This window comes from Vipera berus (assembly GCF_964194415.1).
Source record: "Vipera berus genome assembly, chromosome: Z".
In the NCBI taxonomy this organism is placed as follows: domain Eukaryota; kingdom Metazoa; phylum Chordata; class Lepidosauria; order Squamata; family Viperidae; genus Vipera; species Vipera berus.
The window spans coordinates 52,724,625-52,787,836 of NC_138205.1; the positions used below are offsets into that span (position 1 = coordinate 52,724,625).

The window sequence follows — 63,212 nt, forward strand, 5'->3', positions numbered from 1 at the left end:
CTGGTTCTGTGCAAAAGTGCTAGAACTACATTAAAAATATTATCATATTAATGTTAAATAGTCTGTTAGGGTCAGGCAGCATCAAATTGAATAAATACAGTAATTAAATGTTAGCATTATAATATCTTTCAATTTAACATATTTAACACAGGCGCATGTGCACCTTAAATATAAAAAAACCCAAGAGTCTTCTTTACAGCTGAGTAGGAAGGGCAGGGCTTGGCTCATGAGCCCCACCCCTATTTCATGTTTGTTTGTTTTTTGCAGGACAACAGCGCTGCTGCTCTCAGTGAGTCACTTGGTGCTGATCACGCGGCATGCCTGCCAGTTCCCCAGCCACATGGACTGGATCGACCAATCCTTGTCCGTGGCGGAGGAGCATGTGAGTGTGCTGCGCGAGGCAGCCCTGGCTTCGGAAGCGGAGCGGATTCCACCTGGGTCAGAAAGCTTTGTGCAGGAGCAGTCTACAATTTGAGAACAAAGGGAAGAGGAGAGGAGACGCATGTCATCAATGGCTCTGTGCTTCCTCTTCTTCTCTATTTTTCATATAGCATTGCTGAAGATTTGGCATAATGACTGTTATCCTAAGGATGATAGAACTGCCACCTCGACTGTTCTAGTCTTGCATCTGGATTAGTGACCCTGAGATATGCTCATGCTGGAGAGGGTAGAACGGGGAAGGAGGACATAGTATTGTTAGTAATTTTGTTTGCAATCAGAAATATTTTGGCTATAGCATTTGTTATTTGTAGTTAAAGCTAAGAAAAAAGAAGGGACTTAAGACAACAATTGAGCCCAAAATTTCTGTTGCTAAGCAAAGCAGATGTTAGGTGTTTTGCTTCATTTTATTATTTTTCTTGCCCTAGTTGTTAAGCAAATCACTGCACTTATTAAGTTAGTAACATGGTTGTTAAGTGAATCTGACTTCCCTATTTACTTTACTTGTCAGAATATTGTAAAAATGATCACATAATCACTGGAACACTGCAGCCGTCATAAATACATGTCAATTGCAAAATGTCTGAATTTTGATCATGTGATCATGGGGATGCTGCAACAGTTGTAAGTGTGGAGAATGACCTAAATCACTTTTTTAATGTTCACTAAACAAATGGTTATAATGGTTGTACCACAAATCATATGGATAGTTAAGCGACAGTGACCCACGATTACAACATATACCTCCTGCCTTTTGGTGTCTTTGATAGCAATTCCCCTACCCATTATCATCATCTGAAACTTTTTCCAATTTCTGCAAAACCAATTCTATAGTCCTTTGGATTCTAACTCATGTGTTCTTTCTACATGAAAATAAAGTGTACAGTGTAAATTGGAGATTGTGGAGGAAGGAACAGTTGATTGCTTCAGTAAATTCTTAAGCAATTGCAGGTTGAACTTGAAACCATTTAGATGTATATATAGTGGGAGCTTTCCCTCTCATTCAGACTTTTGTAATAAATAGTTCTTACCGTGTATTCAATATCTTTTATTGTTAATATTAGTGTACCACAAAAATCTCTTTTCTTACGAAGATAAATCTGAATAGTGGCTAGCTAAGCTTTAACTAGAAAATCTATTGTTCACCAAAGTATTTTCAGACTGGGTCCTTTCCTGGTTTGCCCTTTGCATAGATTTTTGTTTACATACTTCTATACTACCCATTATCATTACCACTTTCATGTACGTGTAATAAAAAATATAGCTTCAACCACTTCAGTTTGTTTGAAATATTTATTGTCCAAGTTGAATCTTCCTTCCTTAAGCTGTTCATACTAGTCAGTGGCTTTAATGAAAGAAATATAATACATGCAATGCAGATAATGAAATCATTGTCCACTTTTGATAAGAAACTATCTTCTCTAACCTTTAGCCTTCCAGATGTACTAAGCAACAAGTTCCGTAACTCTAACCCATAATTCTGCTTCATCACAAAATAATTGGTAGAATAACAGCAGCATGATCTTAATATTAACTATGTAAAATAATTCATTCCAGAATGCAAAATTGCACATTTCTCCCACTGAAAACAGTCACATTTTCTGCCATGCACAAGCTTATATTGCTTTGAAATTATTTTCCTGTAAACCTTCATATACTGGAGGATCTGATCAAGCTGAATTTGCTGAGTTTATGTTTGCAGAGTTCTCCCAACATTTAGAGGACTAATGTCGAAATGCTGGTTGCTCCCATTTATAGAAACTGGCAACACTGTAAATGTTGTAGCGTGAGCGACTGCGTAGACACAAGGATGAGTCAGCATAGTACGTGATACTTTTATTGATTACAAGATGGAACTAACTCCCCAAACCCCCAGTGCCCTCTTATAGTCTACTGATGCCCATGAAGCCAGCCAACCCGGTGTTTTATTTTCCCACCGGCCAGGTAACACCCAACCCGGTATTGTATGTTTCCCGCCGGACAGGTTGACCAATCAGGCCACCTGACCAATGCCACCTGGTGTTATGGTGCCTATACTAGCCTGGCATTTCTACATACACAACAGTAAACATTTCTCTACTTTTGAGAGCATTCATTAGTTTCTCAGACAAGACACGGAGTAGGGATCAGTATACAGTCAACAAATGTAATGTTGATATTGTTTTTTGCCAACTCAAGGATGGGACTTTAATTCAGTAGGGGTCAGACCCCAGTGTAACTTTGTTAGTGGCCATTTCAACTTCAAAAAGAAAAATATATTTAGAGTATCTTAAACATCATTGTCATTACATACTTTATCATGTATATTCGAATCTAATATGTTCCTACATGTTATAGGCTCATGTTAGAAGATGTATTTTAATGAACCTGCTATACACCAATAATAACCACAATTCTGTTGTTTTTGAGTTGTTTTACTATTCCCCCTTCCCATGGAAAAAAATTAATGGCATGGTCTAACAGCTTAAATGATATGACAGTTAGGCTGGTGAAAATATAAATGTTTGGAGAGTAACTATTGCTGGTAAGGTCAACAGAGGAAGGGTGATAGAATTATCCAAAGGTGAGAGAAGACAGGTGAAACTGTACAGGTATTATCTTACCAAAAATCAAATCTTGAAGAAAAGAATGACATATAAGCGCTCTGTTTTTACCAAGAAAACTAGACTGTTGTAACATTTAGAAGATGAATCTAGATGACAAGTCATCCAGAATGTGCCTCTGAGTATTGAGGAAAATCATAAAACTTTCATTGGTAAAGCTTACAGCAGCACTGTAGTGAGGGTCCTTCAAATTTGTACAAGATGGATAGAATTGCATCTTTTAATATGAAGGTTCCCTTTGTAATACTCCAGCAACCTTGCACCAGCTATGTGCAAACAGCTCCCTGCCATGTATCATTATCTGGGACATGCCGAATGGAAAAATCTTTGATCAGTACATTGAAATGGTAATTATGTAATAGAGCTAGACTATTCTGTCAGCACTAAGGTGACAGCTTTCCTTCCACACTTTTAAGGGATTTTTCCACAAGGCTGAAACAATACATTGGTGGAAAGATACTCCTCTCTCTACCTCCTTCAGAGGAAAGCATTCATTTCCTTTATGAAGGAAAGAAAGGAAACAGTAGGAAAATCCTAAATAAATACACAGCTTGTAGTCTGTCTCCTTCATGAGTTTGACCTCTTTCATGATTGTGACATTGCTTTAATAATTTATTTTATGCAACAGATGTAGTCAGAATGGAACCTAAGATATAAGAAAGCCCCGCAATCAGACCCACCCTTAGTCATAAATCAGTGTGCTGCTTGACAAGTCTCTCTTCATGCTTATCTACTTCATTATGATAAATTTTATGCATACGGTTAAAACGGAGCCTAGGAGAAGAGAACAGACAGGAAACCAAAGGTAAAGGAACTTGTTACCAAACCTATCCCGTTCCTGAAGAAATGCCATGACTGGTGGATATTTTCCCTGCTAGCTGTTGTGGGTGTTGAAGCACAAAACAATCAAACCACCAGAATACAAACGGTGTGGTTTATCTTGCAGTTGTGAGGAATCATCGGTTCCTAATGGAAACAGATGGAGCCGAATCCTTAAAAAAAATTTAAAAAGGAAGAGGGCACCGGAGAAAAATATTTTCCCTCATGGGCTGATTATTAGTTTGCAATTTACTTCTGAGAGAGCTATTCTGGTTTCACATGGACAACTTACCACACACATAAGAAAGCTCAGTTCATATATGTAAACACTGCAGGCACTGAATTAGAGCCGAGAGGAAAGATGATCTGGTTTTGTAAGTGCGATTGCTTATTTCCATTTTATAGTTCGGAGCAAAAATGTCAGGGAGACGGAAGGAACGAGAGGAATTAATTATTTCGACTGCTTAGAAAGGAAGCCGACTTTGAGATGATAAAGCTATTAGAACCTTATGTATTTCTCAGATTTACAGAGATTCTTGTTAGAGAACTTGTAATGTGTTTTTACTAAATTCTGATTGTGAGCATTACAGCTTGCTGTGAATGTTAAATTTTAAATATTAAAAGAAAAAGAGAACTAAAGGGGGCACCCGGATTTGAACCAGGGACCTCTTGATCTGCAGTCAAATGCTCTACCACTGAGCTATACCCCCTCTTCCGCTGATCGTGTTGCTACATGTTTTTTTCAAGGGAAGGAAGTGAAACTAAATGTTCCGTTTTATAATGGAATTTGTAGGAATCCTGATAATTAGTTCTTCAGGAACCTAGTAACTCATCCAAAAATTAACAAAGAGTTCAACGGTAGAATTTCTTCTTGCAATTTCATTATCTGCCTGAAAACCCCTTGTTTTTTTTCAAATCACAAATACATATTGTAAGGCTTTTTGTTTAGTGACAATAGTAATTCAGGATTTGAAACTTATCATTTTGAGCCAAAGCCCTATGTTCTCTCTTTATTTTTGAGCCTACGATATATGTGGAATATATACTGAGAGAACCCAGACTAGAATAAGATAAGCATGATTTTAAAAGTGGATGAAGAAATGCAGGATTAATAATCTGCATTAAACTTGTGACATTGTGATGCAGAAAATCCAAATGATCTAAGAGCACAATAATGAAATAAAAAAGTGGGATAAGGTTAGATATAATGAAGATGACTAATGACAATAAATACAGCAATCAACAAAAATATTGAAGTTGTGGAGTCTTCTTTTTAGGCTAACCAGCAAGACATTAGAAAGCAAGATTTGGAAAAATAAAAATAAAGGCGTTGGAAAAGATATTCAAATATAAGGATGTGTCTCTGTCTACAAAGAATAGAATCATGCAGACAATGGTTCGTTGTGACACTTTATTGAAGCAAAATTTGGACTTTGAAGACTCAGGATAGAAAGCTTATTGACATGTTGAACTTTGTATTCTCCAGGATTCCCAAGGATACCAGCTAAGATCCTGGAGCACTGGGGAATTACCAGAGGACTGGAAAAGAGCTGATGTAGTTCCCATCTTCAAAAAAAAGGGGGGTGGGGTGGGGGGAATGGATCCAGGAAACTACAGATCTGTCAGCCTGACCTAAATACCTGGGAAGATTCTGGAAAAAATAATCAAACAACGAATCAGCGAACACCTAGAGCAGATATGTCAAACTCGTGACATCACGTGACGTCGTGCGACGTATCGGAGCTTTTTCCCCATTGCGGGCAATGGGGTGGGCACGGTTTTGTTGCGATACGTCTGGCTCATGGGCCGGCAGTTTGACACCCCTGACCTAGAGGCAAACAAAATCATTACCAAAAGCCAACATGGGTTTGTCAAAAACAGAACACGCCAGACAAATCTTATTGCATTCTTTGACCAGGTGACAAAATTAGTGGACCAGAGGAATGCTGTGGATATAATTTACTTGGACTTCAGTAAGGCATTTGATAAAGTAGACCACAACCTACTTGTTGTAGCGTGGGCGACCGCATGGACACAAGGACAAGGCAGCATAGTACGTGATACTTTTATTGATTACAAGATGGAACTAACTCCCAAACCCCCAGTGCCCTCTTATAGATTGCTGATGCCCAAGTAGCCAGCCAACCAGGTTGCTCTATTTTTCCACTGGCCAGGTAACACCCAACCCGGTGTTGTATATTTCCCGCCAGACAGGTTGACCAATCAGGCCGCCTGACCAATGCCACCTGGTGTTATGGTGGCTATACTAGCCTGGCATTTCTACATACAGAACACCCCTTCCCCCCCAACAAGAACAACTACTACTGTTGAAAATCCTAAACTAAATCTTCCTGCCCACTGCCCCTTCAAGGCCGTTGACTAACAAGTATCCTTCTACTTGCCCCACATGATCTTCCCATTCTTCTGGATGTCGGGCATCAAATTCCCTCACAATGCCGAGCTTCGACATTCTTCCGCCTTTATTTGACGGCTTTTTAAATTTCCCGCTGTGCGCTGCTCTCTGCTCTACGGAGCAGACACTATCCGGCTTTTCCGGAGTTTTGCTTTAATGCGCTTCACAGGATCCCATCCTCGTCACCACTGTTGTAGCGTGGGCGACCACATGGACACAAGGACAAGGCAGCATAGTATGTGATACCTTTATTGATTACAAGATGGAACTGACTCCCAAACCCCCAGTGCCCTCTTATAGATTGCTGATGCCCAAGTAGCCAGCCAACCCGGTTGCTCTATTTTCCCACCGGCCAGGTAACACCCAACCCGGTGTTGTATATTTCCCGCCAGACAGGTTGACCAATCAGGCCACCTGACCAGTGCCACCTGGTGTTATGGTGGCTATACTAGCCTGGCATTTCTACAAACACAACACTACTACTTGATAAGATAGAAAAATGTGAGTTAGCATTACCACCAAATGGTTTACTCAGTGTGTTGTCCTCAAAGGAATTGCATCTACATGGAGGAAAGCGTGTAGTCGCTCTGTTCTGAGCCCAGTGCTCTTCAACATCTTCATCAATGATTTGGATGAGGGGATAGATGGGAAACTCATCAAATTTGCAGACAACACCAAGCTGGCAGGAATAGCCAACACTCCAGAAGATATGCTTAAGATACAGATGGATCTTGACAGACTTGAACATTGGGTGCTATCTAACAAAATGAAATTCAGTGGTGAAAAAGTAAGATTCTACATTTAGGCAAGAAAAACCAAATGCACAGGTATAGTATAGGTGTACCTGGCTCAATAGTATGAGAGGGATCTTGGAATCCTAGTGGACAATCACTTAAATATGAGCTAGCAGTGTGCTGCAGCTGCCCAAAAAGCCAACACAGTGCTAGGCTGCATTAACAGAGGGATAGAATCAAAATCACATGAAGTATTAATACCACATTACAATGCTTTGGTAAGGCCACACTTGGAATACTGCATCCAGTTTTGGTCACCATGATGTAAAAAAGATGTTGAGGCTCTAGAAAGAGTGGAGAGAAGAGCAACAAAGATGATTAGGGGAGTGGAGGCTAAAGCATATAAAGAACGGTTGCTGAAATTGGGTATGTCTAGTTTAATGAAGAGAAGGACTAAGGGTGACATGATAGCAGTGTTCCAATATCTCAGGGGTTGCCGCAAAGAAGAAGGAGTCAAGCTATTCTCCAAAGCACCTGAAGGCAGGACAATGAATGGAAACTAATCAAAGAGAGAAGCAAGCTAGAAATAAGAAGTTTCCTGACAGTTAGAACAATTAATCAGTGAAACAATCTGCCTCCAAAAGTTGTGAATGCTCCAACACTGGAAGTTTTTAAGAAGAGATTGAACAACCATTTTTCTGAAATGGTATAGGGTTTCCTGCCTGAGCAGGAGGTTGGACTAGAAGACATCCAAGGCCCCTTCCAACTCTATTATTATTATTATTATTATTAGTAGTAGTAGTAGTAGTAGTAGTAGTAGTAGTAGCAGTAGTAGTGTTGTTGTGTAGTAGATTTTTTAGCGCAGGAATGAAGACGAGATAACTGAGTACAGGAAAACCCATGGTTTATTTCGTGCAGTGTCAGAACTGGGGAAATGGCTGCAACTAGCCGCAATATATAGTCTAGCCATTAGGCGGCAGCCAATAGGTTTGAAGCAACCATTGCCGCCTAGGGATAGCCAATAGCAGCACTGGAGACTTGTAGTCTGGGTTGCTGGAGAGCCATTAGCTGCTCCAGCAACCCACGTGGTATTACTAATGAACCCAGTACATAACACCCCTCCCCTCTTAGATCAGACAATATTAACACAAGTTAGTCTTAATGCAATTATCAAGACTCATTATCAAAACAAACTTAAATAATAGTAATAGAAAAAAACAACCTATATAGGTTACAATGTTATTAAACAACGTCTGAATGAATAGGCTTTGTTGACAGCACACTAGACAGTTACATCATAGCACCTGAATAATATGCCTTCATTGACAGTATGCCAGATAGTTAACATCATAACGCTAGTTTCTGTAGTACAGTGGCAAGCTGCAATGCAACAATAATATAGCTCTTTATTTTACAACGTAATCAACAAGATAAGAAGGAGGCTTGTATGCCCTCGTGGAACATCTTGGAGTTCCAGTCACTTTGTGGTCTACCAGCTTACCCAGTGGGCTGGGTAGACCTGTGTCCCCTGGTGCTCCTGAGACAAGGGGATTAGATGCTCTCTGGTTAGCCTCTCCAGGTTGGCCCACCCCAGAGTCAGACTGATCAGCAGAGTAGGCACAGCAGTTGCTGAATTCCGGTTGGCTTGCTCCTTCAGGGGACCCATGTTGCATTCCTGGACTCCCCACTTCTCCCTCTGATTCCTCCTCAGTTATGAAGGAAAAGTCCTGAGAGTCCATGTGAGGACTGGTTTGGCCACAAGTTTGAGGACCTTGGGAGGGACCTATGATGCAGTCCTCACTTAGTGGCCGTTCTGGAAACCATTTTCTGAGTTGATCAATGTGGCGTCTGACAACTCACCCTCCCTCCAACCCCACTTCATAAGACAGGGGCCTGGATGCTTTGGCAATTTGACCAGGAACCCAAAGATTCCCATGACCATAGTTCCTGGTCCAAACCCAATCGCCCATTTGCAGCCCCCTAGGGGGTTTTGGTCGAGAGGCATCTGCTGCCACTCTATCTGGATGCAACCTGTCCAGTTTAGTGATCAAACGCCTCCCCCAATGTAGTTCAGCAGGACTTTTGCCTGTAGCAGTGCAGGGCGTAGAATGCTGGCAGAGTAGAAAATCTGCCAATCTGTGATGCCAGTCACCTGTTACAATGCACTTGAGTGATTCCTTTGTTGTCCTCATCATGTGTTCAGCTTGACAATTAGAAGACGGATGAAAAGACACAGACATTGCATGTCTGATGAGATTAGCTCTAAGGAAGGCCTGAAATTCAGCAGCAGTGAATTGGGTCCCATTGTCTGAAACTAAGACATATGGCAGCCCATATGTGGCAAAGAGTTTTCTCAGCACCTGGATGGTCCTAGCAGTAGTCATGTTAGGAACTGGAATTACTTCCAGCCATTTGGAGTGGCTATCCACAACTATAAGGAAGAGCTGTCCCTGAAAGGGCCCAGCATAGTCTATGTGAATCCTTGACCAGGGAGTGTGCGTTTCCTCCCACCTGTGAACTGGAGCCTGTGGCATTTCAGGTCTCGATTGCTGGCATGTATAACAACCATGGACTTGTGCCTCAATGTCCTTTTTTTATTAAAAAGTTTTAAAATACATTTTTAAACATAAATCCCTTCCCTCCCTAACCCTTACCCTAACCTTAACCCACCCAATTCCCCTCCCTTCCCTTCCCCCCCCCACACACCCCTGACTTCCCAAAGCTGAGTACAGGGTATTACTTCTAACAAACGTAATCTAAAATATACTCACTAACTATAATTACACTTTAAATCCAATCGCTCTTTAACTCTCCTTAAACATCACAATATATCTTTGTTACAAATCTTCTTTCACATATACCAAAGTTTTACCATTTCTACCAAGTTCAACAGTTTCAATGTCCATTCTTCTATGGTAGACAAATCTTTCTTCTTCCAATATTGCACCATCAAAAATCTTGCTGCAATTATTAAACTCAAGATCAATTCAGTTTCTATATCACAATCTATGGTGATGCCCAAGAAAAATAGTTGTAGAGAAGATCTCCTCTTTTACCTAAAAAACCTATACATATTTGACCAAATTTTAATCCAAAAAACACAAATCCACCATACATAATAATACATCACAACCACATCTCCAACATTTAAACTAACAGTTTAAATACATACATGCTAATTTTGGGGATCTGCGTGCCATTTATAAAACACTCTATAATTATTCCCTCCCAAATTTTTTATCTATGTAGGTTTACATTCCTAAACCAGATTTTTCCCAAATGACCATCATTATTAGTTTTTAAATATTCTGGGCCCGCCTTATCATGCAGTCTTTAACAAGTTCCATTTCTAAGTCTATGTCCATCAATGCATTATGTATCCTTCTTATATACGCTTGACTTTAGTCTCTACTGTTGTCATTGCTGTTCCTTACGTCCAAGTGCAGCTCGTATTTTTCTTTAAATCTTTGGTTCTTCCAATAACACCAAAGATTGCACAATTTTCGAAATTTGCTGTGTATCTTGTAACTGTCTCCTTCTTCCTTCCCTTTTTTAACTTCTGAAGATGGCGGTGAGTCTGCTTTCAATACATTATAATAAAAATCACATGCCTTCAAGACTGTATTAAGACAATATCTTACTCCAGCATAATTCACTACAATCCCCATTGGTATCTCCCATCTGAACTGAAGCTGTTGTTTTTTTAATTCATCTGCCAAAAAGGCAAAATCTTTCCTTTTTCTCAGAATTCTTGGAGGAATCTCTCTCAAAATCAAAACTTTCTGTTTAGCCACTTTAAATCTTTTATTGTAGAAAATTTGAACAATCTCATTTCTGATCTTTTTCTTAGTAAAATACACAACCACATCTCTTGGCAGTTTCCTTTGCCTGGCAATCCATGAATTAACACAAAATACTTTATATATCTTTTCAAAAAATTCTTCGGGTTGAAACCCCAAAATAGGCGCCAGAGCATCCACCAACATCTCTTCCAGATTTTCCTGCGGCTTCTCCTTTAAACCTCTTATCCTCAGGGCAAACTCCATATCTCTATATTGCATCATCAGCACATCATCATCAATTTTATTCATTTTTTCCTCCATTTCACCCATTTTAGCCTCTATCATCAAATTATTTTGTTTCACTTCTTCCACGCGTTCATCCAAATTCTCAATACAGCCTGAAAGCGCCTGAAATGCCAGCAAAATATCCTCCCATATTTTCTTATTTTTCTCTTCAATAAGTTCTGCCACCTGCTCAAATATTTTTTCAGACTGAATTTTTAAAGCATCTTTTAAAACATATTGTAAATCTTTTAAAGTCAGTGCTTGTGCAACAACTGCAGGGGATGACATCAAAGACTGCGTTCCAAATTGCTGAACAGGCGATGCCCCCACACTTTTAAAAACAAGTCTAGATGATTTGGAAGCCATTTTTGCAACAAGTTAACTTTCGTTACTCACTTTCACTTTTCTAGTCCATTTGCTACTTTATAGTTTGACAGTTAAATAACCAAGTCTTGTAAATCACATTTATGCAGCTTGATTCTTTTAAGGTTTTGAAAGTCCAATTTACATATTCCTCCTCTGTATACAGGCAATCACTTTCACTTTAGAAAGAAAAACACTTTCGCTTCTTGTTAGAAAAAAAAATCACTCAGGCGCCATCTTCCCCTTGTCTTAAAACGATCGTCGAGGCAAGAAGAAAGTTAAAATTCTGGAGTTAAAGCTATTTGTATGGCTCCCGCATCAGCTCCGCCTGCTTCAATCACTCAGGATGACAACCAGATCCGGCAGGAGTGGATTCAGCGTCTTGTTCTGCTTAAAGCAGAAGAGTCTTCCGAACCGGAGCATTCCCAGGCTTCGGGGGAGCTCTCACCCTTCAAGCCCCAGAACAAGTGTTCTGGGGCTCTAGGGGAGCTCTACCCCTACCTGGAAGCTCCCCCTCCCCTCTTCGCCCAAGGAGAGGGGTTTTCGGGGCACGGAACAGCTGATTGTCGGCTGTTCTGCAGCTTAAATGGAGTCGGAGGGCCGGCGGTCAATTTCGACCATCCGCGCCGCTGAAGTGCCTCCCGGAAGTCGTGCCTCAAAGTCCTTATCAAGGCCAGGCCACTACAGGTAGCTTCTAGCTAAAGCTTTCATTCTGACAATGCCTGGATGGCCTTCATGTAATGACTGTAAAACCCTGTCTCTTAGGGAAGTGGGAATTATGACACTGTTTCCCCATAATATGCACCCCTTGTGGGCAGATAACTCATGCCTTCTGAAAAAATAGTTCTGAAATTCAGAACCTGGGCTTTTGTCCAACCAGCCCGTGTGTACCCATGACAATACTCTCCTAAGTGTTCTATCTGTGGCAGTTTCAGCAGCAAAGTCCCCGGCATGGAGCAGGAATTCAGGTAAGTCCTGTATGGACAGTATTCTAGCAGCTGGAGCCAGATCTGGTTCCATTAGTGGCAATGGTAGTCTGCTGAGGCCATCAGCATGGCCCATTTCTTTGCCCGGTTTGTGAATCAATTTAAAAGTGTATGCAGATAGAAAAATAGACCATCTTAGCATTCTTGGAGAAAGTATGTGGGGGGTTTGTTTGTCTGTTGTGAAAAGTCCCAACAGAGGTTTATGGTCTGTAAAGACCGTGAAGTCCCTGCCATATAAATAGTCATGGAATTTTTTTATTCCAGCAATGATGGCTAGGGCCTCTTTGTCAATCTGAGCATAGTTGCACTCAGCAGAGGACAATGTCCTTGAGTAAAATGCTATAGGAACCTGTGTTCCATTTTTTCCTATGTGACTTAAAACTGCCCCCACCCCATAGGGAGATGCATCGCATGCAACACATACTGGTTTAGACTCTTTGTAATGAGTTACAGTGGACTTTTCTGACAATAGTGCTTTTAAGTCCAGGAAACTTTTTTCATGTAAGTTAGTCCATTTCCATGGAGCTTTCTTATCTAGAAGCTTGTGAAGGGGCTCTGCTAGTGTGGCCTTATGAGGTAGAAATATCTGATAGAAGTTAGGAGGCCCAGGAAAGCTTGTAGCTCTCCTTTGGATTTGGGTCTAGGAGCCATTTTAATGGCCTTCACTTTAGAATCAGCAGGGTGAACACCGTTAGCATCAATTCGGAAACCCAGGAATTCTGTTGAAGGAACCCCAATACTACACTTGCTCTTTTTAAAATAATAAAATAATAATAATAATAATAATAATAATAATAATAATAATAATAACAATAATAACAATAATAACAATAATAACAATAATAATAACAATAATAATAATAATAATAATAATAATAATAATAATAATAATAATAATAATAATAATAATAAAGTTGGAAGGGACCTTGGAGGTCATCTAGTCCAACCCCCTGCTCAGGCAGGAAACCTTATACCATTTCAGGCAAATGGCTGTCCAGTCTCTTCTTAAAAACCTCGTGTTGGAGCATTGACCACCTCTGGAGGCAGGTTGTTCCACTGGTTAATTGTTCTAACTGTCAGGAAGTTTCTTCTTAATTTGAGGCCTGCTTCACGAAGCCTCTGCAAAACAGCCCTGAGCCTACTGGCTAGCATTTCTGGGGAATCCCCTGCAATAAGAACATCATCAAAATAAGGGCAGATGCCCTGAATACCCTTAAGTGTATGCTCTATGATCCCCTGAAAAATGCCAGGTGCAACATTGACTCCAAACTGTAAGCGTTTAACTTTGAATGCTGTGTCCTCATCAACCGGCAATTGCTGATAGGCCTGTGCTAAATCAAGTTTACCAAAAATAGTACCCTCTTGCAAGGAGGCTAAAATGTGGTTGACCACTGGGACCGGGTAAGCGTGTTGCTTGAGGGCTTTATTTAGAGTGCATTTATAGTCAGCACAAATGTGAATTTCCTTGTTGGCTTTAAGTGGAGTGACTATAGGAGTTTCCCACACCCCACCATCAACAGGCTGTAAAACTACCTGTTCTACAAGCTTATCAATATCTAAATCGATTTTATGTTTTAAGGCAACGGGGACCCTACGAGGCTTAACCCTGATTGGGACTACGTTGGGATCTAGCTTAAATGAGATAGGCGGGCCTGTGTATGTTCCTAGGGTTGAATCAAAAACATCTGCATAGTCTTTGCATACTGACACGAGGTCTGCAATTTGTGTCTGGTTGATACCAGTAATCTGAATATCTAAGGCATCAAACCAATCAAGTCCAATGAGACTCTTTCTCTGGCCCCCTGCTACTATGACATCCAGGTGCCCCCCAAAAAAACCCTTAAATTTTACCGTCAAAGTGGCTTCTCCCTTAACTTTGAGCATTTTGAAAGTCAGTTAGGATTATGTCTGAGAGCTTTCGTTTGGCCCAGTTGTTACTACGCCTACATCCGAAGTTAAAAGTGTCTTGAGAAATAATGGAGACTGCAGAGCCAGAGTCCAATTCCATCTTACATGGTACTCCTTGTAGCTCTACCAAGAGTCTGAGTTTAGGTTTGAGGGAGCATTGGGCCCCGGTGCGGCACACGCTTCTGCAGCTTCTGAAAATCCCCACACTAACCGGACCCTGGGCCCCAGTAACTCTCCTAGTCGGTTCTTCTGACTGGTGCTTGGGTGGTTGGTCTCTCTGGTAGGCTCTGCAAACCGCTGTGATGTGGCCTGTCCTTCTGCAAGCTCTGCACATGGCTGATCAGAATCTGCAATCGGTGTGAAAGTGGTTGTTGCCACACCCTTTTACATCTAGGAAACAGAACTGCCTTGTAAGTGTTTTCTCGCTGCTGGCTGTTGTGGTGTTGCACGTTGGTTTGCTTTTGGAGTCTGTTGATTTCAGGCTCTTCTTCCTCGGAAGATTCTTCATTGCATTTGGCATCCTCATGATGGATCGTTTCTTCCTGCTTTGTTGTTCTGGCAGGCTGTACCATTTGAACTGTGCCCCCAGAGGCTTCGTTGGCCATTACTTCATCTTGTGCTTCTGAAAACATTACGTTTTGTCTGGCAAAGAGTCTTTGCTGAAGCATTCAGTCCTGTAGGCCACAGATGAGCCAGTCTCGTAGTCGCTCTTCTAAGTTTGAAAATTTGTAAAGGTGTGTGGCCTGCCTCAGGCCCACTATGAATTCTGAAGCTGATTCGCCGGGTTGCTGCACTCTCTGGTCGAACTTGAACCGCCAAGCCATTTCAGACATCTTGGCTGGAAATGTTCGGTTAGCTTCTTTTTGAGGTCTGCGTAGGAGACCGCTTCTATCAGTGTCGGGGCAAATAGGTTCTCGGCCAAAGCAAAGGTTGCTGGGCCGCACAGAGTAGCATTGTGGCCTTCAATCCTTCTTCCACAATCTGGTTTGCCTGGAGGTAATTTTCTACCTGTGACAAATAGGATGACCATTCCTCTGGGTGCTTCACGTCGAATTCTCGAAGTCTCCCGACCTTCGGCATTCTGTCTTTGCTGGTTCCTTCATTTTTTCCAAATCCTGCTTCCCAGGCTCAAGGAATGAGTCCACTGAGCACGAGCTAGTATACCTTGCTAGCCAACCTTGAGAGGGGGGGAATGCCTTTTCCCTCCGGTATGCGCTGCCTTTCCCTTGTAGACTTCAGCTCTTTTTAGGGAAGCAGGATCCCATCCTCGTCACCAGTGTTGTGTAGCAGGTTCTTTGGCGCAGGAATGAAGACGAGATAACTGAGTACAGGAAAACTCATGGTTTATTTTGTGCAGTCAGAACTGGGGAAATGGCTGCAACTAGCCGCAATATATAGTCTAGCCCCTAGGCGGCAGCCAATAGGTTTGAAGCAACCATTGCCGCCTAGGGATAGCCAATAGCAGCACTGGAGACTTGTAGTCCGGGTTGCTGGAGAGCCATTAGCTGCTCCAGCAACCCACGTGGTTTTACTAATGAGCCCAGTACATAAAAATTATTATTATTATTATTATTATTATTATTATTATTATTATTATTATTATTATTATTATTATTATTATTATTATTATTATTATTATTATTATTATTATTTTCCTCAAAGATATCAAATCTGAGTTCTCATTCAAGGCACAAATGGCCAGGCTCAAACCATTATACCTTATATTAAGTGAACACCTGCAAAAATAGGTTAGGACAGATTACTGTGGAGAAAATCTGTGCAGTCACAGATAAACACCAACTTGTGGACACATAAGTAATCAACCAATCAATCATCAACAATGAAGTTGCTGTTACTACACTTATGCACATATGTAACATCTTTTGAAAGATTGTGACTAAACAAAATTTTAATGTACAAATAATACCATCAGAAATTATTTTAGCCTTTTTAATAAATGTTGTTATTGATGTTAAGCTCACCGTGGAAAACATCATATATTGTTATGTATATACTGGGTTAATTATTTAAAGACTAAAGAGCAACATAACTAGATTTAAATAATTTTTCAAAACACACAACAGTCCAAACAGTAAAAGTAAAGTCCAAATTAAGACTATTTCATTCTTAAGAATTGTTTAATTTAAAGTGGTTTAGTTGTAATAGATGGTTATAGATTCAAAATAGTTTTCAAGAGTGTACAAAAGATACTATTTTTTCCTAGCATCAGCTAAATTAGACATATTACATTAAGAAAAATGTTTCTCATTTCTTTCCTGTTACCTTTATTGATTTCATTGCAGAGATGTTAACATAGGAAAAAGATTATTTTGTTATCTAATTTTACCTTCCAAAAGACAGAAGCAGATGAAAAATGTGAGGTCCTTTCCTGTTGACTTTTTTGAATTAGCTGTTTTAGATTCTAAAAGTTTAGTTCCTAAAGAAGTAACCCTGTAAATAATTTTAATGTCCTCCTCTAGTGCAGGCTCTTTTATGACTCAAGGACTTCAACTCCCAGAATTCCTGAGCCAGAATGGCTCAGCTTGGAAACCTCTCTCTTGCCCCTCAGCGTGGCTGGCTCAGGATTTCTGGGAGTTGAAGTCCATGAGTCATAAAAAAAGAGCCAAGATTGCCTACTCCTAAAGCCAATAGAGGGAGGTTTTTTTTAAAAAAAAAAGGTGCCGGAAAGCGATTTTGAGTGTTCTATGAGAAAAAAAGCCCTGAGTCCTCCCTATTCTATTGTTTTCTTCTATTTTTTGCACTGTTCATTTAAGAAGGCATTCTTATCTCTTCTAGCTATTCTCCGGAATTCTGCATTCAACTGGGCGTATCTTTCTTTTTCTCCCTTGCCTTTAGCTTCCCTCCTGTTCTCAGCTATTTGCAACGCTGCCTCAGACAGCCATTTTGCTTTCTTGCATTTTTTTTCTTTGGGATGGTTTTAGTTGCTACTTCTTGTACAATGTTGTGAACCTCCATCCATAGTTCTTCAGGCACTCTGTCTATCAGATCTAATTCCTTGAATCTATTTGTCACCTCTACTATATATTCGTCAGAGATATGATTTAGTTCATACCTGAGTGGCCTAGTGCTTTTCCCTACTTTCTTCAGTTTAAGCCTAAATTTTGCAATGAGAAGCTCATGGTCTGAGCCACAGTCAGCTCCTGGTCTTGTTTTTACTGACTGTATCTCCACCAGATACATTCCTGTCCATTTTAGTTTGCTGATTTCTAAGATGTCAGTGTTCAGTCTTGTCATCTCGTTTGATCACGTCCAGTTTTCCTTGATTCGTGATCTTACATTCCAGGTTCCTATGGAGAAAAAATCTTTACAGCATCGGACTTTCCTTTCACCACCAGACACATCCACAGCTGAGCGTCCTTTCGGCTTTGGTTCAGTCGCTTCATTCTTTCTGGAGCTACTAGTACTAGCCCTCTGCTCTTCCCCAGTAGCATATTGGACGCCTTCCGACCTGAGGGGCTCATCTTCCAGCGTCATATCATTTTGCCTTTTGGTACTGTCCATAGGGTTTTCATGGCAAAAATGCTGGAGTGGGTTGCCATTTCCTTCTCCAGTGGATCATGTTTTGTCAGAACTCTGTGCTATGACCTGTCTGTCTTGGGTGGCCCTGCACAGCATAGCTCATAGCTTCATTGAATTACGCAAGCCCCTTCGCCATGACAAGGCACTAATCCATGAAGGGGACCCATTTATTACTATTAACATTTTCACTGGTCACAATTCTAAACCTTGGATTTTTCAAGTATAATACCTGAGAAGAGAATTATATATACAGTAATACAGCTATTGGGGTGAAGGAAGAAAATGAGGAATATTATAGAACAGATAGTGGGGCAATAAAAATAATTTAGTATAATTCATTCCATAGTTTTAATATATTTAGTTATTGTTCAACTTATCATGTCAGCACAAAAGTTTGAGCTGAATAAATCATGTTCATTTAAACATGGGTAAGCATACTAATGCAACTTACTTATCTTAGTTACCAATTTATTTCAATGAAACAATGTTATTATAGGTAATATGCTTTTTAATTTTTTTTCAGTCACTACCTAAGATAATCGTTTCTCATTTCACTATTTATTTCCCTTGTCTCAGAAGTTTCCCAGATGTATATTAAATCTTATACCACAGTAGTACTCTTGATTAAGGTGTCATAGAATTTGCTGTTTGAGTTTCAGAAGCCCAATTATGTAAATACAGACTGAAAAAATTGACATGGTATATTATAAATGAAACTTTAATTATTGCTCCATCACTCAAAATGCCACCTTTGCTCTTTTACTAAGAAGTCAAGGATTCTTGTAGCTCCTAGAAAAATCTAGTTGATTGAGAGCCATTAGTGGAGTGGAATGAACACTTTCAGCAGCCCTTTCTCAACTTGGCACATTTTCAAACTATTATATTCTAAGATTACCCAACCATCAGTGTCATAATACTTCTGTACTAAAGACAGGGTGGGGGTTTTTTTGCGTAATCTATATTGTTTGCAGGTAGACTGACAAAAAATATTACAATGGAAATGCTCCTGATACAGGTTAGAATATCACTAATTGGCAATTGTGCGTGGAATTAATATAAATTACAGCTGAATATTTTTCTGTTCCTCTTCCTTGTTTTTACTCTCTGCCACTCTTTATAGTCCAATGAAATAATCTTGGGAAGTTTGTTTTTTTTGCAAAAAAAGTATGCAGAAACTATTTTTGTGCTTTTTAAATTGTCTCTCTACTCTGTATGCACTTGAGGTAATATGCAAACCTGAACAAAAATACAATACTGTAGGAAAAATGAAAACAAGCAATCAAGAGAAAATATTCAATTGAACAATTGAATGTTAAATTTCAATTTAACTAATCATCTAAAAGGCAATAGAACAGTGATGGCGAACCTTTTAGAGACCGAGTGCCCCAAAACCATGCCCCCACCCATCCCCGTTCCACCTTTCCCGCTGGGCCACCCACCACCTCCAAGCCCCACCACAGATCACCCAGCCAGCCCAGCAGCACCATGGTGGTCATGCCCTCCGCCCGTGCTCCACAGCATCATCTGCACGCAATGGGGCACAAGGGTGGATTCTTGTCTCCACTGCCTGGCTACCATGTCCTTGGCTGCACTGCTTCACGTGGGCCACACCTGGGGGCAACTCTCCTCCGGGGGGGCTGCTGGTGAGGATGGGGGCTGTGGCAACAGTGTGTGTACCCACAGAGAGGGCTCCAAGTGCCGCCTCTGCCACGTGTGCCATAGGTTCACCACCACTGCAGTAGAATCACAATTCAGTGCAGAGACAAAATTTTACTACCAGTGGCTAGCAGCTTGGAAGAAACTTTCTTTTGCATAATCCATATTGTTTTTCAGATAGTAGGCAAATTGACAAAAGTTTCTTTGCTTTCACCTCAACATTAAGAGCCAACTTCTTTTTGAGGTGTCTGCACATGCCTTCCCTCTTGAGTTGATCATTCTAGTCCCTTTTTTGTGTGTTTTTGCCCACACTTCTCGTCTTCATTAGAAAAGCTTCTTTTAGAGCAGCATCCTCTGCCTTTCCCTGGGTCAGGACTGCTGTAGGTAAATGGCATATGGTGGACTGGATTGCAGAAATGCTAGTGCTGCACAAAAACATGCCATACTATCACAGTACTCAATATTAATGTTATTTCTTTCAATTACAGGTAGTCTTCGACTTACAACCTTTTATTTAGTAACCTTTGGAAGTTACACAACAGTGAAAAAAGTGACTGTTAAGTTCTCGGTTTGGTGAGACATTGACAGGCAGGACAGTGAAAACAGTAATACCTTTATTTAGTACAACAGAAGCAGCCCCAAATGCTGCTCAGCTTTATCCAGGCTGCTGCTAGTTGGCAGCCAATGAGATTAAACAGTAACTTCCCACCTTAAAATGCAAAGTAACAACGCCAGAGACAAGCTGTCTGGAGTTTCACCAAAACAGCTGTTAACCATTGCACACAGAGTTTACAAGCAACTATCTCAATACATAACAGTGACTTCTAACCAGTTTTCAGTTATGACCGTTGCAGCAAACCCATAGTCATGTTATCAAAATTTGGATGCTTCGCAACTGACTCGTATTTATGATGGTTGCACTGTTCCAGGGTCACGTGATCATCTTTTCAACCTGACAAGCAAAGTCAACAGGGAAGCCAGATTCATTTTACAAGCTTATTACTAACTTAACAACTGCAATGATTCACTTAATCAATGTTGCAAGAATATCATAAAATGGTGGCAAAATTTACTTAACAACTGTCTTGCTTAGCAACAAAAATTTGGGGTCAATTGTGGTCATACATCAAAAACTCCAGAAGTTGTGAATGCTCCGACACTGGAGGCTTTTAAGAACAGACTCGACAACCATTTTTCTGAAATGGTATAAGGTTTCCTGCCCAAGCAAGGGGTTGATCTAGAACAGAGGTCCCCAATCTTTTGGACACCAGGGACCAGTTCCTTGGAGAGAGGTTTTTCCACAGACAGGAGGGTGTGAGGTTTTGTATGCTGCCTGCATCCCACAAGATAGGTCTTTGCTTGCCTGTGCAGACCAGTTGCTGGCATGCTGTAGCCTGGTACCAGTCCACAGACTGGGGGTTGGGAACCCCCTGGACTACAAGACCTCCAAAGTCTCTTCCAACTCTATTATTATTAATTGTAAATTAAACTGCATGTAATAAGTTAAATTTTAAAATACACACACACACACCCCTTGACCACATCCCTCTGTCTTCACAATTTAAATTATTCCTTTACTACGTTTTCAGATTTAAAATAAAAAAGTATGTCAGCAGTCTGCACTTGGAAACCACATCTCACAATCGGGAAATGATATAAGGCTTCTCTGTGATGGAGCAGGAAGAGCGGGGTTTGATTCACCAGCCCCGCCCCAATTTCAGGTTTGTTTGTTTTTTGGCAGGACAATGGCGCTGCTGCTCTCGTTGAGTCACTTGGTGCTGATCATGCGGCATGCCTGCCAGTTCCCCAGCCACATGGACTGGATCGACCAATCCTCGTCCGCGGCGGAGGAGCACGTGAGCATGCTGCGCGAGGCAGCCCTGGCTTCGGAAGGGGAGCGAGTTCCACCTGGGTCAGAAAGTTTAGTGTCGAATCATCTGCTTTACAACAGTGTTTCACAATTAGAACAATTTTAAGACGTCTTCTGTACTTCAACTCCCAGAATTCTCCAGCCATGTTGAGTGTGGAATTCCACACATCGTAAACTTGTTCAGGTTGAAAAAAACCCGGTGTGTAATTTAGTGTCGCTGATTGTTTGGCTTTGTGGATTTTATCCTTAGCATCACAGAACTGGCCTCGGGTCTCTTGCATCTGGATTAGTGATACTGAGATGTATAGATGTTGGCGATTTGTAACTAAATTTAAAATTGTAAATTTAAAAATAATTTATTAAAGCCTGATTGGTCATTATAAAGGTTAAAGCTGTACCTACACAGTGCTCCCGAGATCCGTTAGTCAATTTGTGTAAATTAGTTTCATGGAGCCTACGTAAAGATGTTGCTGCGTGCGTTATTTTTAAATTCTGGTTGGTGAATGTGTTTCTGCTTGCTTTGAATTTTGAATGGAAAAAATTAAGGGGGCACCCGGATTTGAACCAGGGACCTCTTGATCTGCAGTCAAATGCTCTGCCACTGAGCTATACCCCCTTATTTTATTTTAGTTGCTACTGTTTCTCTTCAAAGATGAGAAAAGAAGCTATATGTATTTTTTATAGTAGGAAGATTTTGAATCCTTTTAATTGATATTTGGAAACAATCCACAATTAATATAAACAGTTTATTTTTTCAGTTGCATTTTCTGTCTGAAAAACCGTTGCTTTCACTTAGGTTACTAGTATAGATAACTGATTTTGATTTTTTTTGCTTAGTGATGATAGGAAAAACTCGTGTATCTTAGTTATTTTAAATACATTTGATTTTGACTATTCAGGAAAGGCAACCATTAAAACTGTAATTTCCTGAGATTGAACCTGAAAAATTGTACTGGTTGCTGGATTGAAAAGTTCAATACACATCCTAAAAAGAGGGCATAGGATTCCATATAGGATTCAGCATTATATTGTAAAAATAGTCTGCGGCCTGACACTCTGAAGACTTGTTGGCTATAATATCCCCTACCAGTATAACAAATGGACATTATGAATGGGGATGATGGGAAGTGTAGTCCAATGTAGATGGAAAGTATGGGTTTTGGCAGTCTTTTAACAACCAGTAACACACTTATTGCAATTTACATCTTCATTATAACAGAATAATGGACCTTGGAAGGGACCTTGGAGGTTTTTGTAGTCCAATCCCCTGCTCAAGCAGGAGGCCCTATACCATTTCAGACAAATGGCTGTTCAGTCTCTTTTAAAAGCTCAGTGATGGAGAGCCCACAACTTCTGAAGGCAAAACAATTCACTAGTTTATTGTTCTGTTAAGAAATTTCTCCTTAGTTCTAGGTTACTTCTCTCCTTGATTAGTTTCCATTCATTGCCTCTTGTTTTGTCTTCAGGTTTGCCTTGCCTTGCTTTGGAGAATAGTTTGACCCCCTTTTCTTTGTGGTAGCATCATTCTTCATATGTTCTAACCTCCAGCCCCCTAATCATCTTTGTTACTCTTCTCTGCACTCTTTCCAGAGTCCCAACATCTTTTTTATGTTGTGGTAACCAGAACTGGTGGTCATGTGGCCAGCATGACTAGACACCAAAGGCGCATCGAATGCTGTTACCTTCCCAGCGTAGTGGTCCCTATTTTTCTATTTGCATTTTTACGTGCTTTCGAACGACGGAGACGTCCTCGGACAAGCACTGGCTCTTCGGCTTTGAAACGGAGATGAGCACCAGCCCCTAGAATCGGAAACGACTAGCACGCATGTGCGGGGGAACCTTTACCTTTACCTTTAACCAGAACTGGATGCAGAACTAGATACTCCAATGTGGTCTTACCAAGGCTTTATAAAGCAGTACTAATTCTTTACATGATCTTGATTCTATCCTTTTGTTAATGAAGCTTAGGATTGCATTGGCTTTTTTGGCAGCTGCAGCATACTGCTAGCTCATATTAAGTAGTTGTCTACTAGGAGTCCAAGATCTTTCTTGCAGTTACTACTATTGAGCCAAGTTTCACCGAATCTGTACCTGTACATTTGGCTTTTCTTATCTAAGTGTAAACCCTTACTTTTCTCTACATGGAATTTCATTTTCTTAGGGCCCAGTGTTCAAGTCTGTCGAGATTCATCTGGATCTTGAGCCTATCTTCTGGGATGTTGACTATTCCTGCCAGTTTAGTGTCATCTGCAGATATGATGAGTTACCTTTCTATTCCCTCATCTAAATACACTGGTCAAGATCCTCCTCAAATTCTTCTAAAAATCAATCTAAAATCAATCTAAAAACATTGGCCAAGATCCTCCGCAGATTTTCAAATGTAGTCTTGAGAATATATTTGTACAGCTATTGTTGGAAGGGGGAAGAAAAAGAAGAGAATAATAGAACAGATAGTGAAAAGGTGAAAATTATTGTATAACTGCATTTTCATTATATACTGAACCACACATTATTCAACCACATTTAGCTTATTTTGTTACACAAATTCACCCTAATTAGTTAATTGTTCATTATATTAAGTCAGCCCAAGAGTTTGAGCTGAGCCAATGCAATCTGTGTTTCAGGGAACAATTCATTTTAATATTGTGCCTACATTGCTGTTTAAATTTTGGTCAACACTACAGTTAACCTGCCTTATTTTTTCCTTAAACATTCTTTATGTTCCTCATTTCATTTTCAAAATATTAAATTTTGTACAATAGCAATACTGTTGATCTTCAAGCTGTCATAGAGTGTTCCCTATATTTTTTGTAAAATATTAGTTTAGGTACTTTTTGGCATTAAAATAGTAATTAAAATTAAATCCAAACATGTTTAGGAGCACTTTTATCAAGATTTTAATAATTAAATGATCGACTCAGTTTGAATATTCTTTTAAAAATAAAATTTAAGCTCGGAATACATGTACAGAATCGCCCTATGGGGAAGATGGGAGACTAATTAAAATTAGCGTTTCTTTGAATCTACAGACTTAAATTACAAAGTCAAACATTTTTTTTAAAAAATCCCTAAAGACCTCTGACTAAATTCACCTTTAACAGTCTAATATTAATTTTAACTATTTTTTTTAAAAAAATAGGACTTATTTTGTATCCGTTTACGGCATTCACGTGAGAAGGTCGTCTCACGTGACATGGGAGTTTGAAAACGTATTAGTTATCCCGGCAAGCCTTGCGTTTTCTTTCTCTCTTTTTTGTCGGCTTCCTGAGCAAGATGTCTAAGCGAGGTAAGGCCTGTTAAACCGCGAGATGTCTGGAAGGGAATCCTCCTCCATCGCTCTAGTTTGGAAAGATATTAGGGTCTATCTATCGAGCATTATTGATGGGTGAAAGTTATGTTTCTAACGAGATGAGTATTTTCGACGATCCAGCTCAAAAATAAAAAAAATTGGTTCGTGGAATTGGAGAAAACCATTGAAGAGGGCGGGAAGGTGAGAAGTTGATTGGAAAGCAGTAAACTTGTAACTTCAGCTGCTTTAGTCGGATTTTACTGTTTTATATTTGCGACGTAATCTTTCCAGACGGCGTGCCCCAAATACTGGCCAGTCATCATCCCCTATGTTATTTTTATTGCAGTTCCATAGATTAGTATTTCACAACTGGCAACTTTTGAGATGTCGACTTCAACTCCCAGAGTTCCCCAGCCAGCGTGGAAAGTTGCAGTCCATACATCTTAAAAGTTTCCAAGGTTGAGAAACCCTGCCTTAGATCTTTGAGGGGATAAATGAATTATTTATGCTTAGCCCATTTGGGTGATGAGTGATATGCAATTCCCCCCCCTTTTAAAAAAACAGTATAGAGATTTGATAGGCTTCATAAATCAGAGTAAAACAGTTGTTTCTTAGTGAGGGGAAAAAATCCCGATTTTAAGACTCAAAAATCAAAATGTAAGTATTAGTACATTTTTATTGTTTTAATAAAAACTACTATGCCTTTTTAATAGGACGTGGTGGTTCGTCTGGTGCGAAATTTCGCATTTCACTTGGTCTTCCAGTGGGAGCTGTTATCAACTGTGCAGACAATACAGGTATGTCTAAATTGGGTTAATTTGAATAAATATGGGCAGCAAGTCTGGGGGTTTTCTTAAAGCACTTTTAAACTGATCTTTAGCCAAAAGAGCTCCCAAGAGCAGCTTACAAGTAACAGGGTTCAGACTCAATTCCTTGATTTAGGGTGGGGTAAGACAGGCAGCATAATCAGTCCTGAAGTAGGTTGGAAAATGCTAATTCTAATATGAGTCTTCTGAATGTTGGATTGGTGAATATTTCAGCTTTGTGGATAATTGCAGCATTCATGGTAGGAGATCAAACTTAATGTTTCCTCTACTTTTGGACAATGGATTGTATTTCTGAAATTGATGAAGCTTCTGGTTATCCATGAAACACCCTAGGTCAGGGGTAGGCAACTTTGGCTCTTTGATGACTCGTGGACTTCAACTCCCAGAATTCCTGAGCCAGCCATGCTGGCTCATAACTGGGAGTTGAAGTCCACGAATCATAAAAGAGCCAAGGTTGCCTACCCCTGACCTAGGTGGCAAACAATGTATTATATAAATTAAGAAACATTCTTTAGTTCAATTAGTTACTGCAAAAATCTAAACAAATTTACTCTCCATAGAATGGAAATAGTCCAGTTATAATTGAATTTGAACTGGGTGGTGTTTGGGTGCTTTATTCTAGTGGAAGTGGAAAAGATATAAGCTAATAGTTATGAGAGTTAACTTCTTACTCTGAGGAAAGGGTATCAGTTATCAAAACAACAAACTCGCAAACTGCTATCTTCCGTAGAATTGAGGTAGCCAGTCTTCCAATAATAATAAACCTTTATTGTCAAAGTACAACATGTGTACATTGAGATTAGCTGAGCCTCCCCCCCACCCCGTGCTCTCTCCCCCAAACACACAGTGACAACAAACCCTCCATCCCACCACACTATGTGAACCAACTACACCACACACTGGCCTCCCAAGTCAATTCTACATAAGATTATGTCCCATTTAAAAAGCCTAACAGCCCATGGATAAAAGCTATTTTTCAGCCTGTTGGTACAGCTGGCTATATTCCTATATCTTTTACCGGATGGTAGGAGAGTAAAGAGATACCGTCCAGGGTGTGAGTCATTCTACATAAAAAGAGTGAGAAAGTCTTGATTGTGACAGTATAGTAATGTGAAAAATAAAGCAGGCAGGAGTTGTGCCATTTTAAAATTGCGATATATATAAGTTGAAACTAGTGTATTCACTTAAATTATTACCTCCATTCTAGTACATATTAAAGCTTGTCGTTCCCTGAATTAACTTTTTACAGTTCAGAATCTGAGATGAGAGAACTCTGGCATTATCCCTATCCAGTTCAGCTGGAAAAAACACAATTCTAGTAAGTTCAATTGTAAGCCATAGCAGTCATGGTAAAAGAACAAGTGACACAGACTAGAAGCAATGGGTTTTCCCTTCAAAAAGCACTTGTTGGGTCTGTTTTCCGATGGCCCAGGGAGTTGTCGTGGAAGGGCAAAGAAATAGCATTACTTTTGGGTGAGGTTACAGCTTGTGCTGTTTTTCCTCAATCGGTGATGCAACAAAAAAATTGGAGAAGTTGCCTTTATAACTTTGATACAAAGTGTTTATTAAACAGCAACAATCCCTTTATTTCACAGGAGCCAAGAATCTGTACATAATATCAGTCAAGGGAATTAAGGGGCGTCTCAATAGACTACCAGCTGCAGGTGTGGGGGACATGGTAATGGCTACTGTCAAGAAAGGCAAGCCAGAGCTGAGAAAGAAGGGTGAGTGATGGAATAAACAGGGTGTATTGATTTACAATCTTGTTTACTTTGGGACTGCAAGTTTTAGAGAAAAGCAGTTGGAAGAAACTACAGTTACAATCTACTAGTCATTGTATCTAACATTTTCAGCATTAAAAATAATTAGAGGTAAAAGGGTTGGATTTAGTGATCCTTGTAGTAAATATGTTGATGGGGGTCTACATTAGTTGTAACTTAACTATAAAGTGTTTTTGCCCTAAATGATTCACCTAGGTTGGAATCTAGTTTGGGTTCATTTTGAATTAATTTATGAATCAGATTGTATTTCCATCTTCTGAATTCATATATTCTAGAAAAACATATTTTTCCTTTGGGAAAATCAATCTAGGCTAATATATCCAGTTTAGATTGTGTTTTAGAAGAGTACATTTAGGCCAGAATAGAATATAATTTATGCCAGATATATTGTAAGTGATGCATATGTATTCTATTTTCCTCAAACAATAACTCCCAGTTTCCAGAATATAGGAGTTGACTGAGTTGCAGTCCATAACAAAGGTACTAGACAAGGAAAGATTATTTTCCAATTTCCCCCAAAAGGTGAATATTTTATAATAAAATAAAATCATATACTTTACTATAAAGTTCTATTAGAAATCTTGTTTAAGCACCATAGCTAGAGACCTTAGAGGGGTTCTCTTCAGAGCAAAGTGTTTCCGAATTGCTGTTTACAAAATGGTGTAAGCACATCCTTAACTGTTGCTGACATAGAATTTAATATTACTTGGAACATATTTTTTTCCTCTAATTTTTCTGACACGTGCATTTAGGGGTTTTAGGTTTTATATTCTGTGCTGCCATGACATGCATTTTAATAAGGTTGATCTGATTGTTTTCAGTTGCAACATGCCCCTTTTTAGAACAACTAAAACCAATAACTCAATTTCAAATTTCAGGTGTTGCATACTAAACTACTGATTTTGAACTTTTTCATAGTGCATCCAGCAGTTGTGATTCGTCAACGGAAATCATACAGGAGAAAAGATGGGGTATTCTTGTATTTTGAAGACAACGCAGGAGTGATTGTAAACAACAAAGGAGAAATGAAAGGTATTCCTGCTGAATGGTACCAAAAAAATTAAAAAGAATTATGTTTTGCTTTTTGCAAAAATATTCCGTCTGTGTTAATACTTATTCCAGTGAACTAAAGATCAGTTATTTATCAGTCCTTAATAATTACAATTACAGAGGATTTAGATGAAATGAACTGGCTGCATCTGTTTCAGTCTGGATCCATGCCAGGCTATGATATTTTACAGTAAACAGTAGTAATGGAGAATAAACAGTTAAGCCTGTCATTGCTCCAACATGACATGTCTCAAAGCTCAGTTCTTACCTGTTACAACTAAGCCTCTAGGAAGCTGGGAGAGGTCCTCCATTGGTCTGAAATGAAGAATCTATATGTGGGTGATACTAATACATCAGTATCCAGATTGCTGAAGATGTTATAGAAATATTGGAGATGTAAGAGTCTGGACAGGCCCATGCAATCTGAAGCTAAATCCCAATATAGTTACTCTTTGTCCAGAAACATTCCAGCTCACTGACAGTTCTAGTAGTACTTGGAATGGAATTGCCATTTCTCTGAAAGAGCAAACGTGCAACCTGGTAATTTCCTGGACATAGAGCTTTGCTAGAGAGCAGGCAGGAGACATGGCAGTCTTTGTAAAGCTAGTATGTTAGTTGTAGCCCTGCCTAGACTGTAATGTATACATGGGCCTGTCTCTGAAGACAAAATGGTACATAATTCATAAGCCAGGACCCTAGTGAATGGGTATTACTACAGCACTATAACACTGATTGTCTGGTCACTATATTGGCTGCTAGAAAATTTAAAAATGCTGGATTTGATTTTCGATGGCTTGAGTCAATATTGTATACTTATTAAAATGTCCCAGATAACATTTGTTGGGTTCATGTGTACAACTTGGGATGAGATACAAGACATTAAAAGGACATGGATGTGAAGCTGGTCCTTTTCTGGAGTGGTCTCATTGCTATAAAATGACTTATTAAAATGTCCTGGGCACTCATTAAAGTTTTACAAAACTAGCACAAAGTAATAAAGAGCAGAAGCAAGAAACAAAGAAAGAAAACAGAAAAAAGCAAAAGCGTAGAAAGAATTAGAAAATAAAAGCTTACAATTTCTTTTGCAGCAAATATTAAGTACATTATTTCTTACTTTATGTTTATAGTAAGCCCCTCATTTTCTATCTTCCAATGCTTCTCTAACCAAAACGACCACATGCATTTTCTATTTCATGCAAAAATGTCTATAAGAGTTTTCAGTTAATCATAAACAGATATTTACTTTTATGATGGTGTTGGGCTGCTACTGCTAAGTAATATTTCTGGGTTTTGTGTTTTATTTTTCCAGGCTCTGCTATCACAGGCCCTGTAGCCAAGGAGTGTGCAGATCTTTGGCCCAGAATTGCTTCCAATGCTGGCAGTATTGCATAAATATATTTGTTTGTAAAAATCAAATAAAATGATTGGCTCAAGATTTTGTGATGTGAATATCTTCCATATTATAGGGAAAGAAACAAACTTTCTGAATTAGCTTGGATATTAACAATATTGAATCAGAAAAGCTCACACTTTGATGCGCTGTTTTAATAGGTGCAAATGCATTTTGATAGAGAAGCAACCTAGAAATAAGGAGAAATTTTCTGGCAGAACAATTAAGTCAGTGGAACAACCTGCCTCCAGAATCTGTGAATGCTCCAACACTAGGAAGTTTTTAAGAAGAGTGGACAGCCATTTGTCTGAAATGGTATAGGGCAGGTGTAGGCAACCTCTGCTCTTTTATGACTCATGGACTTCCTGAGTCAGCATAGCTGAAGTCCATGAGTCATAAAAGAGCCGAGGTTGCCTACCCCTGGTATAGGGTTTCCAGCCTGAGCAAGGGGTTGGACTACATTTGAATTTATTAAATTTATATGCCGCCCTTCTCCCTAAGCGACTCAGGGTGGCTCACAACAATAAAAAGTTAAAAACATAAAATACAAAATTTAAAAAAGAATTAAACAATGAAAGTAAATATATAACAACCCAATAAAACCAAATTTAAAACTATAATCAGTCCAGGCCTGATTGTTGGAACATCCATGTGTTCAGGATCTCCAAAGTCCTTTCCAACTTTTATTGTTACTGTTATTAAGAACTCTTGAGTCTGAACAACATTAGGTCCACCTAATGTTGTAATGTCAGAAATGGGTGAAGCATTTGTGTAATTTATTATTCAAAACAGAAGAGTTATACTGTAACTGCTTATGTAGAAAAAGACAATTATTTGGTCTGCAGTTGTCTAAGTGATATGCTAACTCCTTTTGGATGTTTTAAAATTGCCATAAAATATAAATTTCCATTATTTTACATGTATATCAGTAACATTGGTTGATTCACTAAAGCTGTGAACTCAGCTGTGGGTCCTCAAGACCCAGCTGGATACAGTACAGTTTTGTGCTAAGCAAGTGCGCCAATTGTGACCCTATCTGGACCGAGATGCTTTATGTACGGTCACTCATGCCCTCGTCACCTCCCGCGTAGATTACTGCAATGCTCTCTACATGGGGCTGCCCTTGAAGACCACCTGGAGGCTTCAGCTGGTGCAGAATGTGGCTGCGTGGGTTGTGATGGGAGCATCCCGATACTCCCATATTACACCCCTGCGGGAGCTGCATTAACTACCAGTTGCCCTCCGGGTGAGATTCAAGGTTCTTACCTTTAAAGTTCTTACCTTTAAAGCCCTACATGGCTTAGGCCCGGGATATTTGCAGAACTGTCTGCTGCCAGGAATGTTTTTCCATCGCCCTGTGCGCGCGCGCTCACAGAGAGGGCCTCCTCAGGGTGCCGTCGGCCACACAATGTCGGCTGGCGACCCCCAGGGGAAGGGCCTTCTCTGTGGGGGCTCCTGCCTTGTGGAATCAACTGCCCCGGGAGCTCCGGATGGCCCCAGATCTCCGGTCCTTCTGTCGCGACCTCAAGACATATCTTTTCCAACAGGCCGATCTGGACTGATGATAATGGGTTTTAATTATGATTTTAAATGTTTTTTTATTGGTTTTAGTTTTAGTGGGACTTTGATATAGTTTAATTCATTTTTAATATTTGTATTTATTTGTATTTTATTGTTGTCAGCCGCCCTGAGTCCTTTGGGAGATAGGGCGGCATACAAGTCTCATTAAATAAATAAAATAAATAAATATTCCCAGATTATACAGGATAGGCAATGACATCCTGGCTGAGCTGCCTTTCCCACTGAGTAAAGCTGACCAGATTGTATCATTTGAGCAAACTAAATGAAAGAAAGGTTAACATAGATACAGCCATGTGATCTTTTTAAAAAATATGCAGTTACCCAGCATGGCACAGTACAACCATAAATTTAATTGTAATACGCTCATGTTCATAATACAAGAATGATTATCCCATTGTACAGTACAATGGAGGAACGTTGTCCATAGGGTCGCGATGGGTCAGACACGACTTCGCAGCTAACAACACAGTACATAATCCTTGGAGGGTTTTAAAAAACAAATGAATACCTATTTTGAATTGTAGTCAGATATAGATATGTATGTATGTATATTACATGAATCTGGCAATTCAGGAAGGTATGTACTTTTTTCTATGTACCATTTACATTATTATTCAAAAGTGGGGACTTAGTATCTTTCAGTCAATGATTTCACTGACATGAATAAAATCATGAAATATGGAACTGGTTATTCATTTTTAGGCTACAGTACTACTTTTGAAGGGAAGCGGTGGCTCAGTGAGTTAGAATGCTGAGCTTGTCGATCAGAAGGTTGGCAGTTTGGTGGGTCAAATCCTGAGTGCCGCGTAACAGAGTGAGCACGCCTGTTACTCATCCCAGCTTCTGCCAACCTAGCAGTTCAAAAGCACGTAAAAATGCAAGTAGAAAAATAGGGACCACTACAGTGGGAAGGTAACAACGTTCCATGCACCTTTGTTGTCTAGTCATGCCAGCCACATGACCACGGAAACATCCTCGGACAAGTGCTGGCTCTTCGGCTTTGAAACTGAGATGAGCACCGACCCCTAGAGTTGGAAACGACTAGCACGCATGTGCGGGGGAACCTTTACCTTTACCTTTTACTACTTTTGAATGTTTCATAAATATATCTAAAAAGATTGTCTTGTGCTACAGTTCATGTATAAGGAATTGTGAGCTGTGCATTACTAAAGGAAATTCTCAAAAAGGTAGAAGGGCAAGTTATATGTTGTATGAAAAAAATTCAAACTAGGAATGCTACTTAAATGTGGATTAGCAAAGTTTTTTAAAATTTCTATTGTGTAGGAACTATGGTAAATTTATTAATACAATATAAAACTAAGGAGTAATATTGAATGAACTATACTAAAATAAATACTGCATGAATGAAAAAGCTATGCCAGCTTCAGGTTGTTAGGGAACAATTGTCTCTGTTGACAACATAACAGAGACTAGTAGGGTAATAATGAGAGTTGCTAGGAGAGGTAGTATATATATACATGTATGGTATGGTATGGTATGGTGTGAGACTAGTACAGCTTAGTGTGATAGTTGGCTTTTTCTCTTCTAATTATGGCTTGTATTACACGGAGATATCTACAAAAGCAAAAGGAATTCATCCTTGATGGTGTGGCAGTGGACACCATTGGTAGCAGCTATGCCCACATCCTGCCCAAGTTGTGGTCTGCATTGCCACCTTATAATGCTCAGTTAGATATCCATGCTGCTAGTTATTTCTCATCTCCAGTGGTCAAATCACTGCTAAAAAGGACAGAGCAGGTAATGTCATTTGAAAGTTAAAATAGAAATCAATAGAGTAGATGAGCAGCAGGGCTAAGAGATATAACAATGCAATGTAATATGCTAGACCATAGTCCAGGTTCCCATGACTTGTAGGCAATATGATACTTGAAAACTTGCTGAAATCAATTTTCTGATACATTTCTTTGGGAAATGGGTCAAATAAAGTTACATGAAATATTTGAATAGCTTAACAAATTTAAAGTGCGCGGGTGCAGTGACCTAGCAGTTAAGATATTGGACTTGTCAAACTGTTTGAGACCGAAGCCCTACATGACAAAGTGAGCTGTTCTTGCCACAGCTCCTGCAACTTATCTACATGAAAATGCAAGTATATAAATAGGTACCACTTTGATGGGAAGGTAACTGTTCCATGAGTCTGGGTGTATAGTCATGATGACCACGGACGTTTTTTTGGATAATGTTGGCTCCTCCTCAACTAGGATATGGAGATGAGCACCAACCCCTGGCATTAGATAGGACTGGACAGAGAAAATATATATTTAAAGTAGAACTCTACCTAAAACTCAAAACAAAATCCAGCAGCTTTTATATTATTACCTTAACTATCAAAATAAGAAATATGATTCTGACTGCAAATGCTGGCCTCTAACTCTGATAATCCACAGAGTAACACATTCTTTAACTTAAAAAAAATCATCTCAAATTTATTTAGGTTTCTAGAATAATTGGATACTATAACTGGATACCACATAAAAGATAATCCATATTAAATATGAAGAAGGTCCAATTAAAAACTGTTTATGACTCCAAAATCTCCTTAGATGCTGGTTTCTCCTAAGTTATAGTACAGAATATTGTTCTTTTATGTGCTCTTGCACACAGCTCCTTGATTTTTTAGAAGAGAGATGGGAAATTGTGGGCAATAATGGTCTGTTCCTTGGACAGAGATTGACCCAGACTGGTAACTGGTTCATAACACACACTTTAGAAAGTTATTAATTGTAAATGCTATGCCGTTTCCAATATTTAGATTTGATTTTTTTTCTTAGAATGTTTGGTCTTCACACTTGATGTCACAACTCTCTTTATGATCTCACTGTAGATATTACACATTGCCTCACATTTAAGAAAAAATATTCCATAATGATAAAAATTAAAACCAGCCTTCTCTCTCTCATACTCTGAATATCTACTACCATCACTACATATTCATTTGTTTTTAAACTGAATTAATTGGGCTTTATTTTTCTTTTGTTTGACAGACTCGTGGCGGCACCTCTAGGGATGGGTGGATAGTGGACTATTTCCATATCTATGGGCCAGGCCAGAGGTATTTGAACAGGAGAAACTGGGCAGGAGCAGGTGAATAAAGTGCTGCACCCATCTCTTTATCTTTCATTTTACCAGCAACTGTTTATCTTCTAAACTTTTAAAGTAATTCAGGAATTTTGATAATGTCTATACTGAAATTACATTTCATGGCACAAGTGAAAAAGCTATTGTTTAAGTATTTTAATAAACACATAAATATATTAAACTAAACTCCATGTTTAAAATAAACACGGAGCATACCAAACAGAATAGTAATATGCAGACAGTTCATATACTATTAGGAACAGAAGACTCTTTGGCTTAAGGAAAATACAGAATCATAACTCCTTAAAATGAAAAGCCAATTTGAACAATTTCCTCCCTTGCAAATGAAACTTAATTTTAATCTGTATATCAGGGCTTTTTTTCTGTAGAACCAGGGCTTTTTTTCTCATAGAATGCTCAGAACGGAATTCCGGCACCTTTTTTGGATGGAACCTTGTAGGGCAAGTTGTATAACGTGTGAGTTCCGGCACCTTTTTCTTTTACAAAAAAAGCACTGTGTAGAACCATAATTACCTGCTGAAGGCTTGTATTGTCAAGAGAAAGAACAAAATGGAGGAAGTTTTGATAGTATGCCCCCTTTGGTTGAACATACTGAGAAAAACTTGTCCAGCTTTTCGTGGACTAGCCATTTGCTGGTTTGCATGAACAAAATGGGGCCTTTATAGGCCAATGTCCCACTTTGCCTCCTTTTACTCATGTCACTAAGGGTTATAGTATAGGGTTTTTAAAAGATGAGGTTTTTTCTCAAGTTTCTGAATAAACAAATTTTTGCCATGTTAATTGCACTCTGGACTCTGTAAACCTTCTCAATAGCAAAAGAAACAAGATACATAATGTTCTTAAAATTAACATAGTACGATCACAAAATAATACACATGTATCTGCTTATTATTGTATTAATATTTTAATGACTCTGTCCAGAATTGGACAGTAAGTTGATGCTGCTATTCCACACATTCTTACTGAGGATTATTGATTGTTATTTAGAAATAGATTTATAGATAAGTTTAAGATTTTATTATATAACTTTACTATATTTGATTGATACTCAGCAGTCCCCAGCCTTCCTGCACATGTGCAATGAAGATTCAAGCCGCTCGCATGCCTCTTGCAAGGCCTGGTTCCCAACAGTAGTGATCCACAAACCAAAGGTTGGGGAATCCTGCTGTAAACAATGAGTAATTAAGAATGGTTGCAATTAATAAAGTTCCTGGTGGCAAGTAAAGCAAATTACATGTACTATGCTTTGTGTCAGGCTCAAAAGTAGAATAACCCATATTAATTTTTCCAAGCTGAGTTTTTTGTTTCACATCTATATACAAAACCTTGCCAGACTGAAGATTCTATTTGCATCCACAATAAACTGTCAGCTGTTAGGGAGGGGTGCCTTTACTCTAGTCTTCTCACATATATTATGTAGGCTGAGTTGCTGCTTATTCCTTTAGAATACACCCTCTCCCACCTGGGAATCCACCACTTCCCTTCATTCCCTCCCAGTTTATCTGTCACAATTCATATGGGTTCTTAAATATAATAGTTCAAGAGTGACTTTAAAGCTTGTTAGGTATTATTCTACCTTGGTATTGTTTTGCACATAGGGAGCCAAATGCACAGAGCATGGAATTAAAATATGAATTGAAGAATAGGCTGGCAATATACTTAATTGTTTATGTGGATCAAGATGACATTTGTTATAATATAAGAATTGCTGTGGCTGGTAGGTGCTTTGTTTTTGGTTGAGTGAAGAAGAATACTGATTAGTCATAACCATCTCTGCTTGTTCTCCCATTGAAGGTCACAGAAATGAAATTTAACTTGTGTTTTTCAATGTACTTTGGAGGGATTATACAGTGGAAATGGCGGGGGGGGGAGTAGAAATTTAGGATACAATAATCCATTGCTGATAGGGCAGTTAGGTTATGCAAAGTAAAAGAAAAATAAGGCAGGTATTGAAGATAATGGTGTGTGTTTGTATACAGATTACACTTTCCAAACATACTTCAACCTATTTTAGATGGATGATCATTAGTATTTATTTTTATACAGGTCATTCTCCAGAGCAAGTGGCTGGTCACCATCTATACTTGATGGGTGCAAAGCCAGCAACAGGTTGGAATGGGAGATATGGCTATCGCCGCAATACTCCTGATCTTCGCACACGCTCTTCTTGCTTTGGTGAAGTAACATGGCTCCCCATCCACTGAAAAACATCAGTTTATATCAGTCTGTCTCTTCTTCTAACTTAAATGCTCTTCGTATGTTTTGATTGTTCTTGATTTTTCCAAAATAATAAAATACTTTTAATTTCTTATTTATTAGTTTGTTGCTTGTGGAGAAGGGAAATTCTGGCAGAAGATTACATTAGGACAACATTTTCCTAACTGGGGAGGTAGATGTGATGCTTTGGGGAGGATGAAAGCTCTATTGTAGTCCAAGATGGGGAAGGAAAGTGTAAACCAAAATTCTGCCTGTAACAATTATATATTTTGTGCTTTGTGACTTTTGTTTTCGGGGCAGAAAATGTGTTCAGTTTAACTATATGTTAAAGCATACAGTATAACTATACTATTATTTATTATTATTATTATTTATTAAATTTATATACCGCCCTTCTCCCAGAGGACTCAGGGCGGTGAACAGGGCATATAAATAGAAATACAAAAGTTAAAAAAGGATTAAATAATTGCCCAATTAAAACAATCACAATATAAAACCCATTAAGACCCTAACGTTCCCCCATCAAGTATACTGCTTTGGGTTTCAAGGAGCATTGAACAGCAAATCTGAATCATTTTAATTAGCTACCTAATTCTCATTCCTGTCATTTCTATTCCATGCATATGAACTCTGATAGAAAAATATCTATGTGCTAGAGTGACTAGGCGATAGTGATTCAGAAATAACACTATAGAGGCAGATATATCACCTGCCTATTAGTAGAATCTCAGGTATATTTTTTGACATTAAGATCTGCTTAATAAATAAAGAAAAACAATATGCATCAAGCATGCACACTGGAAATGAATCATATGGTATTACATTTGTAATCATGGCCATTTAAATTTCATGAAACACAAATTAGGTTAATGTTAAAATTGCAGCTATGAGACCACAATTGCAGACACACAACAGGAATCTACCAGCTATATCTCTAATAGTAATAGCGATATCATAAACACTAGGGCAATTTAGTAATCTCAGTGCAAGAGAGCCATAGACAGACAAGCAATTCACAATAGTTATATTCACATGGCATACTGAACTCTAAGCACAAAGTAATGAGCGACATTTTAGCCTCTTGCATTGTTGGATTATAGTTCAGATGGTTAGTTTATTCTTCCATCAGTTGTGTTTCTGTAGAAAAATGTAGGTCAGTCTATTAGGAAATCAGTTCAGTGATATTATAGTGTGGGAAGAATCCAGAGAAATAAATATTTTGGCAAATATTAAAAAGTCAGAATATATTTCCCCAAAGGAATAAAAGAGAAGATATTAAAAATAAGACAGAAACCAGCCCCAGCCCCTCTCCTCCAAGCAGAAAACTCAGCAGAGGCCAGCTTTTAGAAATGCAAATTCAACAATCCTTTCAGAAAGGTTGGAGCCCTCCAGCTAGAAACTAAAGAGATTAGGAAGACAAAGACCCCTAAACTCTACATACCCCCACCCAAATTTGAAGCATAGGAAACATAATAGGATTAACCCACCAATACCAACACTCAGACTTAGATCAAAGTACATGACACAGAAAATACTGTAAGGTCTCAGTCCCTTATTTAAACTTGAGATACCATATCAATCTAATGAGATAACCCAAGTGGAGGCTTCTTAGACAGCTCTTTATTTGATCAAATAAGATGGCTGGGTGGCAGACAATCTGAAATGCTGGCAGAGTTACGTCCAGAAGTGCCACACCTTAGAAAGTTGGTAGCATTGCTTTATAAACTATGTTAGCCAATGAAAATCAGACAACAGAGCCATTACATCATAAGAAAGACATCAATCATCCCTGTACACTCCCTTATTCCCTCCTTCAATATATCCCATCCATGTACATGTTTCCCACATTTGCATGAAATTTCTCTGGTGCAAAAGCCAATTACAAAAAGCAAGAAAGCAACAGTTAGACTAAACAATTTCCCTTTGTTCTAGAACCCTTCAATACAAAGCCTCAAATAGGAACAGGAAACAACCTTAAGAGCACCAGAAGGTGTAAAAATCCACTACTCCCAGGAACATGTGGTCAGCTTTCCCAAAGCCATCTTTTTGTCTGGCTCTCCTCTTCAATAAACTGCAACCTTCTTTCTAAAGCAGTCTCCATTTTGTTTATTCGCAGCTTGGACTGGACCCTGATGAAGATTTTTCTTTCAACAATAGCTAAGGAAGCACATAGATATAAAGGAAATTGGTTGTGTTCAAAGCAAATAAGAAAAGAGAGATTAACTAAATCAATACTATACTTTGGTAACTTGTTGTGGGAAGTCAGCCCCCCCCCCAGGGAAGGAAATATTAAAAGGGCAAAATATTATATTTCCTCAAAGGATCTTAAAGGCAAAAAAGCATGCCCAGTTTTTCTTAATAGCCCCAAGTCTCCCTCCCCTGAAGCAGAAACCAGCTCTGTAGAAATCCAGATGTAATAATCCATTCAGGAAGGTTGGAGCCCTCCAGCTAGAAGCTTAGGAAGACAAAGATACCTAAAATTTACATACCCCACCCGAACTCTAGGACAGGACATAATAGAATTAACCCACAGATGCCAAAGGGGCACACTCAGACTCAGATCAAAGTACATGACACAGGAAATACAAAGCCTTAAACAGGAACAGGAAACAACAAACAAAAGCCCAAGAGGATATAAAAACCCACTCCCTACTACATGTACTCACTCTTTTCTTCCAGAGCCATCTTTCTGTCTGGCTCTTTTCTTCAATAAACTGCAATCTTCTTTCTAAAGCAGTCGCCATGTTGTTTATTCCCAGCTTGGACTGGATCCTGATGAATACTTTTTCTTCTACAGTGTCATTTCTCACTTTATAGATGCCTATATTCTATGTAGTGTGAATACTTTAGTCCAGTGCTTTTCAACCTCAACAGTTTTCAAGTGTGTGAACTTCAATTCCCAGAATTCCCTATCTTGAGGCTGAAAAACCCTTCTTTAATCAATCAGTGTATATCACAAATCTGCTTGTATTGCATGTGTTAAAGTTAATGAAAAATTCTGCTCTTTGAATTGACCCTGTGAGAGAGATCCATCTTTTGCTGTTAAGTAGCTGTTAATAAATTAAAGTTTCTTTTTATTTGTTGATTTTCTTTAACTGGGTAAATTAATATATTTTTCTACAACAATGTGAACTTAGAAAATATAATTGAACACATCTTGGATAGATTAGCCACGAGTAAACATGTCATGAGACTTCTGCCAATGAAGTAACTGCCTTCTCTAGCCACAACATTGTGGACATGTCTCCCACTGCTATATGCCTAGTCTTATTTAGATTATGATTCCCATTCTGATCATAATGACATAATGACAGGAATGACAAACATTGTACTCTAAACACACATTGCTATTGCAACAGAACTCTAAAGCTTCAATTACCCATGACCTCATATTCAAAGGAATACCATGAAAAAAGGGAATGCTACTACACACTGACATTATTTCCAAAAAAGAGAGAAAATGATGCAGACACACATACAGTATATATGTTTGTATATACATGATGTAAGCATACATATTGATAATTAACAAATCTCAGATTAATTCCTACACTTTGTTGCTTTCTTCAATAGAAAAAGAAATGTCAACAGGTTGCCATAGGAATTTTATGATAAAGGCCACTGTGAACCAGACACTTCAAGGCTTAGTTTATAGGTACTCTTCAACTTACGACCATAATTAAGTCCAAAATTTCTGTTGTTAAGTGAGACATTAATTAAGTAAATCTTGCCCATTTTATGACCTTTCTTGCCTCATGTGTGAATCACTGCAGTTGATAAGTTAGTAACCCGGTTGTGTTAAGTGACTCTGACTTCACCATTGACTTTGCCTGTCAAGTCACCAAATGTGATTACATGACCTTGGAACACAGCAATAGTCATAAGTATGGACCAGGTGCCAAACATCTAAATTTTGATCACATGATTATGGGGATGTTGCAAAGGTTGTAACTGTAAGTCACTTTTTTTCCATGCCATTGTTAAGTTTGAACGGTCACTATATGCAGGGCTTTTCAACCAGTGGTAGGGGTACCACCTGTGGTACATTGGCACCTGGCAGGTGGTACGCAACCATCCTAGAAAAGTGGTAGCGGGGGAGGGGAATGAGCTGAACCAGTGGCAGCACCGCACAAGCCTGAGCAAGAGATGGCTGGAGCTGCAGGGCTATCAGGGCTAAGCGGAAGCGCCAGGATTAGTGCTTCTTCAGGGCTCTCAGGGCTCAGTGGAAGCTGGAGCTCGGTCCTGATCCTGGCACTTCTGAGCCCAGAAGAAGCGCTGATCAGCTGGAATGTTGCAGCATCTCCAGGGTCTTCTGATTTACATTCAGATGCTGGGCAACTGATTCATATTTATGATGGTCAGTGTCCCAGAGTCATGTGAAGTGACCAAAACTTGCTGCAACCACCCAGCAGACAGTGGAATAAAAACCAAATACCCACCCACCTCACCCCCGCTGCCAATCAACAGAAATGCTCACAACAATGAAAACCTTGGACAGGAGGAAGAGCGCAGATGGGCAAGTAGGCAGGTGTCTTGCTCGGCTGTGGCTTGGGGGGGCACTTTTTTCAGTGCCATTGTAACTTCGAACAGTCACTAAGCAAACTGTTGTAAGTCGAGGACTACCTGTACTTCATCACTTTTTTCCTTTTTTTTTGGTCATCAAATTTTTGATACCTTGCTAGGCGACTGGTGGTACTTGGATGTTACCATATCCTAAAAGTGGTACAATGCGTGAAAAGGTTGAAAAGCCCTAAATGAACTATATAGTAAGTCAAGGACTATGTGTATTTAATTAAACCTTTCACATGTCTATTTTGCTATCATGCTGCCATTCCTGTGAGAATTACTTTTCTTCACACTTTCCCAAACCCTGGTGACTGAACTACTGGCTAATTAATAGAAGTAGTTCAAAGTAGTTTCTGGATGGACTGAAGTATCACAGCAATTGAACTGATTTAAAAGATGGGAGCAAATGTAAGAGATTTCCACCCACATGCTTACAGTGTACAAAGGCAACATAAATGAGATGCACGCAATCTTGTGTGAAAAAGGCACACAATCTTCCTTAGCCTGCCTCCTTCCAAATATTATATTACTACTCATATCATCGCGTGAGTCTGATAGTTGAGCCTTTATAATAATAATAATATAATAATACTATCAATTTCCCCCACAACAGGGAAAAAAACGCTTCAAAATCGACAGAGGAAGCTTTTTATACGTATCTGTTTTTAAATCCATTACTTCCGCTTTGGGAGGAGCGACGTTTGAGATAGATATAAAATGTTGCGTCATCATTCTACGCCGGTCTGAGCTCCACAGCCGAGTTGGAGTGGAGCTGCGTAGCGGCTGCTCCAAAGAAGACTGAGCTGTCGCCATGGGGGGAGGCGATCTGGTGAGAAAAAAAGGGAAAAGCCGAGGTAGAAGGAGGGGAGGGATCGAGACTGGGACAGTCCGAATTGGCTTGGATTTGAATTAATCGAAACTAAAAGCTCATTTCTTATCTCCATTCGCAGTTCACTTGCTATGTACACATTTGGATGAAAATACAGGGATATTTCGTATAATGTAATTGTATACTATATTATATAATTGAAATGTAAGGACGTTTTTAAGGTTGGAGAGACTTGCGCTAGTGTGGGGGAATGGCTTGGTTGGAATTCAGAGTTATGGAAAGCAGTTCAGAAGAAATGAGGTAGGGACAGCAGCATATCTTCTTTAAGCACTTTGCTAGAGGTAAAGAGCTTCTTTATAGCAACCTAAGTGGCTTATCACTAGGTCATAATCTAGTTTGTCTAGTTTATTAAGATGTGATATCTTAGCTATTGTTTCACATATCACTAATTTATAATCTGGTTACTTTTGCTTTAGCAGATTATGATATTTTAGCCACTGTTTACAAGCCATGGTTTATGGTTTATTGTATATGGTGAGTCCAGTTAGTATTCAAATAGTATATTCAACCAATTTTAAGAAAAACATGACTTTCTATGATGTGTGAATCTAATTGGTGAGGATAGGACCTCCAACATGTTCTTAATGTACCAATTAACAGACTATGGAAACTTCATTTGGAATGGAGGACACAAATAGCCCCACAGTCCAATATTTGTAATGTGCTAATTGAGCTTATTAAATCAATGATATGAAATTGACTTGAAGCAAGATGTATCTGGTGTGTAGTGGCTAGCTAGCTGCCATTCTGTTACAGAACAATGAGTGTAAACTATAAAATGAGGGAACTATTTGAATAGCAATATAAATATGGAGCTCACACTTCTATGTACTTAATTTTAGTTCATTGAGGTTTGCATTCAGGTATTTTTCTGGTTGACATTTAATATGTATAGCTTTTGTAGAGGAAATTTTCAGATTAAATCAAGATAAATGTTAAATGCTTAATTTTGTCTAGAACCTTAAAAAAAGCTGGCACCCACAAACCCTCCGTAATGTGGAAAAAGTTTGGAAAGCAGAACAAAAGCATGAAGCTGAACGGAAGAAAATTGAAGAGCTACAACGAGAATTGCATGAAGAGCGAGCACGAGAAGAAATGCAGCGTTATGCAGAAGATGTAGGCGCTATCAAGTATGTTGACTTGGATTTATTGGTTTGCAATCATAGAATTGTGGAATAGGAAAGAACTATTTAAGCTATCAATTAGCTACACTAATTTATATTACAGTATCCCTGAAAGAGATTGTTTAGCCTCTATTTTAAAGAATTGTAGTGAAGGGAAAACCATCACATCTTTGGATAATTGATTCTACTGTTGAATTGGATTTATTACAATATTAATTTACTTTGAATGTTCAGCGAGAATCTGTCTTTGTCAAGAGCTTTGTTGAAATAAAGTACTATGTCTTCATCATTCCCATAATGCTTAACAAAAGCTATTCAGTCCAAGATCTCTGTTCTTGAAATTTCCATACTAATTTCTGCTGTTTGTTTTCCAGCACTTACTAGTTAAATGTCTATGGAGATTCTCAGTCATCCAGGTCATGGTTGTCCCAAAGGTGCTTTTTCAAGAAGCAACTATCCTGTTCCTCCACACACATTTGGACTACTCAGGTGACCCTGATGACATAATCTCCAAAGGGGCCCATTCTCCACCATCTAGTCAAAGCTGAAGAAGCTTCTTGGATGACAATCAAAATGTCTTCAAAGTAAAACAAGAAAGTCCAATTGCCTCCTGAAAAAGCATCTTTGGGACACGTACAAGTTACCATTACCTGCTTTAGATTTAAAACCACTTCCTATCTTGTAGATATTTAGCACTTCACCAGTTCCCTAGGATTTTTTTTAATGAAAATATAATTAAAGACTTAGCCAAATCATCCCAAAATTGAGTTCATTTAGATGTGAATATTTAACCAATTAAAATTTAATAGGATTTGTTCCTGCAGGGTCAGTTCTGCCCCCTACAATTGCCTGATGGAACATTTATCTTCCCATTACAGATGACTGAGTGTAGAATAGCTTTGCCTTTTCATTGTTACCTCTTAATATTTTTCCATTGTCATTGAGCAGCCAAAATATCAATTATGTCTTCCTTAAAGAAACCCACTTTTAGCAGCTTCCACCTATCTCAGTTCATTCTGAGCTTTAGCTTTCCTACTACTATTTTTGTACCTATGAGTTAGCTATCTGTACCCTTCTTTCATGATTTGACTCTTTTTCTTTCTACTATGTGTCCTTTTTGGATCTTTATTAAGCTTTTTGTGCAACTATATTGGTTTCATAACTTGTTATAGCTAAAAACTTAAAGGACACCTCAGCTAACATTATAGTACATGACAAGTAGTGTTTCCTGTTAGACAGACTTAGTTCATGTAATTTTTATATGCATACGGTATACACACATACATATACGTGTGTGTGTGTGTGTGTGTGTGTGAGAGAGAGAGAGAGAGAGAGAGAGAGAGAGAGAGAGAGAGAGAGAGAGAGAGAGAGAGAGAGAGAGAGAGAGAGAGAGAGAGAGAGAGAGAGAGAGAGAGAGAGATCTGTGCATAATACTCTGGTCTGCAAGTGACCTTAGCATAACATCTTCTAGACTGGAATTCTAGAATGTAAAGTAATTAAAGGTGATACTGTTCTGTATATGTGAAATGCATTTTTAATTCAAGAATTAAGTGGATAGAGAGAAATGAAAGAAACAAAATTCTCATTTGGAAATCTAATGCTTCTTGATAAAGCTTTTTTCAATTCAGTTCAGAAAAATGTATTTTAATTAATATTAAATTTTCCTTGATAAAACTGATGAGATCATTGGAATGTAAAAAAAAATTAAAATGTACCCATTCCTCTAGCAATTGTATTTCCCTTCTATCAGCCCTGGGAAATAATGATTTTAATAAGTATCACCAGTGTGTTTATTTTCTCCCATCCAGGAATTCAGAGTTTTTATTTCTTGCATTTAGCATTCCCCCAACCCATCCCAAGCTCTGGACTTATCTATATGTGTAGTGTGTTCTCAGACTCTTTGTAACCTCAGCCCCCCCAAAATGTTAAATATTCTGCTTATAGTTATCTTTTTTTTGGTATTTTCTTCTGACTCTGAGTTGACTTGAAAGTTTTTATATCTTTTCTTCCAAATAAATTAGAAAAAAAGATGAGAAGTTGGAATGGATGTACCAAGGACCAGGTGGCATGGTGAACAGAGATGAATACCTTATGGGGCGTCCAGTTGACAAGTATGTCTTTGAGACAGCAGAGGACAAGGAGGCAGGTTGCTCTTCTGAGACTGGCCTTCTGCCAGGCTCTATCTTTGCATCCACAGGTGCCAATTCTGCCTTGGATATAGCTAGCAAGATTCGGGAAGATCCTCTTTTTATGATAAGGTAATTAAGACTGCTTTCAGTGTCAAAGAAAGTCAGAAAGTATATAAATAAAATCTATAATAAATGAATGATTGATAAGTGAGGTGATGGCCAGGATGATTTATAAAATGAAAGCATTGAAATATCTATAATATTAACATTTTGAAAACCTGAATTATTCCCTTTAATATCTACAGTGCTTCTCTTTTACATTTTTGTGCAAAATTTGATCAGATATGCTAATCCTATAGATTGGGTATTGGGAAATTATGACTTCCGATACTATAACTCAGGGCTTTTCAACCAGTGGTACAGATACCACCTGTGGTACATTGGTACCTGGCAGGTGGTACGCGACCATCGTAGAAAAGTAGCGGGGGAGGGGAATGACCTGAACCAGTGGCAGCACTGAACAAGCGTGAGCGAGAGACGGCTGGAGCTGCAGGGCTGTCAGGGCTCAGCGGAAGCGCCAGGATCAGCACTTCTTTGGGGCTGTCAGGGCTCAGTGGAAGCGCCAGGATCAGCACTTCTTTGGGGCTGTCAGGGCTCAGTGGAAGCGCCAGGATCAGCACTTCTTTGGGGCTGTCAGGGCTCAGTGGAAGCGCCAGGATCAGTGCCGGGCTCCAGCTGGAGCCCGGCACTGATCCTGGCGCTTCTGAGCCCAGAACAAGTGCTGATCAGCTGGAATGTTGTAGCATCTCCAGGGTCGTGATTTACATTCCGATGCTTGGGAATTGATTCATATTTATGACGGTCACAGTGTCCCAGGGTCATGTGAAGTGACCAAAACCTCTTGCAACCACCCAGTAGAGGGGGTGGAATAAAAACCAAACACCCCCCCCACCCCCGCTGCCAATCCTCAACAGAAATGCTCACAACAATGAAAACCTTGGACAGGAAGAAGAGCCCCACTGGGCAGGCAGGTGTCTTCCTCAGCTGTGGCTTGGTGGGCACTTTTTTCAGTGCCATTGTAACTTTGAACAGTCACTAAGCGAACTGTTGTAAGTTGAGGACTACCTGTACTTCATCATTTTCTTCCTCTTTTTTTTTTTGGTCATCAAGTTGACATCTTGCTAGGCGACTGGTGGTACTTGGATGTTGCCATATCCTAAAAGTGGTACAATGCGTGAAAAGGTTGAAAAACCCTGCTATAACTGTATCTTTGTATTAGGAAACCTTTGTGGTCACTGGTCTTATACAAGATAATCCTAAAACCAATTATAACCAGTAAAAGCAAAATAAATAAAGCCAACTAAATTTTGATAGAAGATAAAATCCATTTACTCCTGGAAGACCATAGGTATCACCCTCTAATCAGAAATGATACTACTGAAATAGAATATCTGAGAATTTCACCTGAAATTACTTAATAAATTAATATTATTTTGTCTATATAGGAAGAGGGAGGAAGAGAAGAAACGTGATGTTTTGAACAATCCTGTAAAAATGAAGAAGATCAAAGAACTGGTATGTTAATGCTGAATGCTCTGTGAATGTATACAACAGAATGGTGTTGAATTCCATGATGACAATCCTATGTATTTTGAGCAAAATTGGGTGGGGCTATTTCCAGTTTGATGTAATTGTTAATGTGTTGGCAAATAAATAAGAAGACTGAGTTCTAGTTCTGTCTTGGGCAGAGAAAATTAGCTGCCTGACTTTGGGCCAGCCATTCTCTTTCAGACCAACTCACCTCACAAGTTTCTTGTTTTAGAGAAAATAGGAGGAGATGGGAATATTAGGTATGTTTGCCAGCTCAGTGGTATATAAAAAGGTGGATAAAAAGTATTTAAAAATACACCTAAGATAGGTATTACTTATCAATTTCAAATTATTATGGACAGCGTTGGGAGTTTAGAGCAGAGGCCCCCAACCTTTTGGGCACCAGGGACCGGTTCTGTGGAGAGAGGTTTTTCCGTAGACCAGAGGGGGCGTGGTTTCATGTGCTGCCTGCATTCCACAAATGGGGCTTTGCTTGTTTGTGTGGCCCAGTTTCTGGTATATCATGGCCCGCTGCCAGTCCATGGACCAGAGGTTGGGGACCCCTGGTTTAGAGCAGGGCTTTTCAACCAGTGGCACGGGTACCACCTGTGGTACATTGGCACATGGCAGGTGATAGCCATCCTAGAAAAGTGGTAGCAGGGGAGGGGAATGAGCTGAATTGGTGGCAGCACAACAATGAAAACCTTGGACAGGAGGAAGAGCACCGCTGGGCAGGCAGGCACGGGTCTTGCTCAGCTGTGGCTTGGGGGACACTTTTCAGTGCCATTGTAACTTTGAACAGTCATTAAGTGAACTGTTGTAAGTCGAGGACTACCTGTACTTCATCACTTTTTTCTTTTTCTTTTTTTTTGGGGGGGTCATCAAGTTGACATCTTGCTAGGTGACTGGTGGTACGTAGATGTTGCCATATCCTAAAAGTGGTACAATGGGTGAAAAGGTTGAAAAGCCCTGGTTTAGAGTACCTTTTTTTGAACTGGAGAGAAAGTAATTCCTAAAATGTTTAGGTATATAGACAGTGTGAAGTTTACCTTAATCTCTGATGATCTTGGTTTAGAGGGAAAGAGAATAAGGTACAGAAATAATGCCTCAACAAAATACTAAACAATTGCCCAATCAAATTAATAGTCTTTTAATAATTGCTGTATTTACAACAAAAATTGTTAGAAATGAGTACAAACCAGAATGTAGTTTTTCCAATTAATCTTGTACAAGATTATAGTTGGTGTTAAGATTTCTAATTAACACTAATTACTGAAGATATGAAATTATTTCAAATATAATTAATGCAGAATATATGCTATAAATCTTCACTCTTCTTATGGCAACCAAAATGTTCATCGACATAGTGAAAACACAGGAAAATCATTTATAGAATACTGTATCATACAAAATCAATACATTTATGTATGTATTGTTTGTATGTATTGTTTTCTCATGGTTTGATCATTCTTTAAAAAAAAAATTTTAGTCTGTTTCTTATTCTTTTTATGAAGGTAAGCAGATTAAGCACTCTCAGTGTTGGCTATATCACTCACCATACCTGGGCATTTTTCCACAGCGAATGACTAACTGAATTAGTAAATAACTGACATCCTTTTCTTTCAGAATACCTGCAACTTCTGTGTCCTTCTCACTTAATTCACTTAAGTTAGAGTTAGAATTAGGAGTTTGCTTCTTCAGACGGATCATGTTTGTGTTTTACCAATGGCCCATTGCAGAAGCTGGGCTTGGTAGTGCATTTTGAATGTTTTGATTACGCCTTGGTTGAGAGGTTGAATTTTTGATGTAGTGTTTGGAGGCAAAAATTTCACTTTCACGTTTATAAGATGATTCACTTAGGACAATTGTTTATTACAAGGAGAATGGAACATTTCTTCTTCATTTCTTGGTCCATACTGCTTATCCACTTCTCAAACAGGGTACCAGTCATCCATGCAGATTTGTTAGATTTCCAGGTGAGGGAAGGTCTGTGGACTGCAGGTTCTTGAATGAGGATGGGTTTGCCGATTTACCGATTATCAAAGGTTTTAGCTTCTCTCCAGTTAAGCTAGCCCACAGCAGAACTGTGAAACGTTCTTTAGAAAGTTTTCCACTCTTACATTTGTCATAACGAGGCTCCTGCCAGGCATTGCCTTGAAAAAGAGTCCATACTTGTCAGTGTTAGGGATGTCATCATCTTTACTATCAAATCAAAGTCAAAAATATTGTATTCTTTGATATTCTTCTTGAAAGAAATTCATTGCTACCAATTCTACATTTCACTTTTCTTGCTCTTGATGCAGACTGGACTCAACTAGTCAAGTTATAGAAAATAAATTAATACTGTGTCAAGGTCCAGGTAGTCAAGATGCAACTTACAGAGGTGGTCATTATAGAGAGGTTGGCTTTCTATTGTGTACATATACCATACAGTACACCTGGTCTCTGAAAATTAGGTCACCTTATGGAGATGGTCAGTGCAGGGAAGTGGTCAACTATGGAAATTTTACTGTATGTTCTCAAAATTGTATTAAGTACCTGTTGGCCCAAAAGGAATTAGGACAATACTGTAAACTCTGGTGATTATTGTGAAACTAATACTCCCTTTTTCAAATGATCCAGTTACAAAGCAGTTTGGAGAAGAAGAAAAAAAGAAAGAAAGAGAAGAAGAAGAAGCACAAGAAACATAGGCACCATAACTCCAGTAGTGGTGAAGATGAAGAGATTAAAACTAAGTATGATTTATATACATTTATTCATTTAGCCTATTTTAGAGGCTCGGTTTGACTACTGTTCATAATTGCAGAGAAAAAAATGGAACTCCGTTCCCACAGAAATACATGCTATATAAAAGGGGTCTTTTGGAGTTTTAAAGATGGTACATGTAGTCTCTGGTTAATAACCACTCCTTCAGCCACTGTTCACAGTTAAAATAAAAGGGAATTCAGACCTATCACACTCATGAATTGTTAGAATTTAATTTTCTTTTGCTTTAGGTCACGGGAGAAAATAGAATATCTTCATCGCCAAAAACCAGGATATGGATTGCAAGTACGTATTGTGCTCTGTAGTATTTACTATACAATATAAAATAGAGATGCTATTTATTGGGGCCAGTTTGACTAAAATTGTGAAGTATATGAACTATTATTATCTTTGAATTCCTTGCTAGTGTAGATTAAGTGCTAATACCTTTACAGTCACAGTTTGGGACAGCTGCGTGCAGTCAGTTGAATATAGCAATTCTCTAATAAAGCAATATTTTTCCATGTTTAAACTCTTTAAGAAAATGGCATTTTTCTCATAATGCTAGGTTCGTGATAGTGGCCATGAAAGGATGTCTCATAAACTCCAACAGAGTTTAGGATCAGAGCAACAAAGCCATTCTCCTGAAAGGCATGTGAACAAGAACACAAATCAGGACTCAAGCAGGCATAAGAGATCAAGATCACCTAGAGACAGTAAACTGTAAGCAAAAACTGGGCAACCAATTCTCCTTTTCTACGATAGAGGTTATCTTAGTGCTTTGGAATTATTCAAATCTTAGATTAGGTGGTTTTTGTATACATAAATTTACATTGCCACATTAAAAATTATAATGAATAGAGGCCAGAATAATGATCTTTCAAGTATTCTCAGTCCTCACAACTTATTGGATGAAGGACTGAGAATACTTGAAAGATAATTATTCTGGCCTCTATTCATTGTAATTTTTAATGTGGCAAGGTAAATGTTTTCAGAATATATGGAGTAATTATATTCATTGTTCAAAATTAATGACAATTTAATATTTGAATTCCCCTCCACCACCCCAAATCATGATTTGGTATGTTGCTCCTCTTGCTCATTCAAAAGGCAAGTGCAGTCATTGGGTTGAAAAATATTATGCGTCCTGGTAGTATAAGATAAAGAATTAGTAATAGAATAGCTTAAACTACTCCTTCATGGATTACTGCCTTGTTGTGGTGAAGGGGCTTGCGTATTCAATGAAGCTATGAGCTATGCCGTGCAGGGCCACCCAAGACGGACAGGTCATAGCAGAGAGTTCTGACAAAACGTGATCCACTGGAGAAGGAAATGGCAACCCACTCCAGTATCTTTGCCATGAAAACCCTATGGACAATACTAAAAGGCAAAACGATATGACGCTGGAAGATGAGCCCCTCAGGTCAGAAGGCATCCAATATGCTACTGGGGAAGAGCAGAGGGCTAGTACTAGTAGCGCCAGTAAGAATGAAGTGACTGGGCCAAAGCCGAAAGGACGCTCAGCTGTGGAGGTGTCTGGTGGTGAAAGGAAAGTCCGATGCTGTAAAGATTTTTTCTCCATAGGAACCTGGAATGTAAGATCCATGAATCAAGGAAAGCTAGACGTGGTCAAACAAGAGATGACAAGACTAAACATCGACATCTTAGGTATCAGCGAACTAAAATGGACAGGAATGGGTGAATTTAATTCAGATGACCATCAGGTATACTACTGTGGGCAAGAATCCCTCAGAAGAAATGGAGTAGCCTTCATAGTCAATAAAAAAGTAGGAAAAGCAATACTGGGATACAATCCTCAAAATGACAGAATGATCTCAGTTCAAATCCAAGGCAAACCATTCAATATCACAGAAGTCCAAGTCTATGCCCCAACCACTGGTGCTGAAGAAGATGAAATTGACCGGTTCTATGAAGCCCTACAGCACCTTATAGAACTAACAACAAAAAATGATGTTCTTATCATCATGGGGGATTGGAATGCTAAAGTAGGAAGCCAAAAGATAACCGAAATAACAGGCAAGTTTGGCCTTGGAGTACAAAATGAAGCAGGGCACAAGCTGATAGAATTTTGTCAAGAGAATACGATGGTCATAGCAAACACTCTTTTCCAACAACCCAAGAGACGGCTTTACACATGGACATCACCAGACGGTCAACACAGAAATCAGATTGACTATCTGCTCTGCAGCCAAAGATGGAGAAGCTCTATACAGTCAGTAAAAACAAGACCAGGAGCTGACTGTGGTTCAGACCAGGAGCTTCTTGTTGCAAAGTTTAGGCTTAAAGAAAGTAGGGAAAAGCGCTAGGCCAGTGAGGTATGAATTAAATCATATCCCTGTTGAATATACAGTAGAGGTGACAAATAGATTTAAGGAATTAGATCTGATAGACAGAGTGCCTGAAGAACTATGGACAGAGGTTCGCAACACTGTACAACAGGTAGCAACCAAAACCATCCCAAAGAAAAAGAAATGCAAGAAAGCAAAATGGCTGTCTGAGGAAGCTTTGCAAATAGCTAAGGAAAGGAGGGAAGCGAAAGGCAAGGGAGAAAAAGAAAGATATGCCCAATTAAATGCAGAATTCCAAAGAATAGCTAGAAGAGATAAGAATGCCTTCTTAAATGAACAATGCAAAGAAATAGAAGAAAACAATAGAATAGGGAGGACCAGAGATTTTTCAATAAAATTGGAGAGATGAAAGGAACGTTTCATGCAAAAATGGGCATGATAAAGGACCAAAATGGCAGGGACCTAACAGAAGCAGAAGAGATTAAGAAGAGGTGGCAAAATTACACAGAAGAACTATACAAGAATGAGCTTAACGTCCCTGATAATCACAATGAGGTGGTCACTGACCTCGAGCCATTTAACTTATATGCAGAGCACATCATGAGAAAGGCAGGGCTAGATGAATCAAAAGTTGGAATTAAGATTGCCGGAAGAAACATCAACAACCTAAGATATTCAGATGATACCACTCTAATGGCAGAAAGTGAAGAGGAACTAAAGAGCCTCTTGTTGCGAGTGAAGAAGGAGAGTGCAAAACCTGGGTTGAAACTAAACATTAAGAAAACCAAGATCATGGCATCCGGCCCTCTCAATTGCTGGCAAATAGATGGGGAAGAAATGGAGGTAGTGACAGATTTTATTTTCCTGGGCTCCAAGATCACTGCAGATGGGCACTGTAGCCAAGAAATTAAAAGACGCTTGCTCCTTGGGAGGAAAGCCATGGCAAATCTAGACAGCATACTAAAAAGCAGAGACATCACCCTGTCAACAAAAGTGCATATAGTCAAGGCTATGGTCTTCCCAGTTGCAATGTATGGCAATGAAAGTTGGACCATAAAAAAGGCTGAGTGCCAAAGAATTGAGGCCTTTGAACTATGGTGCTGGAGAAGACTCCTGCGAGTCCCTCGGGCTTCAAGGCGCTCAAACCGGTCAGTCCTAGAGGAGATCAACCCTGACTGCTCTTTAGGCGGCCAGATCCTGAAGCTGAAACTCAAATACTTTGGCCACCTAATGAGAAGGAAGGACTCGCTGGGAAAGATTGAGGGCAAGAGAAGAAGGGGATGACAGAGAATAAGGTGGCTGGATGGAGTCACTGAAGCAGTAGGCGTGAGCTTAAATGGACTCCAGAAGATGGTAGAGGACAGGAAGGCCTGGAGGAACATTGTCCATAGGGTCGCGATGGGTCAGACACGACTTTGCAACTAACAACAACAGCTTAAAGTAAAGAATTATTAATAATGAATTATTATTTTTATGGAAATAAAATTTTTGAATTTCAGGGACAATGGTATGGAACAAAAGGCAAAAACAAAATACAAGAATTTTCATAAGGAACACCAACACCGAAGACCACAGACTTTGAGGTATGTGGATGGGCATGGTATTGGTGTATTTTTAATGGGTTATGACATAACTATCATATATTGTAGGCAGAATATTTTGAAAAAATGCATTCTATAATGCTTGGCAATTAAAAGGGTTATAAAAATAAGATTCAGCAATTTTCTCTTATTTTTAAAAACCATTATCATTATTGCCCATTATTTAAACCCCCAATGTCCAACTTTATAAGATCTCCAATTTGAGGATGAATGATCTACATTACTAAGGATACTACTGAGCCTCAATCTCTGCACTTGCTTCCTGTTGATTTCAAAACACTTTGGAAAGCTTTAAATACTTTTAATGCACTGGATGCAGTCAGCAATTACATCAGATTTAATATATAAATTTGTTAAAGATTCATATGGTGCAGAAGTGTAAAGAACGTATGGTCCTTTCTAGTTTGACTTAAGCCCTTATTCTTTAATTAATTACTACTCTGGCTATTAAGTAATCACTTAATCACAGTTTTAGAGAACCCTATTTCTTCTGCGTACAATAGCCAAGAGAAAGGTTACTCCATAAGTTGATAGTGATTATTATCATTTGAAAAGCCACTACTCTGCTGTCTAAAATCATATTAATTTATTTTAAGCAGAAAATTATCTGCAGAAGAGCTGGAGGAAAGACGGAAGGAAATGATGGAGAATGCCAAATGGCGAGAAGAAGAAAGAAAAAACAATGTGAATAAACATAGAAAAGAAGAAGAAAGAGAGCAAGCTCTAGAAAAACTTTGCCAGTCCAATGGGAAGTTTATACAGTGAGTGACCCTTCTTTCTAAAATTAGGGAAGAGCCATAGCTCAATTGGAACAGCATACATTGAACACAGAAGGTCCTGGTTCAGTCTTCATTAAAACACTTAGATGATCATTGCACTTGATATAAAGCAGCAGTTTGATAGTCTTCTTGTGATGCATGCTTGTTTCACCTTCCAAGGTATTAGATATAAGGAGGAAATGTTTTTCTTAATTTTTAAGACAGACACATTTGGAACTTTCATATTTTCGTTCACTGTTTCTCAGCCTCAACAACTTTAAGATATGTGGATTTCAATTCCCAAATTCCCTTTCAGGTATACTGGCCAGGAATCTGGGAACTGAAGTCCACATATCTTAAAGTTGCTAAGGCTTAGAAACAGTGATCTAGTTTCTCTCACTACAGATAGCTTCAAGTTACAACCACAATTGAGCCCAAAATTTCCATTGCTAAGTGAGACGTTTGTTAAATGCGTCTTGCTCCATTTTACTCCTTTGCTCCTTTCTTGCCATAGTTATAATTGTTCAGTTAGTAACATAGCTGTTAAGTAAATCTGACTTCCTGCTTGTCAGGTCACAAAAGGGGATCATATAACCTTAGGACACTGCAACCATCATAAATATAAGTCACTTGCCAAGTGTCTGATTTTGATCACATGACCATGGGGATACTACAGTGGTCATGAGAAAAATGGTTGAAAGTCACTTTTTTCAGTGCTGTTGTAACTTCTAATGGTCACTAAATGAACTGTTGTAAGTCGAGGACCCCCCCCCCACACACACACACACACAGTGCTTCTGCTGGAACAGCCAGTAAAGTGGCAAATGTGGAACCTGGATGGATGGAGCCTTCAAAGCAGGTCTGTGAATTTTCCAAAGGGTGGGTTTCTTTAACAATTTGGGGAGGGATGCTTCACTTTCAGTAGAACCCCTTTTAAATACTTTGCACAATTCCCATCATTTCCTCAGCCTTTTCCATAATGGGCCATTTGTGTATGAATTGGAATCTAAATATATTAAAGCAGGAACTATAATAATGGTTGTAAACTACTTTAGGATAATATGATCTTGCTAAGGATTAGGTAAAAATCTGGGTATGAGGGAGAAAGTGCAGAGACATAGAATTATCTTGAATAGGAAGAGGAAAGCTTTTTTATGTGTAAGGAGTGATGCAAAAAACATGTATGAGTTAATGACTACAGAAAAGAGTGAAAACAAGATAGATTTTCTTTTCTAGACTTGAGAGATTTCATGCTTTGTATTGTTCCTGCCCCACTACCCCCGATATTATGCAGAAGGACATTTAAACAGTTTTTTTAAATATCCTGGTTAATTTCTCCTTTTTTTCTTGTTTTTTTCGGTCATCTTTTTTCTGGTGAAAAATGTTATAAAGGGCAAAATGAATGCTTACACCCTTCTTTGTTTCTTTATTTCTTTTAACTTGCAGCAATATAAAATTGGAGAGTGCATCCACTTCCTCTCTTGAAGACAGGGTGAAGAGAAACATTCACTCTATCCAAAGGACACCAGCAGCCCTAGAAAAAAACTTCATGCATCGATGAAATTCTTTTGTGTCCTATCACTGGCCCACTAAGGACTTGGGGTTTTTTGTTTTTTCCCTGAGGACCATTCAGGAAATTTTCATGGGCCAGGTTATTTTTTTCCTTTGTCTGGATAGCACAAGAGAGTTCACTGTGATATTCCATTACAATGTTTTCAAATTAAGGTATTTTAAATACATAACAGCTTGAAATATCCTTATAGACCAATTTGTCAGAAATCTCTGCCTTTTCTTTTATATTTTATAATGTAGTGCTATAAAGGGTTATAAGAGTTTTGCTCCTGTTCCCACTGAAAGGAAAGATGGAATCAGAACAAGTTATTTTTAGTTATATTAAAAAGAGAAAGATTATTACAGAAGCTTTCGTTGTCTAATAATAATTCCTCTGCCTTTCATGTTCTTAACAGTATGATATACTTGGGTCCAGTATAACTGGATTTATACTTCTGTTTTTCAGTTTTATCTCTTTCCTCCCCAGAATTGTTCACATCATTTTATTTTATGCAAGACTTAATGCTTACTCTAGAGAAAAATCTCTTTCCTAAAAGGAGACAATAATTTCATTCATTTTTTTAAATAGAAACAGGAAAACTTTGTGCCTAAAACAGCTTCTATAACAAGCAAAGTTTCTTAATAGGCAAAAGGGAACAGACAAAACTTTAGGACAGCAGTCTTTCATATATTCTTTTGTGATATGTAAATATTCACCTTTATATATCTAACTGGCATTTAATATGTGTATATAACTTTTTATATGTATAGCTTTTTAGCATTTTTGTGGTATTTAAAAATATTGAGAAATGGGCCTGCGGCTGAGCTAAGGAATGTAGGACGAGTTTCGGCTTTTTGAATCTCTCCCCTCCCCCACCCCCAGTCTACAAAGCCAGAAAGGTTGGGGAACTCTGTTCTAAACTGTAATAAAGAAATGTTTTATTTAAATTTAAATAGCAATTTATGGATAATATGAACATGCTCTGAAAAAAGTTGGATGGGTTGTTAACAACAAATTGGTAACAACTTCTTTGGGAGGATTTGCAAAAGGTGCACCTTTAATGACTAAGAGTGCAATTTTGAATGGAGTAGACAGCCTAAAAGAAGTGTGGGCCTAAGCCCTGCAATTTTTAAGACACAGTTGCAAGCACCTTGATCTAAAGCAAAGTTGCTTTAGTGTGAGACTAATGTAAGACCTATGATGTTCCCATTCATCGCTTATAGAAACAATTCTAGATCAGTTGTGGTTTTCAAACTTAAGTTTAAAGGCTGCCACAGAAGGAATGCTTTGCAGTAGTCCCTGTATGAGACTACCAGTACATAACTCACCAAAATAAATGCTCGTTCATAGAGATGAACCTCCTGCATCAGCCAAAGCTGATAAAAAGTTTATGCCATTTATGTCTGCATTAGATTCAGGTCAATCTTACAGTACAAATCTGTTTCTTAAAAAGAAAAAAAAACAGTTCCCAACTTTGTTGTTTTACACCCAGTCCCTTACAACCTGAGGATGTATGGAGGCTGTGGTGACATCTGACTCAAGAGCACAGGAAAGGAGAAATGTAAGCATTATTGGCATATGCCACTAACATACATGTAGTTGTCATTTAACTATGATTGGGGTGGCAATTCCATCTCTAAGCAATACATCATTAAGCAAGACATCACCTGACTGCAGTGGACTTAGCATATCACTTCTATGGTTTAGCAAGATATCTACAAACGTGAAAAAAGGATACCGTTTTTGAGTTCTGTGTTTTTACATATCAGTAAAATCATCTGGTCCTTATAGTTCTTAAAAGGAAGTAAATATAACCTCAGATGACATACCATTCATTTATTTTGCAAAAAAAGCCAAAATGAAGAAGCTTAACAAGCAAGCGAAACCCCATCTGCGCATGAGTGGGATCCAGGCAGCGTGCGAAACTACTCCCCCAGTCCATAGAAAATGCCTTCTACGGAACTGGTTCTGGTGCCCCCAAGGTGTGGGGCCACTGGTCTAGAGTACCTCTGGAGAAAGATGAAGGATGATTCCAACTGGACAGTATTAAAGCCTTTTAAGAGCTTCTATTAAGGCCTATCGTGATAAAAAAGGTGAAAACAATACAGTTCTGTTGTTATTGCATCTGCAGAGTATTGCACTTTCTGAATCACCCAATCTTTCCTAGAGAAGGTGAGGGGGGCTCAGACAATCATTCCCAGGGCTGAGGAGAATTTGTTGAATGCTTGTCATAAAATCATTCTGATTTGTTTGTGTGTTGTAGCTTCTTATGAGATGGCTAGAGAGACATTTTGACTAGTAAGTTGAGAATAGTTGGACCCTGCTGATCTAAGGGCAGGGTCTGCTGCACTGTCAATGCAAGTACCCTTGTCCCTCTTGGCTGGTGAAAACTTCCAGGATGCAGGTGAATTCATGAGTGATAAATTCCTCACTGCAAGAGGGATACTCCTGGGACCTTTTAAAGAGAGTGGTTTGTCCTCTCCTTAAAAAAAATCACATGAACCCACCTACCTGGACAATTTTCATCCAGTTTTCCATCTCCCCTTTTTAGGGAAGGTGATAGAAAAGGTGGTGACTTGGTAGCTCCAGAGAGTCCTGAATAAAACGGGACTTAGGCCCAGCTATGTGAAAGGATTTAGGCCTGGCTATGGGAAAGAAACAGTCTTGGTCATACTTATGGACAATCTCTGATGAGAGCAAGATATAAATAGTGTAACCATTCTCACCTTTCTTGATTTCTCAAAGGCCTTTGATACCATCGACCATGATATCTTTTTGGGCCAGCTTCACAAGTTGGGGCTGGGTTACAGAGTTTTAGACTGGTTCAGCTCCTTTCTCCAAGGTTGGTCCCAATTAGCATTGATAGGGAGTGAAAGAATCCACCACCACTCACTTACAGCATCTCCCAAGGCTTGGTATTCTCTCCTATTTAACACCGACATGAAATTACTAGTGAGATCCTCTATCACCATGGGTTGAGATATTATCACTATGATGGTGATAGCTCTACATCACCGCAGCATGTGACCCAAGTGATGCTGTATCTGTTCTCTTGCAATGCCTGGAGCTGGATCCTGGATGGGAGAAAACAGACTGAACCCTGACAAGACTGAGTGACTTTGGTGCATCTCTAGTTCTTGATGGGATTAAACTTCCCCATTCAGACCAAGTTTGCAATTTTGGAGTTCTCATGGACTCATGTCTCCTACAGCAAATGATGTAGGTGACTAGAAGAGCTTTTGCACAGCTCTGGTTTATGTACCAGTTACAATCTTTCTTGAATCGTGCGTCCCTTTGCTCAAACATTGATCATCTTTCATCTGGACCACAGCAATTCACTCTATATAGGGTTACCCTGCAATCCATTCGGAAGCTTCCACTGCTTCAAAGTATGTCAGGGGTAACAGTCTTTGGAGCCCCTAGGATGGTTCATAGTATACCTCTGCTCCACAAATTACATTGGCTACCAGTCTGCTTCTGAATGCAGTACAAGGTGTTGGTTATGACCTTGAAAGCCCTTAATTGTATAGGTCCAGACTACCTGATGAACCAGGTCGTCCTACTAAGACTAGCCCATCCTACTCATACTGGCAAAGAGGGCTTACTGCAGAACCCATCAGTCAAAGAACTCAGATTGTCAGGATCCAGAAGAAAAGCCTTCTTTGCCACAGTACCCGCCCTTTGGAACATTTTGCCCTTTAGGGTAAGATCTGCCTCATATGCTTCCGTGAGCCTGAAGACCTGGATTTGCAAGTTGGCCTTGGACCCAATGGGGGAGCTCTACTCTGGAGGGGGCTGCTAGATTGATAGCAGATTCCATCCCTCTTTTGCACCCCACTCACCCATCTTTTTTTTACTAGTCATATCGATGTATTTTCTTTCTTTTCTTTTCCATTTGTTTATTCTTTTTTTACTTTTGCTTTGTTTAAACTTCATTTCTTTGTTTTTTATTGTTGTGAGCTGCTTAAAGTAGGTGGCAAATTATTAATAAATAAATAATTATTAATTATTATTAAGCCATTAAGAAGGGAAAACCAAAGTGGAAAATCAGTTAAAGAAAATTTGATTGGATTTAAATAGAAGAATTTGAGGCAAGAAAACCTGAAGAATAAAAAAAAAAGAATTAGCCTGATAACAAGGTATGACCTGGAAAATAAGGAAACTGCAATTCTGGTTAAAGAACTGAAATAAAGAGTTGTGGCTATTGCAGAGAAAATAAAAGCTATATGATAATTGAATTATATAGCTTCAGCAAAATTCAGTTTCCAGCAAACCAGCTTCATATCTATAAGACCCCTGAAAGTGGACATGGTGCTATCACAAATAAAAAACCTAATAAAGAAAATATCCTGAAATTTTGGAAGAACTTATGGGAAAACAAGAAGCACAATGTGAATGCAAAGTAGATCAAGCAGCCACACATCAAAAACATCTGCCAGATTATCCCAACACCTTTACATGGATGTGAAGCTGTATGAAAAAACACCATCTGAAACAGAATCGCTGCTGCTCAACACTGTCTGTAGATATAGCCAAGATATTGCAATGGAGATTGGATTGGATTGGAGTGTGCCACACTCACTACCAAACAAGGAAAAACAATGAAAACTGAAGGAATCAAGATACCCCATGAAAATAACATTAAAAGTCTGGATGAGGAAGATTACTACAAATACTTGGGTATCCTTCAAGCTGGCAACATCAAGCACACTGAAGTCAAGAAAAAGATTAGAGGTGAATACATCAAGAGAGTGAAGAAGATCTTAAAGTCCAAACTCAATGGAGGAAATACCGTGAAGGCAATCAACACCTGGGCAATTCCAGTCATTAGATACACAGCTGGAATAGTGGACTGGACTCAAGAACTAAAAGCAATGGATAGGAAGACCAGAAAAATAATGACAATGAATCATGCCCTTCATCCACGCAGTGACATTGACAGACTCTATCTACCAAGGCAAATACTGTAGGTGGACGTGGAATGCTGCAAGTACATCAGATGGTTGAAGAAGAAAAAAGGGCTTTGGAAGAATATCTGAAGGACAATGATGAAAATGCACTGAAATTAGTATATCAGGAGGCTTACTGACTACTGGAGAGACCAAACTGGCCTACAAAAAAGACCATATGCAGAACAGAATGGAAGCATGGGAAGACAAAGCACTACATGGCCAGTACATTAAAAAAAACAGGGCAAACAGATAATAACAAAACCTGGCAATGACTAAGGGCAGGAAAGTTGAAGAAAGAGACTGAGGGATTAATTCTGGCTGCACAAGACCAAGCCTTAAGGACAAATGCATACAAAGCCAGAATTGAAGAAAGGAACAGACAGTAAGTGCCGCTTATGCAAGGAAGCTGAAGAAACAGTGGACTACCTGGTAAGCAAGTGTAAGATGATTGCACAGACTGACTACAAGCAGCAGCATGACAAAGTAGCAACAATGGTGCATTGGAAGATCAGCAAGAAATATCATTTGCCTGCAAGCAAGAACTGGTGGAACCATAAGTAGAGAAAGTCGTAGAAAATGAAGAAATTAAATTACTCTGGGACTTTAGAATTCAAACAGACAAGCACCTGTCACATAACACCCCAGACTTAACGACTGTCAATAAGAAAGACAAAAAAGTTTGGATAGTGAACATGGCAGTGCCTGGAGACAGCAGCATAGAAGAGAAAGAACTGGAGAAGATAATAAAATACAAATGCCTACAAATAGAAATAGAACATCTGTGGCAAAGGCAAGCAAGGGTAGTACAAATAGTAATAGGCACCTTAGGCACAATCCCAAAACACCACCACCACTGGCATTGATGAATTTGCCATCAGTCAATTGCAAAAGGTGGCTTTACTAGGAACAACTTCCATCCTGCGATGATACTGTAACACCATCAAACATGCACATTTGGCTATCCCAGGTCCTTGGTAAGGACTTAATAGGTAGATAAAAATGCCAAATCCAGTCTGAACATCTGGCTGACTGTGTGATCAATAATAATATATCCTGACTTTGCAAAAAAACCCCACCCTACTTGGAACTTTAGGGAGATGAAATAAACTGATTTATTTCTAATTCCTTGCTGAAAGTGATTCTTACAATGTAAAGGGACAATTTAATTTCAAGTCCTGTTTAGGAGACCTGAGTCTCCTACCCTCATGAGCCAAGAACATGGCCTGAAATCTAGATTTTTCTCCCATAGTAATAAGCATAAGTCATGGGCAAGTTATAGTTTGCAGAACAGACTAATCGACTTGCTCTTGCTGTACAGTAAGATTTCTTCCCCCCCCCCCCTTATATGTACTGTTGTGCAGGTTCTGAGGTTTTGCTTGATAAGAAAAATACAGGAAACCAGAAGTTGCCTTTAAATTTTACATTTTTATTCAGCTGAACAAAGACAGGCTCCTGGAAAAGAGAGAAGCGCCAAATGAAAAGAAATCATTGTATTTATTCTTTCTGATTACATATAAGCAATCCACCCAGCAAAGCTGACACACATAAGATAAAGATTTCACCCAGTAAGTTTGGCACACCGTAGATAAGAAGGGAGAAAGCAGAAGTAGCTAAAAATGTTCCCTTTTGGGTGTTTCCCAGGTGGGTTAGTTAGGGCATTGGGTGTTTTCCTTGCTGTCCTTTCATGACCCTGCATCCATGACTGCAAGTGCCCAAAGACAGCAGGACCATCTGCACATATTAACAATTGATACTCCCTATGCTGTCTTTGTGTGCCTTTGGCGTCTAGTCATGCCAGCCACATGACCACGGAGACGTCCCAGGACAAACGCTGGCTCTTCGGCTATGAAACGGAGATGAGCACCGGCCCCTAGAGTCGGAAACGACTAGCACGCATGTGCGGGGGGAACCTTTACCTTTACGCTGTCTCCTAATGCCGGGTCAACAGTATCAGAAGTCAGAGTAGAGCAAACAAGTGTTTTCCATCTATAAGAGACAATAAATATGGGTACTCAGTCAATATCTTCATTAGTTTAGCTATTTTTCTTTCAAAGCCGGCAAAGAAAGGAAGACAGCGACCATCAATTAAACTACTACCGGTAGCTGGATGTTCTGCATAAAACCTTTTTTTAAGTTATTCTTATAGCGAACCGCTACTCCTACCAGAGGCGGCACTGTCTCTAACATAGAACGCTTCGGTGACATACAGTCATAATTTCCCATTCATAACTCTAGGTGCTCCGTTGTTGATTGGTTATTTGGTCCATAAAACAGAGAAATACCAACCTATTTGATACAACACTCTCTTCGGAATAAACTATCTTTTCAAAAAAGGCAATTAAAGG

General features: G+C 39.0%; 4 protein-coding genes and 1 long non-coding RNA gene across 11 annotated transcripts in view; 4 read left to right on the forward strand and 1 right to left on the reverse strand.

Moving 5' to 3' along the window:
* TMEM98 (transmembrane protein 98) overlaps window positions 1–1,697 on the forward strand; it is a gene marked incomplete at its 5' end in the record, with an annotated part of 15,500 nt that extends 13,803 nt beyond the window's left edge. Inside the window, one exon of the mRNA XM_081345168.1 lies at window positions 268–1,697. Coding sequence (XP_081201294.1) covers window positions 268–475 — 208 coding nt within the window. The 3' untranslated portion in view covers window positions 476–1,697. The remainder of the gene's footprint in view (window positions 1–267) is intronic.
* A 22,839-nt stretch (window positions 1,698–24,536) lies between these two features.
* Window positions 24,537–29,779, forward strand: RPL23 (ribosomal protein L23). Its single transcript, XM_081345550.1, has 5 exons — window positions 24,537–24,683; window positions 25,400–25,483; window positions 27,109–27,237; window positions 28,213–28,326; window positions 29,654–29,779. The coding sequence occupies exons 1-5, from the start codon at window positions 24,671–24,673 to the stop codon at window positions 29,734–29,736; spliced, it is 423 nt and encodes a 140-aa protein (XP_081201676.1). The 5' UTR covers window positions 24,537–24,670; the 3' UTR covers window positions 29,737–29,779.
* A 3,087-nt stretch (window positions 29,780–32,866) lies between these two features.
* On the forward strand, window positions 32,867–36,746 carry SPMAP1 (sperm microtubule associated protein 1; the record flags this gene model as incomplete). 3 transcript variants are annotated; one of them, XM_081345400.1, is made up of 3 exons in its annotated part: window positions 32,867–33,073; window positions 34,321–34,420; window positions 36,482–36,746. In XM_081345400.1, 3 exons carry the CDS (start codon window positions 32,867–32,869, stop codon window positions 36,637–36,639), a joined length of 465 nt encoding a protein of 154 aa, XP_081201526.1. In that variant the 3' UTR covers window positions 36,640–36,746. The 3 variants fall into 3 exon arrangements, 1 of the variants encoding a protein (XP_081201526.1); XR_014028634.1 differs by lacking the exon at window positions 32,867–33,073 and having other exon boundaries at window positions 34,044–34,420; window positions 35,488–36,746; XR_014028635.1 differs by lacking the exons at window positions 32,867–33,073; window positions 34,321–34,420 and adding an exon at window positions 35,486–35,586 and having other exon boundaries at window positions 36,482–36,526.
* LOC308678295 lies at window positions 35,523–39,454 on the reverse strand. Its single transcript, XR_014028636.1, has 3 exons — window positions 39,319–39,454; window positions 38,626–38,809; window positions 35,523–35,597 (listed from the first exon to the last, which is right to left on the reverse strand). It is a non-coding gene; the product is annotated as an uncharacterized lncRNA (long non-coding RNA).
* Window positions 39,455–41,944: 2,490 nt separating this feature from the next.
* CWC25 (CWC25 spliceosome associated protein homolog) lies at window positions 41,945–56,862 on the forward strand. Of its 5 annotated transcripts, none has more exons than XM_081344037.1 (11): window positions 41,945–42,047; window positions 43,065–43,237; window positions 45,253–45,489; window positions 46,866–46,935; window positions 49,573–49,685; window positions 49,947–50,001; window positions 50,264–50,418; window positions 51,280–51,363; window positions 53,504–53,587; window positions 54,202–54,366; window positions 55,810–56,862. In XM_081344037.1, the coding sequence occupies exons 1-11, from the start codon at window positions 42,030–42,032 to the stop codon at window positions 55,922–55,924; spliced, it is 1,269 nt and encodes a 422-aa protein (XP_081200163.1). In that variant the 5' UTR covers window positions 41,945–42,029; the 3' UTR covers window positions 55,925–56,862. The 5 variants fall into 5 exon arrangements, with proteins under 5 accessions (XP_081200163.1, XP_081200164.1, XP_081200167.1 ...); XM_081344038.1 differs by having other exon boundaries at window positions 54,205–54,366; XM_081344041.1 differs by having other exon boundaries at window positions 45,253–45,342.
* The last annotated feature ends 6,350 nt before the right edge of the window (window positions 56,863–63,212 follow it).

Bases quoted from the DNA above. Each gene is read 5' to 3' on its own strand.
- RPL23 (XM_081345550.1), top strand. The intron at 25,484-27,108 runs GTATGTCTAAAT...TTTATTTCACAG, and splicing joins CAACTGTGCAGACAATACAG to GAGCCAAGAATCTGTACATA. The intron at 27,238-28,212 runs GTGAGTGATGGA...ACTTTTTCATAG, and splicing joins GCCAGAGCTGAGAAAGAAGG to TGCATCCAGCAGTTGTGATT.
- CWC25 (XM_081344037.1), top strand. The intron at 43,238-45,252 runs GTATGTTGACTT...CAAATAAATTAG, and splicing joins GAAGATGTAGGCGCTATCAA to AAAAAAAGATGAGAAGTTGG. The intron at 50,002-50,263 runs GTACGTATTGTG...TCATAATGCTAG, and splicing joins AACCAGGATATGGATTGCAA to GTTCGTGATAGTGGCCATGA.